The 71,722-nt window shown below is 37.7% G+C and overlaps 2 protein-coding genes, 1 long non-coding RNA gene and 1 pseudogene across 4 annotated transcripts in view; all 4 read right to left on the reverse strand.

The window, feature by feature from the left end:
* The window catches only part of slc16a6b (solute carrier family 16 member 6b), a 16,089-nt gene extending 12,249 nt beyond the window's left edge, over positions 1–3,840 (reverse strand). Inside the window, exons 1-2 of the mRNA XM_059347918.1 lie at positions 3,599–3,840; positions 761–1,005 (exon numbers count right to left, since the gene is read on the reverse strand). Coding sequence (XP_059203901.1) covers positions 761–989 — 229 coding nt within the window. The 5' untranslated portion in view covers positions 990–1,005; positions 3,599–3,840. The remainder of the gene's footprint in view (positions 1–760; positions 1,006–3,598) is intronic.
* A 6,650-nt stretch (positions 3,841–10,490) lies between these two features.
* wipi1 (WD repeat domain, phosphoinositide interacting 1) lies at positions 10,491–44,962 on the reverse strand. Of its 2 annotated transcripts, none has more exons than XM_059347920.1 (13): positions 44,456–44,962; positions 29,744–29,826; positions 27,605–27,771; positions 26,576–26,672; positions 25,573–25,670; positions 24,594–24,686; positions 23,233–23,303; positions 22,891–22,998; positions 21,470–21,631; positions 19,555–19,662; positions 16,970–17,109; positions 16,044–16,144; positions 10,491–14,348 (listed from the first exon to the last, which is right to left on the reverse strand). In XM_059347920.1, exons 1-13 carry the CDS (start codon positions 44,542–44,544, stop codon positions 14,298–14,300), a joined length of 1,368 nt encoding a protein of 455 aa, XP_059203903.1. In that variant the 5' UTR covers positions 44,545–44,962; the 3' UTR covers positions 10,491–14,297. The 2 variants fall into 2 exon arrangements, with proteins under 2 accessions (XP_059203903.1, XP_059203902.1); XM_059347919.1 differs by having other exon boundaries at positions 27,605–27,774.
* A 2,635-nt stretch (positions 44,963–47,597) lies between these two features.
* Positions 47,598–60,586, reverse strand: LOC131983637 (NLR family CARD domain-containing protein 3-like; annotated as a pseudogene).
* Positions 60,587–63,416: 2,830 nt separating this feature from the next.
* On the reverse strand, positions 63,417–67,680 carry LOC131983638 (uncharacterized). Its single transcript, XR_009395477.1, has 5 exons — positions 67,567–67,680; positions 67,251–67,349; positions 66,212–66,374; positions 65,917–65,996; positions 63,417–63,544 (listed from the first exon to the last, which is right to left on the reverse strand). It is a non-coding gene; the product is annotated as an uncharacterized LOC131983638 (long non-coding RNA).
* Positions 67,681–71,722: the final 4,042 nt, after the last annotated feature.

The raw sequence follows: 71,722 nt of genomic DNA on the forward strand, positions 1-71,722 counted from the left end.
AGCTAGCAGAGCAGAGATGCTAATCCAGGTGAGCTGGTTGACCGGTGAGGATGATGACGGGGAGTAGTCAAAGGTAAGTATCATCAAAAGGCATAGAATAACGTCAATAGTTGATGAGCGTCCGCCATCTTGGTCTTCAAAGAACTCAGGTTACACAGGTAACCGGGCAACTTGTTGATGTGTGCTGTAGTAACGTGGATACTGTAAATCCACAGCCACAGCATTTGTTTACAGCTCAAATGTTTATTTGACACCATCAAAATTTCAACTGAGACTTATTGAAATTAACTGAGGTGACTTAATGCCGGTTTTGTTTTCTATAAGACTTTGAATTTTGCTGAAACAATGCTGACGCAAAAACAGTTTTGGTAAAAGATTAAGTTATTGAAGTAGTTTTTCAAGCAGAAATGCCAAACATTCTCTGGTTTCAACTTCTGAAATGACAAATATTTGCCTTGTTTCTTAGTTAAATGTTCTAGTAAACTGAATTTCTTTAAGTTGGACTGTTAACCTGATAACACGTAACTGGAAAACTGCCGGGGTCATTTTTAGAATCCATGATTAATCAATTGCGAGTAGTGATTCACCAGGAAAGCAATCATTAGTTGCAGCTCTAGAACACTTGCTAGTTATGATCTTTCCTTTTTTCACGCCACTCTCCTGCCACAGAGGTTTGTTATCCGTAGGAGGTTTTTGTCTATTACATTGTAAAAAGCCGATTTATAAACACAAGAGTACAAAAACAGAAACAGTGACTGACCAGTAAAGGTAAAGATGAAGACACAGATGGAGATAACCCACGATACTCGGCTGTTGCTCTCCCCAAACTCCTCCATCAGATCCTGGAGGAAGACCCCCAGGCTCTTGAGGGTACCATAGGTGCAGACTTCGACCAAGAAGAAGGCTGCAGCCACAGCCCAGCCCCAGCCGCCATCAGGCACCTCGGAGTAAACATTTGGACCCAAACATTGGGAAGTAGGCCCCCTCATGGCTACAGCAGACCACCTGGAGGAAGAAACAGGGCTCATGTAAGTGAACTCCACCACAAACTGGAAACAGCTGCCTGCTGCTGCTGGAAACACTACTGCTGTTACAATTACCTCATTTTAGTTGACGATTAATTTGTCATCCAAATAATTGCAATTAACAATTTCAAAAGTAATAGGCACAAATCAGAAACAACTGGAGGAGCATTTGACTACTAATAAGGTTAATTGGCAACAGGTCAGTAACATGACGGGGTCAGGGACAGATCAACACTCTGCTGTTCCCTGGGCAACAATATTAAAGGGCCCCATCATCAGGACCCCAGAATCACCATCATCTGACAAAATGTAGAATAAATGACAGTAATATACAGTTAATATACTCAACACATCTATAACTAACTGTCATCAAGAGCATTTTCATGTACAGATGTTCAAACGCTCATAGAACTACAAATGCACCATAATGTCCAAACAAAACACATCATCATCAGTATAATCTGGCAAAATTCACCCACTACAGAGATAATAATAATAATAATAATAATAATAATAATAATAATAATAATAAGCAGTGTTGCCAACTTAGCCTCTTTGTTGCTATATTTAGCGACTTTTCAGACCCCCTTAGCGACTATTTTTCAAGAAAGCAACTGAAGACAAATCCAGAGACTTTTTCTGGTGTTATTGGAGACTTTTGGAGACTCGACAGTCGAAGCGGCCCAGTCCTCCTGCAGCAGTCTCTCCCAGTTGCAGAGCCAGAGGGGATGTTAAACCCTTAGCGTCCAGTCTGTAAATTGCTAACAGGCTAACAGTTAGCTCTGTAGCAGTACAGTGTGTACAGAGCTAACTGTTAGCCTGAGAGCACATACACACTGTGCTGCTACTGAGCTAACTGTTAGCCTGTTAGCACATACACACTGTACTGCTACAGAGCTAACTGTTAGCCTGTTAGCACATACACACTGTACTGCTACAGAGCTAACTGTTAGCCTGTTAGCACATACACACTGTACTGCTACAGAGCTAACTGTTAGCCTGTTAGCACATACACACTGTACTGCTACAGAGCTAACTGTTAGCCTGTTAGCACACACACACTGTACTGCTACAGAGCTAACTGTTAGCCTGTTAGCACATACACACTGTACTGCTACAGAGCTAACTGTTAGCCTGTTAGCACACACACACTGTACTGCTACAGAGCTAACTGTTAGCCTGTTAGCACATACACACTGTACTGCTACAGAGCTAACTGTTAGCCTGTTAGCAAAGGGGTGAACACATGCAGCTGGGAGAGACTGCTGCAGGAGGACTGGGCCGCTTACTCTTCTTAACGAGCTTCCGACCCCCCGGCTCGTTAAGAAGAGCTGCTGCCCCCGCGGCTCGTTAAACATGGTTTTCTTGATAAAAAACAAAATCATTATCAATAAAACCATGTTAAATGTCTAGATATCAGCTCTTAAATTAAACTCTTATCAGCTATTTTTGTTGTTATCATTATATTTGTCCAAACAAATGAACCTTTAGTTGAACCAGACATTAAAATGAACAAGAAACTGAAGAAAACAAGGAGGTCTTATATTTTTTTTCCATGACTGTAGGATGATGTTAAGGTGCTGCATCACGGGACTGAAAGTACACTGTAAAAAGGTGTTTAGTCTAAAAGCCAGATAAAAACACTAAATCTGAGGGAAATAATCTTGCTGCATGGACAGATAATTTACCTTGACAAGATTTATTAAATTCAGATTATTAAATCTAGAAATAAGCATGTTGAACACTTAAAATAATAAATTAACTCTTAAACCAGATAAAGTAAAGCTGCCAGCAGTGATGAACTGGCCCGAGCAGAGTGACCTGATGATTATTTGGTTCTTACCAAGATAAAAAAAAACTTTAGATTTAGAAGAGTTAGATCATTTATCTGGTTTTAACAGTTCATTTATTATTTTAAGTGTTCAACATGCTTATTTCTAGATTTAATAATCTTAATTTAATAAATCTTGTCAAGGTAAATTATCTGTCCATGCAGCAAGATCATTTCCCTCAGATTTACTGTTTGATCTGGTTTTAGACCTTTAGATTTACTGTTTGATCTGGTTTTAGACCTTTAGATTTACTGTTTGATCTGGTTTTAGACCTTTAGATTTACTGTTTGATCTGGTTTTAGACCTTTAGATTTACTGTTTGATCTGGTTTTAGACCTTTAGATTTACTGTTTGATCTGGTTTTAGACCTTTAGATTTACTGTTTGATCTGGTTTTAGACCTTTAGATTTACTGTTTGATCTGGTTTTAGACCTTTAGATTTACTGTTTGATCTGGTTTTAGACCTTTAGATTTACTGTTTGATCTGGTTTTAGACCTTTAGATTTACTGTTTGATCTGGTTTTTGTTGTGTTTTTTTACAGTGTTTTCTTTAACTCTTCGCTTCCTGCTGCTTTAAAGGCTCGTTACTAACAAACACCAGAAAACTAACGTTGGATTTCATTTTCGAGCCAAGCAGTTATTAATATATTTATTGCTGTGTCAGACAGCTGATCCAGTTATTAATATATTTATTGATCTGTCAGACAGCTGATCCAGATGTGCCGTCAGTAATCTACTCACCGAGCAGAGATGATGCTGCTGTCTGAGTCTGTCTAGTCCTGGAGAGAGAACAACAGTGAAGCTGTAACTGTGTTTGTTTCTTCAGGCTTCATCTTCAGTCCTCGCGATCATTTCCTGAATCTTTTGGCTGCAGATCTTTACTGGATCAAGCCGGTATTCAACGCGGGCGCGCACACATCCGCCGGCGTCATGAACGCGCAGGGCGGGGAAAGACACGAGAAAAAAAAAAAGAGGAACACATGGGGACAAAAATAAAATAATAAACACAGGGGAAAATAGAAACCCATGGGGACAAAAAAGAAAAAAAGGAAAAAATAGAAACGGGAAAAAAAAAATAGAAACACATGGGGGCAAAAAAGAAAAAAAGGAAAAAATAGAAACGGAAAAAGGGGAAAAAAATAGAAACACATGGGGACAAAAAAGAAAAAAAATAGAAACACATGAGGAAAAAGGAAAAAAAATAAAAACACATGGGGAAAAAGGAAAAAAAATAGAAACACATGGGGGCAAAAAAGAAAAAAAGGAAAAAATAGAAACGGAAAAAGGGGAAAAAAATAGAAACACATGGGGACAAAAAAGAAAAAAAGGAAAAAATAGAAACGGAAAAAGGGGAAAAAAATAGAAACACATGGGGACAAAAAAGAAAAAAAATAGAAACACATGAGGAAAAAGGAAAAAAAATAGAAACACATGGGGAAAAAGGAAAAAAAATAGAAACACATGGGGACAAAAAAGAAAAAAAATAGAAACACATGAGGAAAAAGGAAAAAAAATAGAAACACATGGGGAAAAAGGAAAAAAAATAGAAACACATGGGGACAAAAAAGAAAAAAAATAGAAACACATGAGGAAAAAGGGAAAAAAATAGAAACACATGGGGACAAAAAAGAAAAAAAATAGAAACACATGAGGAAAAAGGAAAAAAAATAGAAACACATGGGGACAAAAATAAAAAAAATAAAAACATAGAAACACACGGGGACAAAAAGAAAAAAAGGACAAAAATTGAAACACATGGGGACAAAAAGAAAAAAAGGAAAAAAATAGAAACACATGGGGACAAAAAAAGAAAAAAAGGAAAAAAATAGAAACACATGGGGAAAAAGGAAAAAAAATAAAAACACATGGGGACAAAAAAGAAAAAAAATAGAAACACATGAGGAAAAAGGAAAAAAAATAGAAACACATGGGGAAAAAGGAAAAAAAATAGAAACACATGGGGACAAAAAAGAAAAAAAATAGAAACACATGAGGAAAAAGGGAAAAAAATAGAAACACATGGGGACAAAAAAGAAAAAAAATAGAAACACATGAGGAAAAAGGAAAAAAAATAGAAACACATGGGGACAAAAATAAAAAAAATAAAAACATAGAAACACACGGGGACAAAAAGAAAAAAAGGACAAAAATTGAAACACATGGGGACAAAAAGAAAAAAAGGAAAAAAATAGAAACACATGGGGACAAAAAAAGAAAAAAAGGAAAAAAATAGAAACACATGGGGACAAAAAAAGAAAAAAAGGAAAAAATAGAAACACATGGGGACAAAAATAAAAAAATAGAAACACATGGGGACAAAAAGAAAAAAAGGACAAAAATTGAAACACGTGGGGACTAAAAAGAAAAAAAGGACAAAAATTGAAACACATGGGGACTAAAAAGAAAGAAAGGGGAGAAAAAGGGAAATACATGGGAGAATAAAAAGAGAAAAGAAGAGAAACATCTCTCTGATGCCAGCTGCCTGTTAACAAACACCTGCACAGGCTGAATCTCTTATTGTAAGTCGCTTTGGACAAAAGCGTCTGCTAAATGACATGTAATGTACTGTAATGGAAGAAGTATTCAGATCCTTTATTTACTGCAGTAAAAGTACTAATACACACTGTGACATGACTCCACTACAGTAAAAGTACTAATACACACTGTGAAATGACTCCACTACAGTAAAAGTACTAATACACACTGTGAAATGACTCCACTACAGTAAAAGTACTAATACACACTGTGAAATGACTCCACTACAGTAAAAGTACTAATACACACTGTGAAATGACTCCACTACAGTAAAAGTACTAATACACACTGTGAAATGACTCCACTACAGTAAAAGTACTAATACACACTGTGAAATGACTCCACTACAGTAAAAGTACTAATACACACTGTGAAATGACTCCACTACAGTAAAAGTACTAATACACACTGTGAAATGACTGAAGTAAAAGTACAAACGTATCAGCATCAAAATGTACTTAAAGTACCAAAAGTAAAAGTACTCGTTCGGCAGAATGTTTTATATATTCTAATCTTATTGTAATTTAAACTCTGTAATATATAAATGTCTCACCTGCCTCTCAGCTGTGACTCGTCCTCTGACTTGTGTCGAGTGTTCAGAGAACCTGAGCGACTCGTTTCACACTGAGGAGGCGTCGCCACGGAGACCAGCACTGAAGTCTGACTGCCCAGAGTCATGTTCAGTGTTCAATGTTACATGTTCAATGTTCAATGTTGAATGTTAAAATGTTAAAATGTTAAATGTTAAAATGTTAAAATGTTAAATGTTGAATGTTAAAATGTTAAAATGTTAAAAGTTAAAAGTTTAAATGTTTAAAAGTTAAATGTTAAAAGTTAAAATGTTAAATGTTAAAAGTTAAAATGTTAAATGTTAAAAGTTAAAAGTTGAATGTTAAAATGTTAAATGTTAAAATGTTAAAATGTTAAATGTTAAATGTTAAAATGTTAAAATGTTAAATGTTGAATGTTAAAATGTTAAAATGTTAAAAGTTAAAAGTTTAAATGTTTAAAAGTTAAATGTTAAAAGTTAAAATGTTAAATGTTAAAAGTTAAAATGTTAAATGTTAAAAGTTAAAAGTTGAATGTTAAAATGTTAAATGTTAAAATGTTAAAATGTTAAATGTTAAATGTTAAAATGTTAAAATGTTAAATGTTGAATGTTAAAATGTTAAAATGTTAAAAGTTAAAAGTTTAAATGTTTAAAAGTTAAATGTTAAAAGTTAAAATGTTAAATGTTAAAAGTTAAAATGTTAAATGTTAAAAGTTAAAAGTTGAATGTTAAAATGTTAAATGTTAAAATGTTAAAATGTTAAAAGTTAAAAGTTTAAATGTTTAAAAGTTTAAATGTTAAAAGTTAAAAGTTGAATGTTAAAATGTTAAATGTTAAATGTTAAAATGTTAAATGTTAAATGTTAAAATGTTAGAATGTTAAAAGTTTAAAGTTTAAATGTTTAAAAGTTTAAATGTTAAATGTTAAAAGTTAAAAGTTGAATGTTAAAATGTTAAAAGTTAAAAGTTTAAAAGTTTAAATGTTAAATGTTAAAATGTTAGAATGTTAAAAGTTTAAATGTTAAATGTTAAAATGTTAAATGTTAAAATGTTAAAATGTTAAAATGTTAAAATGTTAGTGATGTTTAAATGTTAATTTTTTTTTAATAAAAACTAAACTAAAACTAATAAAAACTAAACTACAACTAATAAAAACTCAAGTAAGACTAACACTAAAACTAATTTTAAAAAATTCAATACATTTACGAGATAAAAGGTGACGAATTTAAGAGAAAAAGTGACGAACTTACAAGAAAAAAGCGACAAATTTACAGGAAAAAATCTCAAATTTACGAGAAAAAAATGACAAATCTAAAGAAAAAATTGAAAAATTTACAAGATAAATTTACAAATTTACGAGAGAAAAAAAGTGACAAATTTATGGGGAAAAATTGTCAAATTTACAAGACAAAATGACAAATTTAAAAACTAAAACTACGCATTTTCCCAAAAACTAAAACTAATTAAAACTAGCAAACTCACTCTAAAAACGTTCAAACTGAATTTGAAAACAAAAAATCAAAACAAAATTAAAACTAAAACTAATCCAAAACTATTATAACCTTGGTTTGGGCAGATATGCTGCTGGTTTTGTGTGCACCCATTGACACTGCAATGATGTAATACTACTGTAACAATAATAATGTTTTCAAATTCAGTTAGTTGTAATGAGTTTTTAGAGTGAGTTTGCTAATTTTAATTCGTTTTTTATTTTTTGGAAAATGCTTAGTTTTAGTTTTAGTTGTTCTTAGTGTTGTTCCCTCACCCATAGTGCTTTTTCTTGTCAACCTTTGCTTTTGAAATTCAAATAAAATAATGATAAAATAAACTATTTTGTCATACAAAGTAATAAATAGACTAGGAATAAATAAAAGCAAAACATTGTTGTAGCCAACGGAGAAGTGACAGCGCCCGTTGCCCCAGAAACCATAAATACTTATAAACTTAATAACCTGCTCAACCTTAGATTGCTCTCTTGTTGTGTTGGCTCTTTGTCCCACTGTGTGGAGGGTTACAAGGTTTTACAAGGTAAAAGTAGCTTCCCTAACACACGGGTTGTGTAATCAGCAACCAAAAGGCAATACAGACAAAAGAAATGCTGTTTTTTTTCCCCCAGGGTTAATCAGGGTTTAGTGCCCAGGATGATATAATCTGTAGGCAATAAAAAGCAGAAATGAGAGCATGTGAGCCATTAAAGTGACTCTAGCAACACTAGTGGACTTTACATCGGAGTTTAACAGTCAAAGTCAATCAAATGTTGGAAGTCCAAACTTATGTAATAATGTCCTGGTGGCTTAAACAGGTCGCCACCTCTCAGTTTAATGTCTAATTTCACATAATAATTAAAAAAACATTTACAAATTTTAGGAGAAAGGAGAAGAGTCAAAATGAGAAGAAAAAAAGTTGAAATCATGAAAAAAGTCCAAATAACAAGTAAAAATTTGAACTCAAGAGAAAAAGTCAAAAGAGCGAGAAAAAAGTCAAAATGAGAAAAATGTTGAAGTCAAGAGAAAAAAGTCAAAATGAGAAGAAAAAAGTCGAAGTCATGAAAAAAGTCCAAATAACAATAAAAACGTCAAAATAACAAGAAAAAATTTGAACTCAAGAGAAAAAGTCAAAATAGCAAGAAAAAAGTCAAAATGAGAAAAAAAAGTCGAAGTCACGAAAAAATGTCAAAATAACGAGAAAAATGTTGAAGTCAAGAGAAAAAAAATCAAAATGAGGAGAAAAAAATTGAAGTCACGAGAAAAAAGTCAAATAACAAGAAAATAGTCAAAATAACGAGAAAAAATTTGAAGTCAAGAGAAAAAGTCAAAAATAACGAGAAGAAAGTCAAAATGAGAAAAAAAAGTTGAAATCATGAAAAATGTCAAAATAATGAGAAAAATGTTGAAGTCAAGAGAAAAAAGTCAAAATGAGAAAAAAAAGTTGAAATCATGAAAAATGTCAAAATAATGAGAAAAATGTTGAAGTCAAGAGAAAAAAGTCAAAATGACAAAAAAAAGTTGAAATCATGAAAAAATGTCAAAATAATTAGAAAAATGTTGAAGTCAAGAGAAAAAAGTCAAAAAGTTGAAATATTTGCCGTCGTGCGTGACATCTAACACGCGTCCCACTTGGTCTGACAGTCATCAAATCCTGTTCAGCTGCCAACAGCTGCGGCCGCCGTCGCTAACTGCACGTTACCTGTTCGCTGCTGATCGTAAACAAACCAGTATTGCTAACTGTGCACTGTAAAGAAGCGGCAACCTCCAGGTCTGAGCAGGAGGCAAACCAGGAAGTGCCTTAAGCTGCATTCTACCAAAAATTCCAGCAGGGGGCGCTGACGGCTGCAGAAGCATTTTGTTCCATTCATTTCAATACAAAATGAGAAAAATTCTCACTTGATTTATTACCTCAGAAATGTTTTTTAGGACAACACTATGGTCTCAATCACTTGTAAAAATGTTCTTCAAGATAATTATATATATATATATATATATATGTGTGTGTGTCTCAAACTTGCGGCCCGCGGGCCAATTGTGGCCCTCGTGATGATATTTTGTGGCCCCCACCTTGATATGAAAGTTTAATGTGAGTTTTATATGAATGGCACTTTACCATGTTGTGTGTGGAAGGTCCCTTTAATTACTTTTTTTTTGCCATTTTGTGTCTTTTTTAAATAATGTTGTGTCTTTTTGGTAATTCTGTGTGTTTTTTGGTCATTTTTTGTCTTTTTTTTGGGTCATTGTCTTTTTTTTTTTTAATTTGTGTCTTTTTTGGTCATTTTGTGTCTTTTTTAAGTAATTTAGTTTTTTTTCCTGTCATTTTGTGTATTTTTTGGCCATTTTGTGTCTTTTTTTTTGGTCATTGTGTCTTATTTTAGTAATTTTGTGTCTTTTTTTGGTCATTTTGATATTGCCTCCAGCGGTAATTTGAGTTTGAGACCCCTGATATAAATACATATATACATATATATATACATATGATGTAAATGTGATTGTGATGGTGCCTCACCAGCCATCAACCTCACCGCACGTCACTAAGATACAACATATGCTAGGTTCAACGGTTTGTCTTTTTTCTATTTTAGTTTTCAAGCTGAATCTGGATTTAATCGGGTCAAGTGAAATGACCCGACTGTTGCCAACAGCCAATGGAAAAGAGAGGGCGGCACACAGGAAATAGCATCAGAAGACGACAGGAAGTAGTGGGAATTTATTGACCCAAACCAGGTGGCAAATTCCAGCAGGGGGCGCTGACGGCATTTAGGTCCATTCATTTCAATGCAAAATGAGAAAACTTGTCACTTGATTTATTAGCTCAGAATGTTTTTTAGGACAACACTATGGTCTCAATCACTAGTAAACAATCTGATGTTAATAGTGTAAATAATGGCCCCATTTAGAAGAAAATAGAAGATAAAGAATCGTATGATTTGGGGCGGGGCTACCTTTGATTGACAGGTCACTAAGAAGACGAGCCGTCATCAGGAGAGAAGCAGAACGATGCGTATCCACGGCAACATGTCAATAAAGTTATATAGATATAAAAAAAGGAGGTTTAGCGGTTTGGTCTCATAACTTTATAGTAAAATAACTTTATTATATGTTATTTATAACTGTACGTAACTTTATACAGTTTTATAAGCAATAATAAATACCCAAATGTGAGAATATTGAAAAAATCCCTGTGTACTCAGAGCTACACACAGTGAACTGTTGCTGTAAATGTTGTGTAATGTTTGACCTGTAACTCATAAAACCATAAACATCCATATAATATATAAGCTTCTTTATCAAGTGAAACAGGAAATAACAATATTTAACCAAGACAAGGTATTTGCTTTGCATAGGTTCATGTTTACTCCACTCTATGTGTTTATTTCTGTTTCTTTCACTCATTTTGGTATTGTGCAATTAGCAAAATACTTTTGCTTTTTCACAAAATATAATAGGCACAAACAAACAAACATACAGTACATAATCACCTTCTGACATGTGTCCAGGAGGCAAAAACACAGAAACATCCATTACATGTAATGCAGTAAAATACAACACAGAACAAACATGAACAGTTCTTCAGTTCTTTATCACGGAGGTGAAAGAAATATTAATGAGAGGAAAACTAAATGTTGCTACAATATTGCAACTTAAAAAAAATATTTGTCAAGTAAAAAAAGCTATTAAAAGTTGTTATATTTCTGCTCCAGCATGCACCTCACACTGTCGTAAAACAGTCAATAAAGACAGGTTTTAGTTTAGTTTCCGTAGGCGACAGCATGTAAAGTTCAACACTTTCCTCTGATGGTGATAGTTGATTGAAAGTCAACAGAGTTGAGATCGCTGCTGAAGTCTTTAACATCATTATGTAACATGAGGAGCCGGATTCACAAAGCATCCTTAACCCTTTATGGCAGAGGAGTCAAACTCTGGCCCGCGGGCCAAATTTGGCCCGCAGTGTAATTATATTTGGCCCGCGAGGAAATACCAAATGACAACCAGAGCTGGCCCGCCGGTATTATACAGCGCAAATAATACTACAAATCCCAGAATGCTCTGCTGGTGTTGTGGCTTGAACACAGTAGATCAGTGTGGAGCAAACTGAGCAACAATTAAAGTTGTCTTTATGCACTTTTTCTTGCTAGTCCAAGGCTTGAATGGCTGCACATTCATTGAAGGATATTATTATTAGTCATTTGGTTTATTATTGTTATTTTATTCTTACGTTTATTTTTAGCCTGTGGAAAAAGATTACTGTTAAATTTAAAGAAGGCCGCATATAAAATAAAGGGACATACGATTTTATATTTGAATTTTATTTAAGAAATGAATGCCATTGATGTGTTTGTTTGTTTTATTTGATATTTGATTTTGCATGTTTGCAATATTAAGTTATATCAAGCTTTGCTTGTTCCGTTTCGTTTGAACTTGTTTACGTCAATTTTTTCAATAAATATCAATGTTGGCCCGCGACTTTGTCCAAGTTTTACATTTTGGCCCACTGTGTATTTGAGTTTGACAGTCCTGATTTAAGGGATGAAGAACTATATTTGGTAACTTCAGTGGTAACTAACTGGTCATCATGTCTCTCTGTTTGGTCGTAGAGCCACATGGATTTATTCCAGATAATCAGCAAAGATCAGGCTACGTCCTAGACAGTGACACCATGACATCTGACCAATCACTATGATAATAATAAAGTCATATTAATAGTTCAACAGTAAATATTTTTTGTCATTTTGTGTCTTTTTTGGTCATTTTTACATACATTTTTTGTCATTTTGTGTCTTTTTTGCATCAATTTTTTTTTTTTTTGGGGGGGGGGGGTAATATTTCGAGAAAAAAGTTGCAAATTTACTAAATCAAAGTGGCAAATCTACAAGAAAAAAGTTGCAGATGTAAGGCAAATTTATTTAATTTATATTAACTTTATTCACCTGGACCTCCATGAAAAAAAATCAGCAAGAAACAGTCGTTCAAACAGAGTTATTCTTCAGTGACTTGTACCACGAGAACTTGACTATGACGGCATATTAGGGCCAAGTATGAATAAAAATAAAAGAACAAACCCGGGGGGGTGCAGATTTACGAGAAAAAAGTGGGGAAAAAAGCAACTTTTATCTCGCAGATTCACCACTTTCAATCTCATAAATCTGCACATTTTTTTCTCGTAGATTTGCCACTTTAATCTGGTAAACTTTTCTCTCTAAATATTAACCCCCTCCCCCGGGTCCGTATGTTTTTTTTACACATTCTGTCACTATATAATATCCTCCAATATTCTCTAGGGTTTAAATTTGGATTTCCTATTAAGGGTTAAGAAGAAAATGCTTCTTAAGTGCCACTTTTCTCTTAACTTTGCTCTTAACCCATAAGAACCCAGACCCAGTAATCCTTAAAGGAACATTATGGAGGAAATACCACATAGAACACATTTATGATGTTTTTTCAAAAAAATTCTACTCCTAAATGTCAAAAGATCTGTGATGTGACACATATATGATACAATGAGCGTTTATGGTATTTGTATTTATGATATTTCTTATTTTAAAATAAAAAAAATAGACATTTTCTACTTAGAGACACAAATTTGCCTTTTTCTTTGCATCTCCTCAACATTTATCAAAATTGTGACATTAATAGTGCTGTTTAACAACTAATTATTTTTCAGATTTGTACTTTTTTTAAGTAACAAAATAATAATACATCAATAATAAATAAAAACAAACATCCATTTGCCTTTTTGTTTGTATCTCCATAACACATATCAAAATTGTGACTTTAATTTGTTCAGGAAATCTGGTCAGAACAAGTTAAATGTAATAAAGGACACTCTATTAATAGATTAGAATTGTTAAATGGGTTTAAACTAATTAAAAAAACTAAAAAAATAAGCTTTTTGAAATTAGCTACTTTTTCACATTTCTGTTTCCAGTCACAGAAACATGTTGGAGAAGTTTTAATGAGGGATTTAATGAGTTAATGTGAAGCATAAAGCTGAATATGGGAGATTCTAGAAGATTTAAAGTGTTTGTTACACGGGGGTCGCCATTGGTTGTTATGGGTTAAGACAAAATTTAAGAAGATTTGGTATTCATGAAGAAATTCTGATCTTTTCTTTAGTTGTTTTCTTAACTTTCCTCTTAAGTTTTTTTCTTGAAAACAAAGTTCTCATAATTCTTCTCAACTTTAAGAGAAACCCTCAGCAGTCTGAAAACAGCAACAGAGAAAAGAAACGTCTTGATATGAATTTACTTGAACACATTTGTTATTTGACATTCATTTGATTTCTTTAATATTTAGTTTAGACATTGTGTTAACAGGTTTTGTTCACTGATGTTGGTCAGAGTAGTTTTTTTGTGAATGTATCACAGAAATCTTATTGTGGCAGTTGACATATAATTAAAATGTCCTTTCAGTCTGTGTTCCTAGATTACACTACAATGTTCTCTTAGTAAATCAAAGAGGCAGTTGTTGTATTTAATACTACTTAATTAATGATCTAGTGATCTTAAGTTAAAAATCTGAGAACGTCCTAAGTGAGAAAACTAAGAAGTTCCTCAGACATACGACAATTCTTAAGAAAAAAATGGTGAATAACATTTAAGAACATTCTAAGGAACATCTTTTTTTATCTTAAGAACACTTTTGTGAATCCGGCCCCTGGTTGTGGTTCTCTCTGAAATGTCTACATGACGTCTACTTCTTGTCAGTGTTTGTTCCCCATATCAACTTGAATGTTAGCGTTATTAAATATTACTTTCTCTCGAACAGAAAATAAAAATAACTTGGCACCCTGAAAGACTTTTTTTTTTGCGGTTCGTCCTTCTCGCCAGCACCTGTCTGTCTTTTTGTCCATCTGTCCTTCTACGTATTCACGAACGCCGGGCCTGGCCGCCTCCAGTCCCGTCTCGGCACCAATTAATCTATCAAAACACACCAACAGGCCAGTTAGATGAAACCTCCAGGATCAGAACATGCAGCTTCAGCCCCAGTTCAGTTTCTGGGCCAGAGGAACAGTGTGGTAAAACTACGGCGTCATATTTGAGTCACAAGTCGCGTGAGCGATAACACATCTGCACGCACGAATATGTGCACGCAAATTATTTTGTGTAATGCACGCAGATTTTAACTGCAGCGCGCACTTGTTTCATCTTCGCGCACATATTCAGCAACCGAGTGAAGCAGAGGCAGGCGAGCAACTAAAAAACAACAGCAACACGCACATAAATGAAGACGAGCGCCATCCTCTGCTTCAGAGAGACAGCCTGCAGCGCGCGCGCAGATCTGCACCGCGCGCAAATTATTTCGTGTCGCGCGCAGATTTCAACTGCCGCGCGTACTTGTTTGATCTTCGTGCACACATTCAGCAACCTGCAGCTCTCTGCTCCGTGTCACGGCAAACCCATGGATCTAACACTTTAACTACTGTAGGATCATTAGTATGATGTCCATTGTAAAAGGCAGATAAAACAGTGTGTTTTTACTTAAAATTTACTATATATTCTAATCCATACTATTAGTAGTAGTAGTATTTACAGGAATAGAAACAAGAAACAGCACTTTTTAACCTTTTTATTACAAGTGATGAAGCGGAGAATTATGGTCGTGAACATCATGAAACAACCCTTGTTGTTGTTGTTGTTTACATGATGCCACCACTGAGCTGTCAGCAGAAAACTGAAAAGGCCACGTGGAGGCTAGAAAATGACCAATCATAAGAGGGCCGGGGTCAGCGAGCACGGGGGAAAGAGAGCGAGAGCTGGAGCGAGCCAGCGCGCGCAAAGTAGCTGTTTTTGTGCATGTTGCTGTTGTTTTTTACTCGCTCCGCCTGCCTCTGCTTCACTCAGTTGCTGAATATGTGCGTGAAGATCAAACAAGCGTGCGCGGCAGTTGAAATCTGTACGCGTGCAGATGTGTTATCGCTCACGCAACTTATGACTCAAATATGACGCCATATAAAACAAACACAAAACAATCGGCATTCTCTGTAATCTGGGATTCCCTCTGCTGACATGAAGCAACACTTTATGCATGTTTTGGTATTACTCTATAACAGGTCGGCCACCTGAGGCTCCAGAGACACATGAGGCTCTTCAGGCCGTCTGCAGTGGCTCCCTGAGGCTGGGACCAAAACATTTATACGATACATTTTTTAATTTAACATTGGTGTAGGCCCTGTTGACGCAAAGTAATTTGTGTTCCTACCAAGATTATTATAGTTAACGAAAACTAACAAAATAACGAAAACTAGAATTGAAAAAACATTTTCGTTAACTGAAATAAAAATAAAAAACAGAGTTTTTAAAAAAACGATAACTAACTGAAACTGTATTTTGTGGTTACAAAACTAACTAAAACTAACAAATTATAGTGAAAATGTCCCTTCCTGGACTCAAATAATAATCAGAACATGATATGTTGATATTGGGAATAGTGGGGTTGTCCTCTGATTTGAATTGTGCCACAGACTCAGTTTGCTTCTTCGCAATCTGAGTCTTTCTGTGTGCACGATTGCAAAAAGTAGCTAGCTAACAGTTAGCACTTCTGGATGCTAGCTAGCTAACAGTTAGCACTTCTGGATGCTAGCTAGCTAACAGTTAGCACTTCTGGATGCTCACAGGAGGAAACTCATTCTCGTCGTCCAGACAAACAGGACCAGCAGCAAACTCGTGTTCTGGAATGACTTCGCCTTTCTTCGCCCCGCCATCTTCAGAGTACCCTGAAGAAACAGGTAGAAAACAGGTAGAAACAGGTTGAAAACAGATAGAAACCGGTAGAAACAGGTAGAAAACGGGTAGAAACAGGTAGAAAACGGGTAGAAACAGGTAGAAACAGGTAGAAAACAGGTAGGAAACAGGTAGAGACAGGTAGAAACAGGTAGAAAAAGGTAGAAAACAGGTAGAAACAGGTAGAAACAGGTTGAAAACAGGCAGAAACAGGTAGAAAACAGGTAGAGACAGGTAGAAACAGGTAGAAAACAGGTGAACAAGGCAGAGAAATCATTAGAACAGCATGATCTTTAGGTAGACCTCAGGTTCTTCATATTGGTTGTGTAAATCAGTCATTCTCAAACTCTAGACCACAAGATGATTTCTGGGTTTCGCCAAATCATTTTGGAAAAAATGTAAATGCACAAAATTAATATTCAATGACATCAATTCAGACAGGGAGATGTTTTAGTTGTTGTCTGCTTCATTATTTACATATTTATTTACAGACTGGTTTAAGATAGACATTGTGAACAGAACATTTAAGTTGCTCCCTAACTTTTGGCCTGTAGTGTAGTTTTCTATGCCAGTTTCTACTTTCTGGTGCAAATTGAACCAGCGCCTAATGGATTAGTGTGTGTGTGTGTGTGTGTGTGTGTGTGTGTGTGTGTGTGTGTGTCTCTGGGGGACAACCTGTCCCTTCACCTCCATCAACACTTTCTACTGAAAAACTCTCCAGTTCACCGAGGATAGAGCTGAGGCCAGAGAAAACCCGGCAGGACGTGTGTGTGTGTGTGTGTGTGTGTGTGTGTGTGTGTGTGTGTGTGACTACTGACCAGTGAGGGTAGCAGTGACGGGGCCAGAGGGAGGTAAGGCAGCTGTAGCAGCATAGGATGGACACGCCTTCACTGGCCCTGTGACCTCTGACCCTTCTGATAGTCCTTCTTCACCCTCGTCATCATCGCTACCAAACAGCCTGTGAGACGAAGAGGAAGCATCATCATCATTTTATTTATTCTTGTGTTGCCTTGACATAATCCCTAATCTAGTTTCTATTTCAGTCTGTTTTACTAATATTACTTTCTCATAGCTTTAGAATCTATTTAATTAAAAAAATGATCATTTTCGTTGTCTGGCAACCAATGGACTCTAAAGGACACATTGCTTTTGTCTTTTCCTGGTTTTTATGTGTGAAGCACTTTGAACTGTATAGCAGCTATTCTCAACCTTGGGGTCCTGACCCCAATTGGGGTCCCTAGATGATTTCTGGGGGTCACCAAATAATTTTGGAAGTCAGCTCTGTCTCCACTGTGTTCATGTGTTTTAGTATTTTCGTGTCTTTTTTGTGGTCAATTTGTGTCTTTTTTGGTCATTTTGTGTCATTTTGTGTCTTTTCCGGTCAATTTGTGTCTTTTTTGGTCATTTTGTTTCCTTTTTTTTTGTCATTTTGTGTCTTTTCCGGTCATTTTCTGTCTTATTTGATCATTTTGTGGTCAATTTGTGTCTTTTTTGGTCATTTTGTTTCCTTTTTTTGGTAATTTTGTGTCTTTTCAGGTCAATTTGTGTCTTTTTTGGTCATTTTGTGTCTTTTTTTGATCATTTTGGGGTCAATTTGTGTCTTTTTTGTTGGTCATTTTGTTTCCTTTTTTTGGTCATTTTGTGTCTTTTTAGTCATTTTGTGTTATTTTTGGTCATTTTGTGTCTTTTTTGGTCAATTTGTGTCTTTTTGTGGTAATTTTTTGGTCATTTTGTGTCTTTTTTTGATCATTTTGTTTCCTTTTTTTGGTCATTTTGTGTCTTTTCCGGTCAATTTGTGTCTTTTTTGGTCATTTTGTTTCCTTTTTTTGGTCATTTTGTGTCTTTTCCGGTCAATTTGTGTCTTTTTTGGTCATTTTGTTTCCTTTTTTTTTGTCATTTTGTGTCTTTTCCGGTCATTTTCTGTCTTTTTTGATCATTTTGTGGTCAATTTGTGATTTTTTTGGTCATTTTGTTTCCTTTTTTTGGTAATTTTGTGTCTTTTTTGGTCATTTTGTGTCTTTTTTTGATAATTTTGGGGTCAATTTGTGTCTTTTTTGTTGGTCATTTTGTGTCTTTTTTGTTGGTCATTTTGTTTCCTTTTTTTGGTCATTTTGTGTCTTTTTAGTCTTTTTGTGGTCATTTTTTGATCATTTTGTGTCATTTTGTGGTCAATTTGATTCTTTTTTGGGTAATTTTGTGTCTTTTCTGACCAATCCCAAAGTAGCAAGTTATTACTTTACAAGGATTCTTATAGCAAAGGTCTTATATTAAAAGTAACAATAAAATATAAACAAATATATAAATGCACAGACAGAGAGATGTTTTAGTTGTTGTCTGCTTCATTATTTGTCCAAAATTAGTCGTATCAACTGAGTTTGTCTGATCTGAACTGTGAGATTCTGTTCAGTGAGACAACATGATGTTAGATTGAGTTGAATTAATTACTTGATTGCAAAGATTACTGTCACACCGCGGTGAGGTTGTGTTTTATTTTGTGTTTTGGTCTCATTATTTCCTGTTTTATTTTGGAATAGTAACTTTCCTCTCTCCTTCCCCGTGTGTCATCTGTCTGATTGTCTTCCCTATTCACCGAAAAAAACATTTTTTATTTTTTATTTTCCATATAATAAATATTTTTGGGCTGGAACATTGGTTTTTATCACAGCCTTGGATATGTCAAAGATTAAGAATAAAAAAAGATTTTGATGCATTTTTAGTTTTTGTGTAGTGTCAGATTTAAAATGTACTACCCTTTCAGGCTCAAAATGTCCACTTCCAAAAAAAAGGCAATGCAATTTTTTTTTTTTACTTTTTTCTGCAGAAACAACTTCTGCCCTGCTCAAAACTACAAACAATCAAAAACATTCAAACAGGAATTTGAGGATTTTAACCCTTCAAGTCAGTTTGATTGCAGCATTTTTTTGTAGGTGGACATTTTCAACCCAAACGGTCTGAAAGGGTAGTTAATTTGTACACAGTCTATTATTATTATAGACCCAGTAGAAAAAATTAATTTCAAAATACATCAAGAAAAAAAACTTTCTTACAAAAATCATGCCATTTGCAGTACTACAGCCAAAATCATTGCCAAAACAAAAGTGAAAAATGACAAATATGGGACCACCCGAGTGGTCCCAGAGGGTTAATCATTTTATTTTCAGGTAAGAAACTTGGCCTACTTTCATCCCAATAAGCTGACTGTCTAACTTTACTGTATGAACTGAGAATTCCATCTTTGGGGTAAACTGAGTTTTGGATTTGTAAACTTATACTGAATAAGACCATATGTGCTGAAATGCTCATTTATGATTCAAAAGAGTGAATCAGAGTGCCGGCCTGTGTCCTCCCTCCTTTATTTTCAGCCCTTATGCACCTTAGTTCAACCAGTTTTATCTGTGTTTACCTGTGTTTGTGGGCTAACGTGCACTCCCCTCCGTCCAGTGGATCCACGTCGTAGATGAAGAGCTGGCCGTCAGCTGTGGCCACCAGGAGGCGCGGAAGCTTCTGGATCCTGGAACAGCATCGGTTTCAGTTGGTTTCTTACATTTATAGGCTCATTTATGTCCGACCCAACAGTGAGAGGAACAAGAAAAACTAATTAGGGATGTTTCCATTACAGTCCAATACCCAGAATGAGGCGGGTCTCACTCGCCGAAATGCCCCTAATCTGAATACGAGCCGTCCTAGCGTTTTGTCGTCCCTCTAGAAGAGCAGGGCCGTGTTTCTCCCCTGAAAACAGCCTGGTTGCTGATTGGATAGAACGCTAAGCAGGATGTGATGTAGTACTCGACGCCACAACAACACGCAACATTTGTAAAAGCAGGCGAAGCAGTGTTGCCAACTTAGCAACTTTGTTGCTATATTTAGTGACTTTTCAGACCCCCTTAGAGACTATTTTTCATAAAGCGACTGGCGATAAATCCAGCGACTTTTTCTGGTGTTATTGGAGACTTTTGGAGACTCGTTCTTACTCTTCTTAACGAGCCGCGGGGGCCGGAGGCTCTTCTTAACGAGCCACGGGGGCCGGAGGCTCTTCTTAACTTAAGAAGAGTTAGAACGAGTCGAAGCGGCTCAGTCCTCCTGCAGCAGTCTCTCCTAGCTGCGGAGCCGTGGGGATGTTAACCCCTTAGCGTCCAGTCTGCAAATTGCTAACAGGCTAACAGTTAGCTCTGTAGCAGTACAGTGTGTATGTGCTAACAGGCTAACAGTTAGCTCTGTAGCAGTACAGTGTGTATGTGCTAACAGGCTAACAGTTAGCTCTGTAGCAGTACAGTGTGTATGTGCTAACAGGCTAACAGTTAGCTCTGTAGCAGTACAGTGTGTATGTGCTAACAGGCTAACAGTTAGCTCTGTAGCAGTACAGTGTGTATGTGCTAAGAGAGGGCGTGGCCTGAGACATTAGGGAGGGCGTGGCCTGAGACTTTAGAGAAGGTGTGGCCTGAGACTTTAGAGAGGGCGTGGCCTGAGACTTTCGAGAGGGCGTGGCCTGAGACATTAGAGAGGGCGTGGCCTGAGACATTAGGGAGGGCGTGGGACATTAGAGAGGGCGTGGCCTGAGACTTTAGAGAGGGCGTGGCCTGAGACTTTAGAGAGGGCGTGGCCTGAGACATTAGAGAGGGCGTGGCCTGAGACTTTAGAGAGGGCGTGGCCTGCGACTTTAGAGACGGCGCGGCCTGAGACTTTAGAGAGGGCGTGGCCTGAGACTTTAGAGAGGGCGTGGCCTGAGACTTTAGAGAGGGCGTGGCCTGAGACTTTAGAGAGGGCGTGGCCTGCGACTTTAGAGAGGGCTTGGCCTGAGACTTTAGAGAGGGCGTGGCCTGAGACTTTAGGGAGGGCGTGGCCTGAGACTTTAGAGAGGGCGTGGCCTGAGACTTTAGAGAGGGCGTGGCCTGCGACTTTAGAGAGGGCTTGGCCTGAGACGTTAGAGAGGGCGTGGCCTGAGACTTTAGAGAGGGCGTGGCCTGAGACTTTAGGGAGGGCGTGGCCTGAGACTTTAGGGAGGGCGTGGCCTGAGACTTTAGAGAGGGCGTGGCCTGAGACTTTAGAGAGGGCGTGGCCTGAGACTTTAGGGAGGGCGTGGCCTGAGACTTTAGAGAGGGCGTGGCCTGAGACTTTCCTGGTGGACACTCCTCCCCCTAAAGGAAACACGGCTAATAATGTACACTTACTTGTCACCCTTCAAATAGTTTATCATCAACCTGTTTCCTGTGCCAGTCATAGTTGGATCAGGAATGAACAGAAATTTGTGTCAATCCACAAAGCATAACTACACACACAACACAAACACAGATGAAGTGTAATGTAAAAGAGAAACTGACGTGGCGAGGCTGCAGACGTTCCTCTGGCCGGTGGTGAGGTGAACAGTGGCGAAGGCCCGGTCTTGGCTCATCATGCCTGATACCTGAGCAGGGAGGTAGCTGCTGGCTGCTGAGAACATCTTTCCTACGTAGGAGGTCCACGTGGCCGCCTCGTCCTCTCCACTACACACAGGGTAAAAAACATTTAGAACGTTCCTCCTATCACTTCATATATACAGTACAGTGTTGTCAGGACTAATAGAACTAAAAAGATCTTTAAATTAACCCTCTGGAGTCCACAAAGCACCGGAGCAAGACTTCTTCATGACGCTGCAACATAAAAACGAAGCAGCATGGAGCCCTGCTGGCAGCTTTTTTTACTAGTTTCCAAGTTCAATTTAATGCATCAACTCTTTTTCAGCAAAGGTAAAAAAAACAACCACCTCAACCAGGTGTGAGTTTTTGCAGATTTTTCAAATTTTGCAGTTTGCATTCAGCATTTTAAATGCAATATTTTGTCTTTACTGTTTTTTTTGTGTGATTTTTGTCATTTTTTATGTGTGATTTTTATCAATTTTTGTGTGTGTTTTTTTGTCATTTTCTGTGTGTTTTCTGTGTGTTTTTTGTAATTCTTTGGGTGGTTTTTGTAAAGAAAATGTATGTGTTTTCAGTGTGTTTTTGTGTGTTTTAAGTGGGTTTTTTGTTTAAAAAAATGTGATTTTTATGTGTGTTTTTGTAATTTTCTGTGTGTTTGTCATTTTTTGTGTGGTTTTGTGTGTGTATTATGTGTGTTTTTGTGTTCAAAATGTTGATCCAGCAAGTCAAAATGAAAAAAATAATAATCAGGTCATATCGGTGAGGTTGTGCTGAAAACAATGATACCAAAATGGCATGGTGAACACTTTTTTAGTCGTTTATACAGGCAGAATGAAAAGGAGTCAAAAACCGACAAAATAGCCCCAAACTCCAAAGGGTTAACTGTAGCACCCAATTGGGCACGGCCCTACAGGTACATCTAAAAAAAATTAGAATATCGTGAAAATGTTCAATATTATTTTCGCAGTATTAATGCAGTAATTCATGCAAAAGGAGCCCAACCAAGTATTGATAGATAGAAATGAACAGACTTTTCAGAAGCCTGACATTTGTGTTTAAATATCCTTTTTTTATTGATCCAATGTAATATTCTAATTTTCTGAGACACTGAGTTTAGTGTTTTCATTCTCTGTAAGCCAGAATCATCAAAATTACAAGAAAAACAGGCTTGAAATATTTCACTCTATGTGTAATGAATCTATATAATGTATGAGTTTCACTTTCTGAAATGATTGACAAAAAATATTGAACTTTTTCATGATATTCAAATCTTTTGAGATGTACCTGTATATGCCATGTGGTTAACATGTGTGTGTGTGTGTGTGTGTGTGTGTGTGTGTATTTACCTTGGTCCTAGTTGCTCTAATTTAAAAATATGAACTGTCTCTGTGTTGCTGGAAGCACAGAGGAACTGGCCGTCAGGGCTGAAGGACAAAGAGCTGATATTGACGTACCTGCACACACACACACACACACACACACACACACACACACACAGTTTTAACATCTAAACCAATAGTTACAGCTCTCAGAACACAGCTGCAGTCTAACCCTAAACACCAAAGTCACACACTTGCATGCATGCCAAAAGAATGCAAGTTTTATATTGTTAGCTGTGTTTCTCTTACATTGGTCAGTGTATTTCTCTTATAGAATGCAGATCTTATATGATGTGTTTGAACTCTGACCTCTTCATGCCCCGACGGAATTCAAACAGACGAAGGCCTTCAGGAACGGAGAACACTCGGATGACGGTGCCCTGGACAGACATTAAATATATATATATGTGTGTGTATAGTCAGTGAAGTGTCATATATACTATGAAACACAAGAGCTACATATTTTTTAGCAGAGTGTTCCTTTAGTGTCTCTCATATGTATTTTGATGTGATGGGTCAAAGTGGAGCAAAGCTTGGATTAAAGCTGGAGAAGCTTTGGGCACAAATTCCAAAATAATTGTTGAGAATAATGTTATTCCAATATGTTGACGTGTGCAACACATTTTAACAAAAATACACTGTCCTAAGAATGCATGTGCTTCATATCTAGTTATTCACTTCAGTAATCCTGATGTCATTATGTAGGGGAAATGTTCAAACTGTTTTCTTTGCAAACTCGAAGCCTATGAGAACAAACCGTGATTCAAGTCTCTGCTTGGCTACATGAACATCAGATGTTGGCAACATCTTCATCAATTCAAATTACAATTCAGCATTTAGAAAACTACAACACAATAAGAAAAACGCTGCAAAGACCACAACACAACAGAAGTGTTTCCAGAGGACACTTAAAAGTGATGCACACGTCTGGACACGCGTGAAATGATCATGTTTTTTTCAAGATAATCATAATTTCACGTTATTATGTGTAATTATCACATTACTTCATAATAATGATATTTTCATGCTATAATGTGATATATAGCGTTAGCCCACTAGCGTTAGCCTGCTAGCCCGTATCAATCACATTGCAGTTAAACATATCAAATAAATGAATGATTCACGTTTTAGTTGGTCTCTCTCAACGGCACCCAGTTCGTCTTCGTCTTGCTAGCCCGCTAACGTTAGCATGCTATGATCGTTGTAGCGTTATAACGTGAAATTATCATTATCTTCAAATAACGTGATAATATCAATCGTGTCCAGACGTGTGCATCACTTTTAAGTGTCCTCTGGAAACACTTCTGTTGTGTTGTGGTGTTTGTTTTCTAAATGCTGCTCTTGTGTTGTCAGATTGATGAAGATGTTTTCTCAGTTTGCTTGTGTTTTATGTATTTGCATGTGTTTTCCACCATAGTTTTGTCCTCTAAGGAACATAAATGTGCTAAACACATTTCATAGTACTGTGTTTACTTAAACATAGCAAAATCCAAAATCTAATTAATATTTTGGTGGGGGCACTGGGGGAAAAATCAAATTAAAAAAACAGTCTATGAGGACCCCTGAACATGTATAGTAGTACCAAAGTGTTGGATGGACAGGATGCCCCCTAGGACTAACTCTGTGGGAGCTAAAGGTAAAGCATCTCAGGCGGCGGAGGTCTGTTTTACCCTCTCTGAGGCACTGGCAAGTTTGGTAGCCGAGGCATTGAAGGCGAGAGCTGCCAGAGGACTGTCATGAGCCTGGATCTGGGTCACCGTGTCCTGAAAGACCAAAAGGATGATACAGGAGACAGAAAGAAAGTTATTTCAACATTTTTTTAACACAGAAGATGACCTCAGAAAAAAACAGCTTCAGAGAAAGTGCTTCCAGAAAAAAAACGGTGTTGCCACCGTTGCCAATTAAACCTGTGTTCTGTCAAAAAAATTCGGTTTCAGGTCTCTGCCCTCTAGTTATGTCATCCACTCTAGCCTCTCCATAGGGTAAAATTGGGGGGATTTTTTGGCGTGTTTTTGCAGAATAATTTGAAAACCGTTTGCCGAAAATCCTTCGAAAAGTCATAGCACACTTGTCATGGCCGAACCGATTTGATACCTTTTGAGTGTATGTGCCAAACCAAAAAAGTTAGGTAAAATGACCAAAATAAGACACTAAATTACGAAAAAGACACTAAATTACCCCAAAAATTATGTAAAATTACCAAAAAAAGACACTACATTTCTAAAACAAAGTCATAAAAGCTTTGTAATATAATTATTTGTTTCCAAATGTATTTTTTGACAATTTTTTCTCTCCTCTCCACTCTAGCGATGAAGTCATCCACTCTAGACTCTCCATAGGGTAACATTGGGGGGATGTTTTTTACCTGTTTTTGACGAATAATTTGAAAACCGTTTGCCGAAACCCTTAGAAAAGTCACAGCACACTTGTCATGGCCGAGCCGGTCCATTTGATACCTTTTTAGTGTATGTGAGACCAAAACTCTGGGAGGAGTAGTCGACCGGAAAAAACACGGAAGAAACGGAAGAATAAAACCTAGGATTAAGCCCGGTGAATAGTACATAGTGTGCTCTTTCAAGCCAACTCAATAAAACCAAGCGATTCTGTAGCATGTCATGTGAGCCGTGTTGTGATGACTTGTTAGCTTACCAAACTGTTGGCATCATACACTATGATAACTCCAATGGTGGCGTTGCCGGGGTATGCCAGGTAGGAGTTGGAATGGTTTATAGAAAGAGCACAGAGACCTGCAAGAGGGGAGACATGAGGGAGAGTGTTAAAAAATAATTGTCAACCTTTATTGAATAGTTGTTCACTGAGTGTTATGTACGGTGGCCCTGAGAGCTCACAGCGCTGCAACTAGAAAAAACACATGCAAATACACAAAACACAAGCACACTGAGAAAACATCTTCATCAATCTGACAACACAAGAGCAGCATTTAGAAAACAAACACCACAACACAACAGAAGTGTTTCCAGAGGACACTTAAAAGTGATGCACATGTCTGGACACACATGATATTATCATGTTATTTCAAGATAAATATTATTTCACATTATAACTTTATGGTGTGAAATTATCACTTTATTTCATGATAATGACATTTTCATGTTATAACTTCATATATAGTGTTAGCCCACTTGCGTTAGCCCACTAGCGTTAGCCTGCTAGTACATATCAATCACATTGCAGTTAAACAAATCAAATAAATGAATGATTCCCGTTTTAGTTGGTCTCTCTGAACGGCACCGAGTTGGTCTTGGTCTTGCTAGCCCGCTAACGTTAGCATGCTATGAACGTTAGCGCGCTATAATCGTTATAACGTGAAATTATAATTATCTTCAAATAAGGTGATAAAATCACAAGCTTGTCCAGACGTGTGCGTCACTTTTAAGTGTCCTCTGGAAACACTTCTGTTGTGTTGTGGTGTTTGTTTTCTAAATGCTGCTCTTGTGTTGTCAGATTGATGCAGCGCTGTGAGCTCTAAGGGCCACCGTAGATTATGTCATATTTTGCTATTGACAATAAGACCCATACCCAAATTGTAATAAATTGGAATTTTTCTTAAAGTTGTTTTAGTCAATAAACCAAACTAACATTGCACAACAGAAAGGGTGTGTTTATACTTCTCTCAAAATGAAAGTGTCACCTGAGGGGTTGGAGGGAGTGTTGAGCAGAGTCTTCAGGAGCTTCATGTCTTTGATGTTGTGGATATAAATGGATTCTTCAAGGCACACCACAAGCCTCTGCAAGACACAGCAGACCTCAGGTCATTACACTCCAAGTTAATGCAGTCAGGGTTGGCTTCTATTGCTCACATCAATCCCAAAATCCCACAGGAATCCCACTCATTACATGACATTACATAAAAGGTGTTTCCACTTCCGCCAAATACCCGCGGGGGCCGGAGGCTCTTCTTAACTAGCCGCGGGGGCTGGAGGCTCTTCTTAACGAGCCGCGGGGGCCGGAGGCTCTTCTTAACGAGCCGCGGGGGGCCAGAGGCTCTTCTTAACGAGCCGCGGGGGCCAGAGGCTCTTCTTAACGAGCTGCGGGGGCCAGAGGCTCTTCTTAACGAGCCGCGGGGGGCCAGAGGCTCTTCTTAACGAGCCGCGGGGGCCAGAGGCTCTTCTTAACGAGCTGCGGGGGCCAGAGGCTCTTCTTAACGAGCCGCGGGGGCCGGAGGCAGGTGTATAAAAAAAATGCTGATAAGTAATCGTAACTACTCTTGGCTTTTCAATAAAAAGATTTATAAAAATTGAAAAAAAGGAGGGCTATACGCAAAATAAGAAGAGCTTTTTTTTTTTTTTTTTAGGTGACCTTGACTTGTTTTATATATTCTAAATATATTATTAAATTATTTGTATTGATGCTTTTATGTAAGCAGTGTATTAATTTTGTAAAGACAGGGCTCATTTAACTACTAAATATACTGTGATAAGATTTAATTTAAAAATGTCTAATCACTTTTAATTGATCTTGTTTTTTATCTTAAATCTCGACCTGTAAAGTAACTAAAGCTGTCAGATAAATGTAGTGAAGTAGAAGAATGAAATGACATAAAATGGAAATACTACAACATTATACTTAAGTCCAGTACTTGAGTAAATGTACTGAGTTACTTTCCACCTCTGGTTCTGGTGCTTCACTCCTGTCTGAGGGTGTGAAGGTGGCGTCCTACCTGTCTGTTGAGCTTGACAGCCAGGATGTTGTTGGGGTAGCTGTAGTTGCAGATCTCCGTCCCCTTCTTGAAGTGGTAGATGTTCATGCGGTGCGGCATGGAGGAGCTCACCACCACCACCAGACTGCTGGAGAACAGACGCTCCACGATGTAGACATCTGGAGTCTCTGCTGGGGAGAAGAGGGAGGATCAGACGGGACGGGACGCTGCTTTCATGTTGACTCGTTGTGTCTTAGACCCACGAGGTAGAGACAGCTACCTCAACCTTTCCCTCAAGAGAAATATTACATTCTCATCTCAACACAACATTTAAGTTGCTTCCAAACTTTTGGCCTGTAGTGTACTACAATATAAACTAGAAAATGTCCTCTGGGTAAATAGTGGAAGGGCCACGGGGGCTACTGCCGGTGTGTGTACACTATGATGAGATTCTTTGGAGATTTATAACAATTAATACTAGTAATGTTATGATACTATATAATATACAAGGAGCACACCTACAACAGACGATATTTTGTGGCCCCCAACTTGATATGAAAGTTTAATGTGAGTTGTGTGTGGAAGATTCTTTTAATTACTTTTTTAGGTATTTTTTTGTGGTAATTTTGTGTCTTTTTTTAAATAATTTTGTGCCTTTTTTTAATAATTGTGTGTCTTTTTGTAATCATTTTGTGTCTTTTTTGGTCCGTCATTTTGTTTATTTTTTTAAATTGTTTTGTGTCTTTTTTGGTAATTCTGTGTAATTATTGTCATTTTGTGTCGTTTTTTAAGTAATTTAGTTTTTTTTCTGTAATTTTGTGTCTTTTTTAGTAATTTTGTGTCTTTTTAGTAATTTTGTGTCTTTTTTGGTAATTTTGTGTCTTTTTAAAATAATTTTGTGCCTTCTTTTAATAATTGTTTGTCTTTTTGTAATAATTTTGTGTCTTTTTTGGTCATTTTGTTTCTTTTTTAAGTTATTTAGTTTTTCTCTGTCATTTTGTTTATTTTTTTTCATTGTTTTGTGTCTTTTTTGGTAATTCTGTGTAATTATTTTGTCATTTTGTGTCTTTTTTTTAAAGTAATTTAGTGTTTTTTCTGTCATTTTGTGTCTTTTTTGGTAATTTTGTGTCTTTTTTAGTAATTTTGTGTCTTTTTAGTAATTTTGTGTCTTTTTAGTAATTTTGTGTCTTTTTTAGTAATTTTGTGTCTTTTTTGGTAATTCTGTGTAATTATTTTGTAATTTTGTGTCGTTTTTTAAGTAATTTAGTGTTTTTTCGGTCATTTTGTGTCTTTTTTGGTAATTTTGTGTCTTTTTTAGTAATTTTGTGTCTTTTTAGTAATTTTGTGTCTTTTTTGGTCATTTTGTTTATTTTTTAAGTAATTTAGTTTTTTTTCTGTCATTTTATTCATTTTTTAAAAATTGTTTTGTGTCTTTTTTGGTAATTCTGTGTATTTATTTTGTCATTTTGTGTCTTTTTTAAGTAATTTAGTGTTTTTTCTGTCATTTTGTGTCTTTTTTAAAAATTGTTTTGTGTCTTTTTTAGTAATTTTGTGTCTTTTTTAAAGTAATTTTGTTTTTTTCTGTCATTTTGTCTTTTTATTAGTAATTCTGTGTCTTTTTAGTAATTCTGTGTCTTTTTTTTAGCAATTTTGTGTCTTTTTTAGTAATTTTGTGTCTTTTTTAAGTAATTTTGTGTCTTTTTTAAATAATTTTGTGTCTTTTTTGGTAATTTTGTTTATTTTTTAAGTAATTTGTTTTTTTTTCTGTCATTTTGTTCATTTTTAAAAAAAAAATTGTGTCTTTTTTGGTAATTCTGTGTATTTATTTTGTCATTTTGTGTCTTTTTTGTGTCATTTTGTGTCTTTTTTTAAAATTGTTTTGTCTTTTTTTTAGTAATTCTGTGTCTTTTTTAGTAATTCTGTGTCTTTTTTAGCAATTTTGTGTCTTTTTTAGTAATTGTGTGTCTTTTTTAGTAATTTTGTGTCTTTTTTAGTAATTTTGTGTCTTTCTTTGGTCATTGTGATACTGCCTCCAGCGGCCCCCAGGTAATTTGAGTTTGAGACCCCTGCTTTAGACCATGTTGTGCATCAAAGGGTTAATAACAGTGAAATGTAATTCTCTAGTAACTGTGGGTTGGTGAGTCAGAGCTCCATACTCACCACTCTCATGGATACAGTCCAGTTTTTCCACCGTGGTCAGAGAAAACAGCTTGTAGCCAGTTTTTGTTCCCAAAGCCAGCGAGCTGCAACACACACAGACACACAAATCAACCATCAGCACAACTAGTGAAGAGATTTATGGTTTATCATTTCAACTGCAGACGTGTTTCCCAGTGAAGTTATTTATTAAAGTTGGTTGGAATCAAACTGGAAATGATTAAAGTAAACAAATAAACAAACAGTCTGCCTCATCACCACCTTTGACCTGTTGACTTGATGTCATATCCAACATTATCATCTGCAAACTGACAAGAAAAAGGCTGAGTAAGCACCAAGTCTCTGTGCTGCGTTCCTCTTGTTGGTTGTAACAGAAATCTGATCTGACGTACAGCTTTCCAGATCAATGTTTCTTGTTACTTTCAGGACAAACTGCAGCTTCCCTTACACAGTACATGGAACACTATCTGGTTTTAAGAGTTAATTTCTTATTTTAAGTGTTCAACATGCTTATTTCTAGATTTAATCATCTTAATTTAAGAAATCTCTTGGTTTTATTCTGGTTTTATTCTGGTTTTAAATGGTTTAATTCTGGTTTTAAATGGTTTTAACTGGTTTTAAATGGTTTTAACTGGTTTTATTCTGGTTTTAAATGGTTTAATTCTGGTTTTAAATGGTGTTAACTGGTTTTAAATGGTTTTATTCTGGTTGTGAAGTTGGCTATGAAGTGGTTCAGGGTTTATTCACTGACTCTCCCTGGTTGTTACTCTATAGAGCCCCTAGTGGTGAAACTTGATATGTTTGAATATCAGCTGTGATAAAGATGCAGTAGTTCAGTTGGTACAGAATAAAGGACAGAGGTGGAAGAAGTATTCACATCATTTACTGCAGTAAAAGTACTAATACACTCTGTGAAATGACTCCACTACAGTAAAAGTCCTGCATTCAAAACTTACTGCAGTAAAAGTACGAAAGTATCAGCGTCAACATGTACTTAAAGTATCAAAAATAAAAGTACTCTTTATGCAGAATGAACCCACTCAGATTGTTTATATATTATAAATATATATATAAATTTGTTGGTAATTTTGTGTCTTTTTTAAATGTCGCTTTTTGGTAATTATAAATCTTTTTTGTAATTTTTTGTGTCTTTTTTGGTAATTTTAATTCTTTTTTTGAAAATGTGTGTTTTCGCTTATTTTTTGGAACTTTTATGGGGTTTTTTTTAAGGTAATTTTGTTTATTTTTGGGGTTATTTTACCACGTCTTTGGTAATTTTTGGTACATTTTGGTTTTACTGCAGTAAAAGTACTAATACACACTGTGAAATGACTCCACTACAGTAAAAGTACTAATACACACTGTGAAATGACTCCACTACAGTAAAAGTACTAATACACACTGTGAAATGACTCCACTACAGTAAAAGTACTAATACACACTGTGAAATGACTCCACTACAGTAAAAGTCCTGCATTTAAAACTTACTGAAGTAAAAGTACTGAAGTATCAGCATCAAAATGTACTTAAAGTATCAAAAGTAAAAGTACTCGTTATGCAGAATGGACCCACTATGATTGTTTTATATATTATAAATATATTATTAGATTTTTGGTAATTTTGTGTCTTTTATTTTGGTAATTTTGTCTTTTTCAAATGTTGTCGCTTTTTTGGTAATTGTAAATCTTTTTTGTAATTTTGTGTCTTTTTGAAAATTTTGTAATTTTTTGTGGTTTTTTTTGTTGATAATTTTAATTCTTTTTTTGGTCGTTTTAATTATTTTTTTGAATTTTGTGTCTTTTTTTTTAACGTTTTGTGGGGTTTCGCCTGTAATTTTGTGTCTTTTCACTTATTTTTCGGAACTTTAATGGCATTTTTTTTTTAAAGGTAATTTTGTTTTTTGTTTATTTTACCTCGTCTTTGGTCATTTCTGGTAAATTTTGGTTTTACTGAAGTAAAAGTACTAATACACACTGTGAAATGACTCCACTATAGTAAAAGTACTAGTACACACTGTGAAATGACTCCACTACAGTAAAAGTACTAATACACACTGTGAAATGACTCCACTACAGTAAAAGTACTAATACACACTGTGAAATGACTCCACTACAGTAAAAGTACTAATACACACTGTGAAATGACTCCACTACAGTAAAAGTACTAATACACACTGTGAAATGACTCCACTACAGTAAAAGTACTAATACACACTGTGAAATGACTCCACTACAGTAAAAGTACTAATACACACTGTGAAATGACTCCACTACAGTAAAAGTACTAATACACACTGTGAAATGACTCCACTACAGTAAAAGTACTAATACACACTGTGAAATGACTCCACTACAGTAAAAGTACTAATACACACTGTGAAATGACTCCACTACAGTAAAAGTACTGCATTCAAAACTTACTGAAGTAAAAGTACAAAAGTATCAGCATCAAAATGTACTTAAAGTATCAAAAGTAAAAGTACTCGTTATGCAGAATGAACCCACTCAGATTGTTTTAGATATTATAAATATATATATAAATTTGTTGGTAATTTTGTGTCTTTTATTTTGGTAATTTTGTGTCTTTTTTAAATGTCGTCGCTTTTTTGGTAATTGTAAAATCTTTTTTGTAATTTTGTGTCTTTTTGAAAATTTTGTAATTTTTTGTGTATTTTTTTTGATAATTTTAATTCTTTTTTTGGTCGTTTTAATTATTTTTTTGAATTTTGTGTCTTTTTTTTAAACGTTTTGAGGGGTTTTGCCTGTAATTTTGTGTCTTTTCACTTATTTTTCGGAACTTTAATGGCTTTTTTTTTAAGGTAATTTTGTTTTTTGTTTATTTTACCTCGTCTTTGGTCATTTCTGGTAAATTTTGGTTTTACTGAAGTAAAAGTACAAAAGTATCAGCATCAAAATGTACTTAACTTTTGTTTATTATGATTAGGTTTTGGCCTTACTTGAAAAACATTAACTTTGACTGATTAAATAATCTCCTTTTTCAGGGATTTTGAGATGCTGATTTAGTTGCAGTTTTAAATAAAAGTTAAACAGAAGGAGGTGTGAATCTGCAGAGACAGACTGGTGCAGTTAGCATGTTGTTGTCTCCACCAGGACACATTAACGCTACATTCCTGTCCTGCCTCGTCCTGTTTTACAGCAGGAAAACATCTGAACAACTCTGTTTTTATGGCCCCTGCAAAGCAAATTGTTATTATCATTATTATTATTATTATTATTATTATTTCAAAGAGTTGATTGATATTTGGAAAAAGAATAAGTCATTATGTGAGAGAGTGGAAAATATAATTTTTCTGCTGTCTGACATGAACTAGTGATGCAAGTTAGGACACACTTAGACAAAGAGAAAAACATTTAAATACACACATTCACAATGTCCTACTGCTATCTTTTATTATAAAATGAATGTGTTTTTTCTTTAACTTTTTACTCTTTTATTTCCTTTTTAACTCTAACTCTGTTTTTAGACTGAGTTTTTAATATTATTTGATTGTTTTATTGTTTTTACAATAAATAATTTACAATATATTTAGAAGTGTTAGATAATTTATCTTGTTTTAAGAGTTAATTTCTTATTTTAAGTGTTCAACATGCTTATTTCTAGATTTAATAATCTTAATTTAATAAATCTTGTCAAGGTAAATTATCTGTCCATGCAGCAAGATCATTTCCCTCAGATTTACTGTTTGATCTGGTTTTTAGACCTTTAGATTTACTGTTTGATCTGGTTTTTAGACCTTTAGATTTACTGTTTGATCTGGTTTTAGACCTTTAGATTTACTGTTTGATCTGGTTTTAGACCTTTAGATTTACTGTTTGATCTGGTTTTAGACCTTTAGATTTACTGTTTGATCTGGTTTTAGACCTTTAGATTTACTGTTTGATCTGGTTTTAGACCTTTAGATTTACTGTTTGATCTGGTTTTTAGACCTTTAGATTTACTGTTTGATCTGGTTTTAGACCTTTAGATTTACTGTTTGATCTGGTTTTAGACCTTTAGATTTACTGTTTGATCTGGTTTTAGACCTTTAGATTTACTGTTTGATCTGGTTTTAGACCTTTAGATTTACTGTTTTATCTGGTTTTAGACCTTTAGATTTACTGTTTGATCTGGTTTTAGACCTTTAGATTTACTGTTTTATCTGGTTTTAGACCTTTAGATTTACTGTTTGATCTGGTTTTAGACCTTTAGATTTACTGTTTGATCTGGTTTTAGACCTTTAGATTTACTGTTTTATCTGGTTTTAGACCTTTAGATTTACTGTTTGATCTGGTTTTAGACCTTTAGATTTACTGTTTGATCTGGTTTTAGACCTTTAGATTTACTGTTTGATCTGGTTTTAGACCTTTAGATTTACTGTTTGATCTGGTTTTAGACCTTTAGATTTACTGTTTGATCTGGTTTTAGACCTTTAGATTTACTGTTTGATCTGGTTTTAGACCTTTAGATTTACTGTTTGATCTGGTTTTAGACCTTTAGATTTACTGTTTGATCTGGTTTTAGACCTTTTTTACAGTGTGGTATTTTATTGTTTTTATTTATTACTCTACGTGTGTATGATTTTTACTGTATTTTAATAACTGTACAGCACTTTGGTCAACTGAGGTTGTTTTTAAATGTCTATAAATAAACTTTGACTTGACTTGTGTGTAGACTTCCTGTTTAATGTGTAATGAGTGGAGCTTAATAAACATAGAGCAACTTCCTGTAGTTGAATGCTACAGTTCACCAAGCACCTGGTAGATAATGACAGTATGAAACTTGTGTTTGCAACATGAGTTACAGCCTTTAATTAAAAGAAGAGTTTGTCAGACAACAGTGCTCTTAAGCAAGGCACTGAGACACCGACTGAGCTCTGTTACAACTGTCACACTAGATGTTGTGGTTACACTCAGCAGCTCCCAGAGGTTAAAGGGTTACTGAAGAAACACTGTTCCATAAGATGAGGGGAGTAGAGACACATAATGTGCAGCAAGACAGACTTTAAATATCTAGTTCACCTATTCTGTCCGACAGAGTCTAACTGCAGTAACTAGACACAAAATGACCAAAGATGACACAAAAATGACACAAAATCACTTAAAAAAAGACACAAAATGACAAAAAATGACAAAAAAAAGACACAAAATGACCAAAGAAGACACAAAATCACTTAAAAAAGACACAAAATGACAAAAAAATTGACCAAAAAAGACACAAAATGACAAAAAAATGACAAAAAAAGACACAAAATGACAAAAAAAGACAAAAAAGATTAAAAAAAAAAGACAAAATGACTAAACAAATGACAAAAAAGACACAAAATGACCAAAAAAGACACAAAATGACAAAAAAACACATAAAAAACACAAAATTATGAAAACAGTTCTCCTCACATATTGTACATATTGAAGTGCTGTGTAAACAGCCTCTCCTGTCCTCTCCTCTCTGCTGTGTAAACAGCCTGTCCTGTCCTCTCCTCTTAGCTCTGTGTAAACAGCCTCTCCTGTCCTCTCCTCTCAGCTCTGTGTAAACAGCCTCTCCTGTCCTCTCCCCTCAGCTCTGTGTAAACAGCCTCTCCTGTCCTCTCCTCTCTGCTCTGTGTAAACAGCCTCTCCTGTCCTCTCCTCTCTGCTGTGTAAACAGCCTGTCCTGTCCTCTCCTCTTAGCTCTGTGTAAACAGCCTGTCCTGTCCTCTCCTCTCTGCTCTGTGTAAACAGCCTCTCCTGTCCTCTCCTCTCTGCTGTGTAAACAGCCTCTCCTGTCCTCTCCTCTCAGCTCTGTGTAAACAGCCTGTCCTGTCCTCTCCTCTCTGCTCTGTGTAAACAGCCTCTCCTGTCCTCTCCTCTCTGCTGTGTAAACAGCCTGTCCTGTCCTCTCCTCTTAGCTCTGTGTAAACAGCCTCTCCTGTCCTCTCCTCTCAGCTCTGTGTAAACAGCCTGTCCTGTCCTCTCCTCTCAGCTCTGTGTAAACAGCCTGTCCTGTCCTCTCCTCTCTGCTCTGTGTAAACAGCCTCTCCTGTCCTCTCCTCTCTGCTGTGTAAACAGCCTGTCCTGTCCTCTCCTCTTAGCTCTGTGTAAACAGCCTCTCCTGTCCTCTCCTCTCAGCTCTGTGTAAACAGCCTCTCCTGTCCTCTCCCCTCAGCTCTGTGTAAACAGCCTCTCCTGTCCTCTCCTCTTAGCTCTGTGTAAACAGCCTCTCCTGTCCTCTCCTCTCAGCTCTGTGTAAACAGCCTGTCCTGTCCTCTCCTCTCTGCTCTGTGTAAACAGCCTCTCCTGTCCTCTCCTCTCAGCTCTGTGTAAACAGCCTGTCCTGTCCTCTCCTCTCAGCTCTGTGTAAACAGCCTGTCCTGTCCTCTCCTCTCTGCTCTGTGTAAACAGCCTCTCCTGTCCTCTCCTCTCTGCTGTGTAAACAGCCTGTCCTGTCCTCTCCTCTTAGCTCTGTGTAAACAGCCTCTCCTGTCCTCTCCTCTCAGCTCTGTGTAAACAGCCTCTCCTGTCCTCTCCCCTCAGCTCTGTGTAAACAGCCTCTCCTGTCCTCTCCTCTTAGCTCTGTGTAAACAGCCTCTCCTGTCCTCTCCTCTCAGCTCTGTGTAAACAGCCTGTCCTGTCCTCTCCTCTCTGCTCTGTGTAAACAGCCTCTCCTGTCCTCTCCTCTCTGCTGTGTAAACAGCCTGTCCTGTCCTCTCCTCTTAGCTCTGTGTAAACAGCCTCTCCTGTCCTCTCTCCTCTCAGCTCTGTGTAAACAGCCTCTCCTGTCCTCTCCCCTCAGCTCTGTGTAAACAGCCTCTCCTGTCCTCTCCTCTCAGCTCTGTGTAAACAGCCTCTCCTGTCCTCTCCTCTCTGCTCTGTGTAAACAGCCTCTCCTGTCCTCTCCCCTCTGCTCTGTGTAAACAGCCTCTCCTGTCCTCTCCTCTCTGCTCTGTGTAAACAGCCTCCCCTGTCCTCTCCCCTCAGCTCTGTGTAAACAGCCTCTCCTCTCCTGTCCTCTCCTCTCTGCTCTGTGTAAACAGCCTCTCCTGTCCTCTCCCCTCTGCTCTGTGTAAACAGCCTCTCCTGTCCTCTCCCCTCTGCTCTGTGTAAACAGCCTGTCCTGTCCTCTCCTCTCAGCTCTGTGTAAACAGCCTCTCCTGTCCTCTCCCCTCTGCTCTGTGTAAACAGCCTCTCCTCTCCTGTCCTCTCCCCTCTGCTCTGTGTAAACAGCCTCTCCTGTCCTCTCCCCTCTGCTCTGTGTAAACAGCCTCTCCTGTCCTCTCCTCTCTGCTCTGTGTTAACAGCCTCTCCTGTCCTCTCCTCTCTGCTCTGTGTAAAAAGCCTCTCCTGTCCTCTCCTCTCAGCTCTGTGTAAACAGCCTCTCCTGTCCTCTCCTCTCAGCTCTGTGTAAACAGCCTCTCCTCTCTGCTCTGTGTAAACAGCCTCTCCTGTCCTCTTCCCTCTGCTCTGTGTAAACAGCCTCTCCTCTCCTATCCTCTCCCCTCTGCTCTGTGTAAACAGCCTCTCCTGTCCTCTCCCCTCTGCTCTGTGTAAACAGCCTGTCCTGTCCTCTCCTCTCTGCTCTGTGTAAACAGCCTCTCCTGTCCTCTCCCCTCTGTTCTGTGTAAACAGCCTCTCCTGTCCTCTCCTCTCTGCTCTGTGTAAACAGCCTCTCCTGTCCTCTCCTCTCTGCTCTGTGTAAACAGCCTCTCCTGTCCTCTCCTCTCAGCTCTGTGTAAACAGCCTCTCCTGTCCTCTCCTCTCTGCTGTGTAAACAGCCTGTCCTGTCCTCTCCTCTTAGCTCTGTGTAAACAGCCTCTCCTGTCCTCTCCTCTCAGCTCTGTGTAAACAGCCTCTTCTGTCCTCTCCCCTCAGCTCTGTGTAAACAGCCTCTCCTGTCCTCTCCTCTCAGCTCTGTGTAAACAGCCTCTCCTCTCCTGTCCTCTCCTCTCTGCTCTGTGTAAACAGCCTCTCCTGTCCTCTCCCCTCTGCTCTGTGTAAACAGCCTCTCCTGTCCTCTCCTCTCTGCTCTGTGTAAACAGCCTCTCCTGTCCTCTCCTCTCAGCTCTGTGTAAACAGCCTCTCCTGTCCTCTCCTCTCAGCTCTGTGTAAACAGCCTCTCCTCTCTGCTCTGTGTAAACAGCCTCTCCTGTCCTCTTCCCTCTGCTCTGTGTAAACAGCCTCTCCTCTCCTATCCTCTCCCCTCTGCTCTGTGTAAACAGCCTCTCCTGTCCTCTCCCCTCTGCTCTGTGTAAACAGCCTGTCCTGTCCTCTCCTCTCTGCTCTGTGTAAACAGCCTCTCCTGTCCTCTCCCCTCTGCTCTGTGTAAACAGCCTCTCCTGTCCTCTCCTCTCTGCTCTGTGTAAACAGCCTCTCCTGTCCTCTCCCCTCTGCTCTGTGTAAACAGCCTCTCCTGTCCTCTCCCCTCTGCTCTGTGTAAACAGCCTGTCCTGTCCTCTCCTCTCAGCTCTGTGTAAACAGCCTCTCCTGTCCTCTCCCCTCTGCTCTGTGTAAACACCCTCTCCTCTCCTGTCCTCTCCCCTCTGCTCTGTGTAAACAGCCTCTCCTGTCCTCTCCCCTCTGCTCTGTGTAAACAGCCTCTCCTGTCCTCTCCCCTCTGCTCTGTGTAAACAGCCTGTCCTGTCCTCTCCTCTCTGCTCTGTGTAAACAGCCTCTCCTGTCCTCTCCTCTCTGCTCTGTGTAAACAGCCTCTCCTCTCCTGTCCTCTCCCCTCTGCTCTGTGTAAACAGCCTCTCCTGTCCTCTCCCCTCTGCTCTGTGTAAACAGCCTGTCCTGTCCTCTCCTCTCTGCTCTGTGTAAACAGCCTCTCCTGTCCTCTCCTCTCAGCTCTGTGTAAACAGCCTCTCCTGTCCTCTCCTCTCTGCTGTGTAAACAGCCTGTCCTGTCCTCTCCTCTTAGCTCTGTGTAAACAGCCTCTCCTGTCCTCTCCTCTCAGCTCTGTGTAAACAGCCTCTTCTGTCCTCTCCCCTCAGCTCTGTGTAAACAGCCTCTCCTGTCCTCTCCTCTCAGCTCTGTGTAAACAGCCTCTCCTCTCCTGTCCTCTCCCCTCTGCTCTGTGTAAACAGCCTCTCCTGTCCTCTCCCCTCTGCTCTGTGTAAACAGCCTGTCCTGTCCTCTCCTCTCTGCTCTGTGTAAACAGCCTCTCCTGTCCTCTCCTCTCAGCTCTGTGTAAACAGCCTCTCCTGTCCTCTCCTCTCTGCTGTGTAAACAGCCTGTCCTGTCCTCTCCTCTCTGCTCTGTGTAAACAGCCTCTCCTGTCCTCTCCTCTCAGCTCTGTGTAAACAGCCTCTCCTGTCCTCTCCTCTCAGCTCTGTGTAAACAGCCTCTCCTCTCTGCTCTGTGTAAACAGCCTCTCCTGTCCTCTTCCCTGTGCTCTGTGTAAACAGCCTCTCCTCTCCTATCCTCTCCCCTCTGCTCTGTGTAAACAGCCTCTCCTGTCCTCTCCCCTCTGCTCTCTGTAAACAGCCTGTCCTGTCCTCTCCTCTCTGCTCTGTGTAAACAGCCTCTCCTGTCCTCTCCCCTCTGCTCTGTGTAAACAGCCTCTCCTGTCCTCTCCTCTCTGCTCTGTGTAAACAGCCTCTCCTCTCCTGTCCTCTCCTCTCTGCTCTCTGTAAACAGCCTGTCCTGTCCTCTCCTCTCTGCTCTGTGTAAACAGCCTCTCCTGTCCTCTCCCCTCTGCTCTGTGTAAACAGCCTCTCCTGTCCTCTCCTCTCTGCTCTGTGTAAACAGCCTCTCCTCTCCTGTCCTCTCCTCTCTGCTCTGTGTAAACAGCCTCTCCTGTCCTCTCCTCTCTGCTCTGTGTAAACAGCCTCTCCTGTCCTCTCCTCTCTGCTCTGTGTAAACAGCCTCTCCTGTCCTCTCCTCTCTGCTCTGTGTAAACAGCCTCTCCTGTCCTCTCCTCTCTGCTCTGTGTAAACAGCCTCTCCTGTCCTCTCCCCTCTGCTCTGTGTAAACAGCCTCTCCTGTCCTCTCCTCTCTGCTCTGTGTAAACAGCCTCTCCTGTCCTCTCCTCTCTGCTCTGTGTAAACAGCCTCTCCTGTCCTCTCCTCTCTGCTCTGTGTAAACAGCCTCTCCTGTCCTCTCCTCTCAGCTCTGTGTAAACAGCCTCTCCTCTCTGCTCTGTGTAAACAGCCTCTCCTGTCCTCTTCCCTCTGCTCTGTGTAAACAGCCTCTCCTCTCAGCTCTGTGTAAACAGCCTCTCCTCTCCTGTCCTCTCCCCTCTGCTCTGTGTAAACAGCCTCTCCTGTCCTCTCCTCTCAGCTCTGTGTAAACAGCCTCTCCTGTCCTCTCCTCTCAGCTCTGTGTAAACAGCCTCTCCTCTCTGCTCTGTGTAAACAGCCTCTCCTGTCCTCTCCCCTCTGCTCTGTGTAAACAGCCTCTCCTGTCCTCTCCTCTCTGCTCTGTGTAAACAGCCTCTCCTGTCCTCTCCTCTCTGCTCTGTGTAAACAGCCTCTCCTGTCCTCTCCTCTCAGCTCTGTGTAAACAGCCTCTCCTGTCCTCTCCTCTCTGCTGTGTAAACAGCCTGTCCTGTCCTCTCCTCTTAGCTCTGTGTAAACAGCCTCTCCTGTCCTCTCCTCTCAGCTCTGTGTAAACAGCCTCTTCTGTCCTCTCCCCTCAGCTCTGTGTAAACAGCCTCTCCTGTCCTCTCCTCTCAGCTCTGTGTAAACAGCCTCTCCTCTCCTGTCCTCTCCTCTCTGCTCTGTGTAAACAGCCTCTCCTGTCCTCTCCCCTCTGCTCTGTGTAAACAGCCTCTCCTGTCCTCTCCTCTCTGCTCTGTGTAAACAGCCTCTCCTGTCCTCTCCTCTCAGCTCTGTGTAAACAGCCTCTCCTGTCCTCTCCTCTCAGCTCTGTGTAAACAGCCTCTCCTCTCTGCTCTGTGTAAACAGCCTCTCCTGTCCTCTTCCCTCTGCTCTGTGTAAACAGCCTCTCCTCTCCTATCCTCTCCCCTCTGCTCTGTGTAAACAGCCTCTCCTGTCCTCTCCCCTCTGCTCTGTGTAAACAGCCTGTCCTGTCCTCTCCTCTCTGCTCTGTGTAAACAGCCTCTCCTGTCCTCTCCCCTCTGCTCTGTGTAAACAGCCTCTCCTGTCCTCTCCTCTCTGCTCTGTGTAAACAGCCTCTCCTCTCCTGTCCTCTCCTCTCTGCTCTGTGTAAACAGCCTCTCCTGTCCTCTCCTCTCTGCTCTGTGTAAACAGCCTCTCCTGTCCTCTCCTCTCTGCTCTGTGTAAACAGCCTCTCCTGTCCTCTCCTCTCTGCTCTGTGTAAACAGCCTCTCCTGTCCTCTCCCCTCTGCTCTGTGTAAACAGCCTCTCCTGTCCTCTCCTCTCTGCTCTGTGTAAACAGCCTCTCCTGTCCTCTCCTCTCAGCTCTGTGTAAACAGCCTCTCCTCTCTGCTCTGTGTAAACAGCCTCTCCTGTCCTCTTCCCTCTGCTCTGTGTAAACAGCCTCTCCTCTCAGCTCTGTGTAAACAGCCTCTCCTCTCCTGTCCTCTCCCCTCTGCTCTGTGTAAACAGCCTCTCCTGTCCTCTCCTCTCTGCTCTGTGTAAACAGCCTCTCCTGTCCTCTCCTCTCTGCTCTGTGTAAACAGCCTCTCCTCTCCTGTCCTCTCCTCTCTGCTCTGTGTAAACAGCCTCTCCTGTCCTCTCCTCTCTGCTCTGTGTAAACAGCCTGTCCTCTCCTGTCCTCTCCCCTCTGCTCTGTGTAAACAGCCTCTCCTGTCCTCTCCTCTCTGTTCTGTGTAAACAGCCTCTCCTGTCCTCTCCTCTCAGCTCTGTGTAAACAGCCTCTCCTGTCCTCTCCTCTCTGCTCTGTGTAAACAGCCTCTCCTGTCCTCTCCTCTCTGCTCTGTGTAAACAGCCTCTCCTGTCCTCTCCTCTCTGCTCTGTGTAAACAGCCTCTCCTGTCCTCTCCTCTCTGCTCTGTGTAAACAGCCTGTCCTGTCCTCTCCTCTCTGCTCTGTGTAAACAGCCTCTCCTGTCCTCTCCTCTCAGCTCTGTGTAAACAGCCTCTCCTGTCCTCTCCTCTCTGCTCTGTGTAAACAGCCTCTCCTGTCCTCTCCTCTCTGCTCTGTGTAAACAGCCTCTCCTGTCCTCTCCTCTCTGCTCTGTGTAAACAGCCTCTCCTGTCCTCTCCTCTCTGCTCTGTGTAAACAGCCTCTCCTGTCCTCTCCTCTCAGCTCTGTGTAAACAGCCTCTCCTGTCCTCTCCTCTCTGCTCTGTGTAAACAGCCTGTCCTGTCCTCTCCTCTCAGCTCTGTGTAAACTTCTCCCCTCCTATATCTGTGTCTGTATATCTGTCTAACCATGTTGAACGGGTTTAAAATAACTATTTCTGTGTCTCTTTATATCTCAATGTCCATCCATGTATGACCCAATACACACTTTGTATATTAATACTACGTGTATAGAGTATTACACCTCATTGTACATCACACTTTCATTTGGCCAGAATTGATGAATCTGCTTATATTAGTTATTATAATAGTATTATATAAATCTCCCACTATGGTCACTTCACTAGTTGTATGAAGGTGAATCAGGTAAAACCTGATGTAAACAAACTCATCTGCTCTAAATCATTATATGCACATTTTGTAAACAAATGCTTCTGTATTCTTTTATTTACAGCAGGGGTCTCAAACTGGCGGCCCGCGGGCCAATTGTGGCCCTCGTGCTGATATTTTGTGGCCCCCACCTTGATATGAAAGTTTAATGTGAGTTTTATATGAATGGCACTTTATGTGTTGTGTGTGGAAGGTCCCTTTAATTACTGTTTTTGGTCATTTTGTCTTTTTTTAATGATTTTGTGTCTTTTTGGTCATTCTGTGTCTTTTTTAATAATTGTGTGTCTTTTTTAATAATTAGGTGTCTTTTTTTAGTAATTTTGTGTCTTTTTTAATAATTGTATGTCTTTTTTAAACAATGTTGTGTCTTTTTTTCTGTCATTTTGTGTCTTTTTGGGTCATTTTGTGTCTTTTATTTTTTGTAATTTTGTGTCTTTTTTAAGTAATTTAGGTTTTTTTCTGTCATTTTGTGTCTTTTTTGGTCATTTTGGATCTTTTTTAAAAAATAATTATGTCTCTTTTTTGGTAATTCTGTGTATTTTTCTGTCATTTTGTGTCTTTTTTTGTAATTTTGTGTCTTTTTTTTTTTAGTAATTTTGTGTCTTTTTTTAAGTAATTTAGGTTTTTTTTTCTGTCTTTTTGTGTATTTTTTCTAGTAATTTTGTGTCTTTTTTAAGTAATTTAGTTTTTTTTCTGTCTTTTTGTGTATTTTTTCTAGTAATTTTGTGTCTTTTTTAAGTAATTTAGTTTTTTTTTCTGTCATTTTGTGTATTTTTTCTAGTAATTTTGTGTCTTTTTTAAGTAATTTAGTTTTTTTTTCTGTCATTTTGTGTATTTTTTCTAGTAATTTTGTGTCTTTTTTAAGTAATTTAGTTTTTTTTCTGTCATTTTGTGTGTTTTTCCTAGTAATTTTGTGTCTTTTTTAAGTAATTTAGTTTTTTTTTCTGTCTTTTTGTGTATTTTTTCTAGTAATTTTGTGTCTTTTTTAAGTAATTGAGTTTTTTTTCTGTCATTTTGTGTATTTTTTCTAGTAATTTTGTGTCTTTTTTAAGTAATTTAGTTTTTTTTCTGTCATTTTGTGTGTTTTTCCTAGTAATTTTGTGTCTTTTTTAAGTAATTTAGTTTTTTTTTCTGTCATTTTGTGTATTTTTTCTAGTAATTTTGTGTCTTTTTTAAGTAATTTAGTTTTTTTTTCTGTCATTTTGTGTATTTTTTCTAGTAATTTTGTGTCTTTTTTAAGTAATTTAGTTTTTTTTCTGTCATTTTGTGTGTTTTTCCTAGTAATTTTGTGTCTTTTTTAAGTAATTTAGTTTTTTTTTCTGTCTTTTTGTGTATTTTTTCTAGTAATTTTGTGTCTTTTTTAAGTAATTGAGTTTTTTTTCTGTCATTTTGTGTATTTTTTCTAGTAATTTTGTGTCTTTTTTAAGTAATTTAGTTTTTTTTCTGTCATTTTGTGTGTTTTTCCTAGTAATTTTGTGTCTTTTTTAAGTAATTTAGTTTTTTTTTCTGTCTTTTTGTGTATTTTTTCTAGTAATTTTGTGTCTTTTTTAAGTAATTGAGTTTTTTTTCTGTCATTTTGTGTATTTTTTTTTTTTTAATTTTGTGTCTTTTTTAAGTAATTTAGTTTTTTTTTCTGTCTTTTTGTGTATTTTTCTAGTAATTTTGTGTCTTTTTTAAGTAATTTAGTTTTTTTTCTGTCATTTTGTGTATTTTTTTTTTTAGTCATTTTGTGTCTTTTTTCTAGTAATTTTGTGTCTTTTTTAAGTAATTTAGTTTTTTTTCTGTCATTTTGTGTATTTTTTCTAGTAATTTTGTGTCTTTTTAAGTAATTTAGTTTTTTTTCTGTCATTTTGTGTCTTTTTGTTTTAGTAATTTTGTGTCTTTTTTCTAGTAATTTTGTGTCTTTTTTCTAGTAATTTTGTGTCTTTTTAAGTAATTTAGTTTTTTTTCTGTCATTTTTTGTATTTTTTCTAGTAATTTTGTGTCTTTTTTAAGTCATTTAGTTTTTTTCCTGTCATTTTGTGTGTTTTTTGAGTCATTTTGTGTCTTATTTCGGTCGGGTTGATAGGGCCTCCAGCGGCCCCCAGGTGAGTTGATCTTGAGACCCCTGGTTTACAGGTAGAGTTTCCACTCATTATCTGCTTTAACTGACTATTATTTTGCTTACGTGGAGTCTTGGTTGAAGGAGGCGCACCCGAACCGGGTCCCGGGTCCGTCCGGCCCGCCAGGCCCGTCGGATCCCTCTCCGGGCTCCATACCGATCCCCAGCGACCTCCTCCCGTCCCTCCGCCCTGGATCGGAGGCCTGGGATCGGCTGAACCTCTCCGCTCGATGTCGGCGGAAGATTTACCTCCAATCTAGAAGAAAAGTACCCGGACGGAGAGAGGCTGAGCCCGGGGAGAGGAGGCGGCTCGGTCCGCTGCAGGTGAAGAGGCTCCGGCTCCTCTGAGGCTTTTAATTAATAGAGATCTGGATCCTTCAGACCTGCTGAGGAGAAGAAGACAAGAACTGATGCAAAACAAGAACAGCTGACAGCGCTACGTCACAGCTCCGCCTCTTCCCATTGGCTGGGAGGGAAACCATGTTGCTGCTCGCTGATTGGTTGTTAGAATAACTACGGTGTGTTTTGGTTTTTTTATTACTGATGGAATCTATTTATGGAAGAAAAACATCAAACTTAGGAAGAATTAATGAGATAGAATGTCATAATTATGAGATTTTTTTTTTTTTAAAAGTCTTAACTATGAGATAAAAAGTGATAAATATGACATAAAAGGTCGACATTATGAGATAAAAAGTGGAAATTAAGAGATAAAAAAAAGTCAAAATAATGAGATAAAAAGTCGAAATTATGACATAAAAAGTCATAATGAGATAAAAAGTCAAAATTATGAGATAAAACTCAAAATTATGAGACAAAAAGTCGAAATTAAGAGATTAAAAAAAATCAATATTATCAGATAAAAAAATCGAAATTATGAGATTAAAAGTCATTATTATGAGATTAAAAAATAAATATTATGAGACAAAAAGTCATAATAATGAGATAAAAAGTCAAAATTATGAGATAAAAAGTCGAAATTAAGAGATAAAAAGTCAAAATTATGAGATAAAAAAAGTCAAAATAATGAGATAAATAGTCGAAATTATGAGATAAAAAGTCATAATGAGATAAAAAGTCAAAATGATGAGATAAAAGTCAAAATGATGAGATAAAAAGTCATAATTATGAAATAAAAAGTCATAATGAGATTTAAAAAAAAGGTCGACATTATGAGATAAAAAATCGAAATTATGAGATTAAAAGTCATTATTATGAGATTAAAAAATAAATATTATGAGACAAAAAGTCATAATAATGAGACAAAAAGTCAAAATTATGAGATAAAAAAAAGTCAAAATAATGAGATAAATAGTCAAAATTATGAGATAAAAAGTCATAATGAGATAAAAAAAAAGTCAAAATGATGAGATAAAAGTCAAAATGATGAGATAAAAAGTCATAATTATGAAATAAAAAGTCATAATGAGATTTAAAAAAAAGGTCGACATTATGAGATAAAAAATCGAAATTATGAGATTAAAAGTCATTATTAGGAGATTAAAAAATAAATATTATGAGACAAAAAGTCATAATAATGAGACAAAAAGTCAAAATTATGAGATAAAAAAAAGTCAAAATAATGAGATAGTCGAAATTATGAGATAAAAAGTCATAATGAGATTAAAAAAAAGTCAAAATGATGAGATAAAAGTCAAAATGATGAGATAAAAAGTCATAATTATGAAATAAAAAGTCATAATGAGATTTAAAAAAAAGGTCGACATTATGAGATAAAAAATCGAAATTATGAGATTAAAAGTCATTATTAGGAGATTAAAAAATAAATATTATGAGACAAAAAGTCATAATAATGAGACAAAAAGTCAAAATTATGAGATAAAAAAAAGTCAAAATAATGAGATAGTCGAAATTATGAGATAAAAAGTCATAATGAGATTAAAAAAAAGTCAAAATGATGAGATAAAAGTCAAAATGATGAGATAAAAAGTCATAATTATGAAATAAAAAGTCATAATGAGATTTTTAAAAAAAGGTCAAAATTATGAGATAAAAGTCAAAACTAGAAAATTTCCTCTGGGGAAATTCTGAAAGGGCCACGGGGGCTACTGCCGGTGTGTATACACTATGATGATATTCTTCAGAGATTTAAAACTATGCCCTTTAACCTCAAAATATGTGTGTGTGTGTGTGTGTGTGTGTGTGTGTGTGTGTGTTTGTTTGTTTTTACTCTTCCTGTAAGTCGCTTTGGATAAAAGCGTCTGCTAAATGTAAATGTGTGTGTAATTAAAATCACATAAAGTTACTGTGTGTGTGTGTGTGTGCGTTTGAAGCATGTGTATGCATGTGTGAGGAGTGTGCGTGCTTACACGCGTGTGTGTGTGTGTGTGTGTGTGTGTGTGTGTGTGTGTGTGTAACTGTAATCACATCAAAGATCAAAGCAATCAACAGAATTAACTGACACCTGTTCCGGTTTTGGTGGATTTGGACGTTAACGTCGCAATCAAAGCACATTTGAAAGTATTTCAAAATGTGAATTAGATGCCCCTGTGTCAAATTAATAATAAAATGATCAATTTATAACGATGAACAATGGAACAATTCCAACCTTTTTTTTGTTCAAACAATATCTCATTGTACACAAAAGGAACCCAGAATGTTACATTGTATGATAGTTTAATTGTGCAATAAAATATTGTGTGAGTGTATATATATATATATATATATATATATATATATATATATATTTATTTGACCAAATTATTTTCATATAATTGTCTTTTATTTATTTAATTAGATTCATTTTAATGCATTTAATTTAAAAATAAATACATCTAAAATTGAAACAAATGAAAAATTAACAGTATGTTGCATCATCAATAAATTAATGCCAACATTAAAAAAATATTAATTTGTTAAATTTAATCGCGCAAAGATTCATTTATTTATTTTTTATTACTGTTGTTATTATTATTGGTTTTGGCTGCTGCTGTCTCCATCCAGCTGATTACTGACTTACAAACAATTATTTTGTGTCTTTAAAGTTTTCTGAAATGTGATGTTTAAATATGCAGATGAGGTGTGAAATTAAATATATTCAAATAAATATTGTGTTTATATTTCCAGGACATAAATCTGAATATTGGAGAAATCAAATTTCACTGTTATTAATTTATTTTGTTGACAAATTTGATTTAAAGTTTTTGACTTTTATCATTTCATAAATCAGAAAATCCTGAAGATAAACATAAGATGACATCTGGTTTTCAAATAAGAAAATGACTCTGGATTGTGAAGGTAATGTCTTTATTCCTCTTTAAAACAGAATCAGATTTACATTTGTTAGAAGCTGCTGTTCTCGTGAGTCTTTAAACCTTTATTGAGATCAATCACGACAGACATTAGCAGCTACAAGACGCTGCTCCAAAAAAAACTTGATTCAAGAGAAAATCAGAGTTCAGCCCTGAGATCATTTCACCGTTTATAAGAAGAAAACATTTGAGACATTTAAGAAACAATCAGAGAATCAAATAATAAACAAAGTGAAGCTTCATCCAACATTCAGACCACAGGACAGGAAGTCGTCTCCGTCCTACAGACCACACAGAGACACTGAGGAGTCAGAGGACCTAAACCAGAACCCAGGATAAAGAGGTTGAGTGAATGTGGTGTTGAAGGTGTGGAGGTGGATCAGTGAGTCAGAGGAGACCCTGTAGAAGGACAGAGAGCCAGCAGGACAGTCCACATACACTCCTATTCTACCAGAGGAGGAGGAGGAGGAGGAGGAGGAGGAGGAGGAGGAGGAGGAGAAGGGGGAGGAGGAGGAGGAGGAGAGGAATGTTTCTCTGTCATTGTGCCAGACAGTGTAACCAACATCAGAGCACCACAGACTCCAGGACTGATCATTTCCTCCAAACCAACAGTTACTCAATCCTTTCCTGCTGATTCTTCTGTAACTCACTGCTACATCAACATCTCCTCTCCTCTCGACCTCCCAGTAACAGCGACCAGTCAGACCATCTCTACACAGCAGCTGACGATAGTAGTCAAATCTCTCTGGATGATCAGGATATGACTGATCCTCTATAAGACATGTCACCTTCCTGTTGTCCTCAGACAGTTTGAGTTTTCTGTATACTGTGTTTGTGTCCAGTGTGAGTTGACAGAAATCTGATGGAGAGAAAAAGACACAACACAGCAGCAGTTTATCATCAGACACATCTGAAGGGTTTATTCCTTCTTTGTGTCCTCATGTTGTTCATTTCTATAAAGTTTAATGATGACACATGTTGATAAATATCACAACTATTAACTTTGTATTTAAAGCTGTTTTGTCTTCATTAGTCAAATGTAATCCACACTTACACCTCCACGGACCAGGTTTTAACCACCTCTCTCCACAATGGTCCACCCTGGAGGAAGAAACACAGTCACAATGATTTTCTATCCAACATGAGTCCTAACTGCTGTTCAACATGAAGCAGAGCTCCTCAGTTTGTCAGTGTGGCAGAGAAACAGGCTGAAACTCTTCAAAAAGATAATGTGATGTGGGGGCAGAAAGGATAAAGGTAACTGCGAGGCGACTGGAAGAGATAGTTCATTCTGCCATCCAACTAACCAGAATATGAGTCTGACATTATCAATATGGATGCTGTCAAAAAGCTAATTTCCTTTTTCTTTTTCTTTTTTTATTAGTGAAATGATGTAACAAACAAGGTGACATGAGAGACAAATACACTACACCATGTGGACCACAAGTAGAGACAGCAGACATACAAACAGACAACAACAAAGAAAAACATAAATGATAAACGATTTGCACAGAGGCATCACAGCTGTATGTGCCTGTGTGTATGTGGATGAGGGGCAGATGCTACAACATATATATAAATATATATAACATGGCTCACTTATATGCATAACACAATGAAAATAAATAGGCAAACAAAGCAAGAAGCACTAATGCGAGAAGAGAGGGAAGAGGAAAGGAAGAGAGAAAACAAATAAACAAGAATAACTAAAATAACTAATTAAATAAATAAAATAAAAATAAAAAGATTAAAATGTTTTTAAAAGTAATAATAATTATATATATATATATATATATATATATATATATATATATATATATATATATATATATACCCACATACATACATACCTACAAAATAAATATAAACAATATATAATATAATATATAATAACACAGGGGGATGGGAGACATCACCACACAATATAGTTTGATGCGATACAGAACAACATCTTACACAATAACAAGATGTGCGAGATCAAACACATAATTGACCCAACATAAACCAACACATCATGACAATGATAGCCACGACAACAACATACGCCAGACCAGAGCATCAGGGGGGCAGGCCAGGGGACCCCCAGACCGGCCCCAAGCAGCACCGCCGGGCGTCCCAGCGGGAGGCAGGTAACACAAAACAAGAGCTCCTATTTTTTCCCTTTTTAATTTTTTTTTTTGTTTTTTTTTTTTGTGCCTTGGGCCGCAGCTGAACCCGGAGGAAGCTACTGGCCCGTTGCCAATCTTGCTGTGGCACTTCCTGGTGTGGGCAACTTCCAGACCCATGGGAGGAGGTCTGCCCGCTGAGGAGTGGGTTTATTTGGTTTTATTATTATTATTTTTTTTTAAAATTATTATTATTTTTTTTAATTATTATTATTTTTTGTTTTGTTTGAAAGAGTCCTTCTCACCTGCCTCCATCCGAGGCCCCGCCATGCCCCAAGAGAACCGACCTGGAGCCCCCACCTTCAACCCGGCTAATCACCCCTCCCCCCACACCCCCGTACCCTGTCGCAAAGGCGTCATCATGAGTGTTGTTAGAAGAGAATATTAATAATTATAATAATAATAATTAGGTAGGTAAGATAAGAAGCTATAGTTGTGATGATTGCATAATAGGCAAATAAGATAATAATAACTATATTTATGGTGATATGATAATTGAATAGGATAAGGAACTTTAGTTATGTTGATGATATGGTAGTAATATATAATAGCAACAACGGAGTTAACTATCATAATCATAATATTTAGTCGTAAGCTTATTCGTATTGATAAAATCAATAAATACAATTAACAAAATGAGGATAATATTAATAAGTATTACAATCATAGTCACAGTAGTAATGAAAATAATGATGATGATATAGTAATTAAGTTAATTGTAATGGTAATGTAGGAAGAGCAAAAAAATGTAAAATAAATAAATAAATAAATAAAAAGTAAGATATTTAAATCCGAATAACAAGAAACCAAGGAAGAAAGAAAATATATGCATATATACACACTTCCACACACACATGAATAAATAAAAATGAAATAAATGGGAAAAGAAAAATAATAATAATAATAAATAAGTAAATAAACAAATAATATATTGATATATTGATATATATATACATGCGTACATACGTAGACAAATGTGTGTGTGTGTGTGTGTGTGTGTGTGTGCGTTTGAAATTGTGTTTTTTTTCTCCCTTCTTCTTTCTTTTCTTTTTCCTTTTTTCTATTCTATTCTCTTTTTTTCCCCCTCTTTATATAAGAATGTGCGCGGCACCGGTGTAGTTCCCGGCCCAGAGAGGAGAGGAATGGGGACCATCTATCTGTGAAAGCTCTTATTTTGTTGTTATTGTGGCCAGTGATTTTTTCCATAGAGATGTGTTCCAAGAGAAGGTTGATCCAGTGATTGATGTTTATTGAGTTTTTTGATTTCCAGTTTAGGAGAATTGTTTTCTTAGCGACAGTCAGAGAAATGAGCAAGCTGTTCTTGTATTTGTTGGGTATGGTGATTACTGACGTGTCTCCTAGTAAGCAGAGCTGTGGGGATGAAGGGATTCTGCAGTCCAATATGGAGGAGAGGTTTTCTGTGACAGAGTTCCCAAAAGAGTAAACCGGTTGACAAGCCCAGAGTGCGTGAAGGTAGTTATCTGTTGTTCCTGTTGTGCATTGTGTGCAGATGTCTGTGGTTGCTAATCCCATTTTGTGCATTTTGTATTGTGTGATGTGTATTCGATGAATGGTTTTGTATTGGATTAGCTGAAGGTTTGTATTGGATGTCATGGCAAATATATTTTTATTTATGTCTATCCAAAAGTCTGATGAAGGAGAGATGTTCAGGTCAGTGTTCCAGTGGTCTATTGGGAGTGTTATTGAGTCATCTGAAGCTAATAATAGTCTGTATAGTTTGGAAGTTGAAGTTAAATTTGTAAATAGGATTATGTTGTGAATTATTTCAGAAGGTTCAAGTGGGTTGTCATTTATGTCTATTTTTGATTTGAGTATGGATTTAAGTTTTGAGTAATTTAAAAATTGATGTCTGTCAATCCCGTGGTTCTGTATGAGGTCCTTAAAATCTATAAACTGATTATTGTTAAAAAGATGGCGGAGATGTGTGATACCTTTTTGTGCCCATGTGTTATAGTGAAAAAGCTCATTGCCCAGTCACTAGAACAACAGAAATCCCATTTTGTGGACATTCTTGATAGACAAGCTGACACTTTCAACAAGTTTGTTAAAATGATTATGGACTCCACTAATGAGAGACTGAATGCTATGAATAGGAATATCCAGGAGCTTAAGGACAGCATCCACTACACTCAGAAGGACGTTGATGAAGTTAAAATCAAGGTGCCCAAGCTCTCAATGGATCACAACACTCTGGAGAATGGCTTTTGTAAGATTTGTGGCTGTCTTGTCACACTTGAGTCTAAAGCCGACTACCTTGAGAACCAATCCAGAAGGAACAAACTAATTTTTGATGGTTTGAAAGAATCTTTCCGTGAGAAATGGTAGGACACAGAGAATCATGTCCAGAAACTTATCTCTGAGAAGCTGAACCTAGATGCCAGTGCTATGGCCATTGAGAGGGCCCATTGTGTGAAATGTGTAAAATGTATATATTAGATATAGCTAACTATTTAAACAAATATTTTTTACAAAAAGTTAATTCTATTAGGGATCAGCTGTTGCCGGGATGTTACAGGCCATCTATAGCTAATATAATAAATCACATTATGGTTAATAAAGATTGTTGCTTTGAATTTTAAACTCTTAGAGAGATAGATGTCGAAAAACTTCTTCTTACAATGAAGTGTGACAAACCTTGTGGGTTGGATAATTTAGATGGCAAACTTCTAAAGCTTGCAGCAAAAGTAATTATGTCATATTTTCAATTTATGTTTTAAAGAATCTATTTATCCAAATCTATGGAAGATTGCAAAAGTCACTCCTCTGCCAAAAAACAGCAGGGAGCCACTTACAGGGCATAACTGCAGGCCAATAAGTGTGTTACCTGTACTAAGCAAACTGTTAGAGGGAATCATGTTTAACCCATTGACGCCGGGAAAGCATTATCGCATTTCTACCATTCAAGCCGGGAGCGCTGTTGCGTCACTCTACCATTAAGGCCGGGACAGCAGATATGTCATTTTGTAGTATTTGTTTTTTTTTCCACCTATTTTCGGTCTCTTGGCCATGCATCAGAATCATGATCAGAATACATGCGGGAGTGTCGCAATGCATCATGGGACTTTTCCAGAACTTTGAAATCATGGCGGAGGACGACTTTAGCTCAGCAGGAAGTGAGAGATCTAGATGAAAACAGCGCCGATCATTTAATTGCTGATCCGGACTTTGAACCCTCGGAACCAATCGACCGGCATTTATTGATGAGGAATATGTTTTTAGACGACATATTTTCACCAAAGAACAGTCAGATTTGTGGCCATCTGGAGATAATAATAATATTATTAATAATATATTAATAATAATAATAATAATAATAATAGGCTAATTGATTGTGATGATGATATAAGAAATCATGACTGTTTATGTCTTATATTACTTTATGCGTCGTTGAGTACCCTGAAAAGTGCAATATATAAAATGTATTATTATTATTATTATTTTTTTTTTTTTATTACTATGATATTTTTTTTTTTATTAGAGTAGGCTAATGAGAACTATGTCTTGTTCTTCCAGTGGTCATATCATGTTTGCATCTTGCTAATGGGCATGTATTAGTATTATGCATAGGATTTTTTATTCAGTCAATTTTTTGCAAAACATTTGCTGAGTTTGTTGATTTTTAAAAAAAATGTATTGAAGGTTTGGACAAATAAACTCAACTTCGTATGAAAGCCACGGGTATAAGCTCTCAAATACTTTTTGAATTTAATTTGTATCTGCTACAGAGGCTGAAAAATCTATTATTTAGTATGTGTTGAATTTCCAGAAAAACTTCAGGTTTTAGGGGGTCATTTGAAAATCGCCCATAGGTCTTCCAGGCATTTTTTTCCAGGCACTTTAGGCCTTAATGGGTTAAGCAAATTCAGCACGACTTTGAAGTAAATAATATGAACTCTGATTTCCAGCATGCATATAAGGAAGGCTACTCCACTAGCACTGCTCTTACATGTCTTACTGATGACCTGCTTACACAGATAGACAGGAAGTCAGTTGTAGGTGTTGTATTTTTGGACTTCAGTGCAGCTTTTGATCTGATTGACCATGAACTGTTACTCTTGAAGCTTTCAGCCTATGGTTTGAAAAACTCTGTGATTAATTGTATGATAAGTTATATGACTGACAGGAGACAGTGTGTTAAGTTTAATGGTGCTTTTTCAGATATAGAGACGCTTCAGTGTAGTATTCCCCAGGGGAGCTGCCTCAGACCTCTCCTCTATTCTATTTTTGTAAATGATATGCCATATGTATTGAGAAATGCAGGTACAGTAATGTACGCGGATGATACAACCATCTTTACATCTGCCAGCAGTACTGAACAAGTTAATAGGACACTTCAATATGAGCTAACATTGATATCTGATTGGGTTACAGCAAACAAGTTGAAGTTGAATATTTCTAAAACAAAATGTATGGTACTTGGGTCTAACTACTAACTTTGGTCTGAGCAGAAGTTGGTCCTCTCATTACATGGTGCAGCTATTGAGCAAGTTAGAGAAGCCAAATTGCTGGGCATTACTATAGATGAAACATTAACTTGGTCTATACATATAAAGAATATAGTTAGTAAAATTAGTAAAAGTATTTCAAACATTAGAAAATGTGCATGTTTTTTAACTGACAAACTTGTTATTCAATCATTAGTCTGCCAAATGGTCTGGCACCTCAAAAAAAGAACTTGCTATACTCCAGCTCGCTCAGAATAGAGCCGAACGACTGGCACTTCACTGTTCTATTAGGAATAATGTAAATGCTATGCATGATAAACTCTCCTGGATGAAAGTAGAGGAGAGATTGGCTTGCAGTCTTATTTTGTATTTGAATAATATTTGTACTTTGCGTAAACCCAGCAGCCTGTTTTCTCTATTAGTACCTACCAAGATCACACATGATTATGATACCAGACAGGCCTTAAGCTGTCATTTCAGACTACCTAGACCTAGGACAAATGCACTGAAAAGAACTGTATTGTACAGAGCTGCATTCGACACGGTAGATCATAGGACCCTGCTCTCACGCCTGGAGCATCATGTTGGTATCAAGGGTGCTACCCTCATGCTGCTCCAGTTCTACCTTACTGACAGGAGCTTCTCAGTGCATTTGGGAGATTTTTCTTCTAGTGTGACCCCTCTTACTTTTGGGGTGCCTCAAGGGTCCATTCTAGGCCCTTTACTGTTCACACTGTACATGTTGCCCCTTGGTTCCATTCTCCGCAAACATAATGTGTCTTTTCATTGTTACGTTGATGATGTTCAGATTTATCTCCCCATACAAATGAATTGTAAAGACTCTGTACAATCTTTACTTGCCTGTATAACTGACATCAAGACTTGGATGAGCCTCAGCTTCCTAAATCTGAATGACAGCAAGACAGAAGTCATTGTGTTTGGGCGTCATAAACATTACAGCGACTGTGCTGATGCTCTGCCCTCCTCCCTGGGTTCAAAAAACTGCTCTGTCATTAGGAGCCTTGGTGTCACTTTCGACAGTGATTTTAAACTTGACAAGCAAATCGGCTATGTGGTCAAAAGTGCCTTTTTCCAGCTGCGACTTCTGGCCAGGGTAAAACCGTACCTCTCTTCTAGTGACCTGGAGAAGGTTATTTATGCTTTTATCGCAACAAAACTGGATTTTTGCAACTCGCTGTATGAAGGTTTAGACCAGCGCTCATTGCGACGCCTACAACTTGTACAGAATGCTGCAGCGCGCCTTTTAACAGGCACAAAGAAACGGGAACACATTTCCCCAGTTATGGCCTCTCTACACTGGCTTCCTGTCCATTTCAGAATAGATTTTAAGATCCTGATGTTTGTTTATAAAATTTTAAATGGATTGGCTCCAGCATATTTGACCGAACTCATACAGGTTCACAGACTGACGAGAGCTCTGAGGTCTAATGAGTCCTACCTGGATGAGCCTAAATGCAGGCTAAAAACAAAAGGCGATCGCTCTTTTGTTGTTTCTGTGTGTTGTGTTGCACATCTCATGTAATATATTATTAGAATAAATTGTCTTTTATTTTTATTTGTGAGTTTATTGTTATCAACTATGTTGTATTGGATTGGATTTTTTGTTGTTATTCATTTATGTAAAGCACTTTGGTCAACCTTGGTTGTATATAAGGTGCTCTAGAAATAAACGTGACCTTGACCTTGACCTTGAGAGCTATTGAATACTGGAATGGACTTCCGTACTGTTTCATTCTTAAGTGTAAGAAATCAGGATTTAGAAGGGAATTGAAAAAAGCTGTTTTGAGTAAAGAAATGAGGTGAAATTCAGTTGACTGATATCTGTAAAGCTGCAAAGTGCCTTATTTTGTAGTTTTTTGTTTAAACTTGTACAGAGACAGCTCTTAATGAACTGATCTCTGAATGTGTCTGTGTATATGTGTGAGTATGTATGTGCAGGTGCTTGTACTATGTATGTATATACTTGTACTGTGTATGCGTGATGCATGTGAATGTCACTGTTATTTGTCTTGCTTTTTAGGGACCCCAGGAAGAATACTTGTCACCATGGTGACAACTAATGGGGATCCAATAAACAATAAACAGTCTGTCCTGCATTCACACATGAACAGAGGGTTCATGATTTAATGAGACTGCATCTCTGTTATGATGCATATGAGAAATAAAGCTGGACTACAGTGGTAGCTGTACCAGGAACAGTGAAGGAATACCCACGGACCAAACAATATCTATACAATAGAACAGCTTTTTTATATTTCATTAAAATCCTAATGATGTTTTTATGTTTACTGCTAACTGATTTTACTTTTGATTTAGATTTTAGTATTGAAATGAAGAAGTTTATGGTAAAACTGCTGTATGACATTTTACTTTCTGCCAATTGTTTTGTTTGTCCTTACTGTACTGTGTCCATACCTGAGACAGTCTGTCTGTCTGTCTGCCTGCCTGCCTGCCTGCCTGCCTGCCTGTCTGTCTGTCTGTCTGTCTGTCTGTCTGTCTGTCTGTCTGTCTGTCTGTCCGTCCGTCTGCCTGTCTGTCTGTCTGTCTGATGAGATGAGATTCAACTTTGTTGTCATTGAACAGAGTAACAAGTACTAGGACAACAAAATTTTGCACTGAAATGAATGGGACGGCCTGTCTGTCCATACCTTAGAGTGTCTGTCTGTCTGTCTGTCTGTCTGTCTGTCCATACCTAAGAGTGTCCAGTCTGCAGCTTGGATCCTTCAGCAGCTTCACTCCTGAGTCTCCTGGATGGTTGTGGCTCAGGTCCAGCTCTGTCAGATGGGAGGAGCTGGACCTCAGAGCTGAGGCCAGAGAAGAACAGCCTTCTTCTGAGATCAGACAGCCTGACAGACTGGAATTAAGGAGATAACATAAATACAGGGTTTAAGAACACTAACAAGTTGCCCATCTACACAAACATGGAGATACGTTTAAATTGAACTTAAAGGATTTAAAATATCAACTGTGAATGGTAATGAATACTGACCTGAGGGTTTTCAGTTCACATAGTGGACTCATCAGTCCAGCAGACAGAAGGTTCACTCCTGAATCCTTCAGGTCGTTGTTACTCAGGTCCAGGTCTCTCAGATGGGAGGGGTTGGACCTCAGAGCTGAGGCCAGAGAAGAACAGCCTTCCTCTGAGATCAGACAGCCTGACAGACTGGAATTAAGGAGATAACATAAATACAGGGTTTAAGAACACTATCTCAGCAGAAAAACACTATAGAAGTTGCCCATCTTCACGAACATGGAGATACGTTTAAATTGAACTGAAAGGATTTAAAATATCAACTGTGAATGGTAATGAATACTGACCTGAGGGTTTTCAGTTCACATAGTGGACTCATCAGTCCAGCAGACAGAAGGTTCACTCCTGAATCCTTCAGGTCGTTGTTACTCAGGTCCAGGTCTCTCAGATGGGAGGGGTTGGACCTCAGAGCTGAGGCCAGAGAAGAACAGCCTTCCTCTGAGATCAGACAGCCTGACAGACTGGAATTAAGGAGATAACATAAATACAGGGTTTAAGAACACTATCTCAGCAGGAGAACACTATAGAAGTTGCCCATCTTCACGAACATGGAGATACGTTTAAATTGAACTGAAAGGATTTAAAATATCAACTGTGAACGATAATGAATACTGACCTGAGGGTTTTCAGTTCACATAGTGGACTCTTCAGTCCAGCAGACAGAAGCTTCACTCCTGAATCCTTCAGGTTGTTGTTACTCAGGTCCAGGTCTCTCAGACTAGAGGACTGGGAGCTGAGGACTGAGGACAGAGCTTCACAGCTTCTCTCAGAGAGCTTACAGCCAGTTAACCTGGGGGGAAAAGAGATGAACATCGGATAATTATTTTATTGTCTTGAATTACAGAAAACATGTTTCATGATATTCACATAGCTACTCACAGAGCTTTGTTGGAGGCTTTGACCACTGGCAGCAGCCTCAGAAGAGCCTCCTCTGAAGCAGAGTATTTCTTCAGGTCAAACATGTCCAGATCTGTTTCTGATGACAGTAAGATGAAGACCAGAGCTGACCACTGAGCAGGAGACAGTTTATCTGTGGAGAGACTTCCTGATCTCAGGGACTGTTGGATCTCTTCAACTAGAGAATGGTCATTCAGTTCATTCAGACAGTGGAACAGGTTGATGCTTCTCTCTGCAGACAGATTCTTCCTAAGCTTCTTCTTGATGTACTGGACTGTTTTCTGATTGGTCTCTGAGCTGCTTCCTGTCTGTGTCAGCAGACCTCGTAGGAGGTTCTGATTGGTCACCAGAGAAAGACCCAGGAGGAAGCGGAGGAACAAGTCCAGGTGTCCATTTGGACTCTGTAAGGCCTTGTCTACAGCACTCTGGTAGAGATGTTTTAGTTTAGGTTTGTCTCTGAAGACTTTGGACCACCATCTTGCTTCTGCCATCAGATTGACTCCAGACTTGATGAAGGTCAGATGGACATGAAGAGCAGCCAGAAACTCCTGAACACTCAGATGGACGAAGCAGAACACCCTGTCCTCGTACAGTTCACTCTCCTCTCTAAAGACCTGTGTGAACACTCCTGAGTACACTGAGGCTTCTCTGACATCGATGCCACACTCTGTCAGGTCTGAGTCATAGAAGATCAGGTTTCCTTTCTGCAGCTGATCAAAGGCCAGTTTTCCCAGAGACTCAATCATCTTCCTGCTCTCTGGACTCCAGTGTGGATCTCTCTCAGATTTACCATGATACTTGACGTTTGTCCGTTTGGACTGAACCACCAGGAAGTGGATGTACATCTCAGTCAGGGTCTTGGGCAGCTCTCCTCCCTCTCTGGTTTTCATCAGCTTCTTCAGAACTTTAGCAGAGATCCAGCAGAAGACTGGGATGTGGCACATGATGTGGAGGCTTCGTGATGTCTTGATGTGGGAGATGATCCTGCTGGCCTGCTCCTCATCTCTGAATCTCTTTCTGAAGTAGTCCTCCTTCTGAGGGTCAGTGAACCCTCTGACCTCTGTCACCATGTCAACACAGTCAACAGGGATCTGATTGGCTGCTGCAGGTCGTGTGGTTATCCAGAGGCGAGCAGAGGGAAGCAGTTTCCCCCTGATGAGGTTTGTCAGCAGCACATCCACTGAGGTGGACTCTGTGACATCAGTCAGGATGTCAGTGTTTTGGAAGTCCAGAGGAAGTCGACACTCATCCAAACCGTCAAAGATCAACGCAACGTGGAACTCTTCAAATCTGTGGATTCCTGCTGCTTTGGTTTCAGAAAAGAAATGATGAACAAGTTCCACCAAGCTGAACTTTTTCTCTTTCAGCACATTCAGCTCTCTGAAAGTGAATGGAAATGTGAAGTGGATGTCCTGGTTGGTTTTGTCTTCAGCCCAGTCCAGAGCGAACTTCTGTGTTAAGACTGTTTTCCCAATGCCAGCTACTCCCTTTGTCAGCACTCTTCTGATTTGTTCATCTCTTCCAGGTGAGGCTTTGAATATGTCTTCTTGTCTGATTGTTGTTTCCGGTCTGTCTGGTTTCCTGGATGCTGTTTCAATCTGTCTGACCTCATGTTGATAATTGACCTCTTCAGTTTCTTCCTTTAAGATGTAGATCTCTGTGTAGATCTGATTCAGAAGGATCTGGTTTCCTGCTTTAGTGATCCCCTCAAACATAGACTGGAACTTCTTTTGTAATTTGGATTTGAGTTTTCTCTGGCACTCAGCAAGAATCTCTGAATGAAGAGAACAATGAAACCAATGAGGGGTTGTTACAATGAATGAGGACAGGATTGAAAAACAGGATTGTCTGCCTTTGGTTCATCATTTTTGTTCTCTGAGAGACTTTAATTGTCTTTCTCTGCTGGTTATGTTTTTTGTTGCTTGTTCTATAATCCAAAGTGCAACACAACAAACGTGTCTATATTTGTAGATCAGAGAAATGTTAACTACACACCTCATGTTTGCTAAAGTCTCTGTAATCTACAACTTCAATCTTTGTTACATCCATTTTTAGAATAATAATGATTCTGACTTACCTTCAGGTTCGAAGGAGGTGTTTGATAATTTCTTCTCTAGTTCATTCTGATTTATCTTCACTAAAACTTTCCTGGTCACTTTAATCGTGTTTATACTGTAGGTCTGAAACATCTGATCTATGGTTTTCATGCGGTTTGCATCCTCCAGTCGACTCTTTGGGATTGCTGGGAGGCCCTCTAGTGCCCCCTGCAGGAACCACTTGAATTTTTCAAAGTCCTCAGCTCCCAAATCTTCTAAAGTTCTGAAGAGGACCTCCTGAGGTGTCATTTTTTCCATTTTTTCTCCCTGCAAAGATCCAATAGATGCCCAAAAGAAATAGTCACTTTAAAAACACAGAATGAGTTATGGTGAAGATAGGTTTATTAGTTTTAAGCAAAATATCGTACGTTTTCTACTGTTGTTAGATCAGAGCTGCAACAATGACTGGACTAATTAATCAACAGAAAATGATGGCCAGCTAATAATTGTGATAATTAAGTATTTAAATTAAGATATTTTTTCGAATACACAAATATGATAGAATGATGTTTTAAACCTCTAAGTTATGGATATTTCCTGAATTTCTGACTATATTTGTGTTTTGGACTGATAACAAAAACGTTAAAAGATATCAGCTGGAGTCTGACAAATCAAACTGACTTTTACTGACAATTTATTAATCATAACTTTAATATTCTGGAAATGCATGTTATTAATTCATTTTTAAATAATTTATCAGGAACAACAATAACATGCTGCAGACGTGTTGCATTTAATATTTCTGTCTGTCCCTTGTGAGTCTTTTCTGTTGAAAGATACTGGCAGATTAATTGGTAATGAAACCTGTCATTAGTTGCTGCCCTACTTAAGAGAGTCTGCTGCCCTTCCTTCATCACAGAAACCCAGTCACAGACATCACTGCAGAGGGTGTAGTTCCATGATCTGTCCACTGGGTGATGCTAACTGACCATTGTTGGGACCACAGATGGTTTCTGTTCATTTGTGCATCCTTGATTGAGTTTAATAGAAAATTGTTTTTAATTTGTTGGTCTCTTAAAATAGCAACTGAGTCTCTTTTGTTCTCCAACAAAGAGTCATTGAACTCCGTCCATCAGGAGCCCTCACAGCTTCACCTACATGAGAAGACCTCAGCCTCAACATTTACTGTTCAGAAGAACCTTTGGACCAACAGCCAGCAGTCACAGAAGTCTGCCTTCAGGTTCCTGATTAGTTAACAGAGGTTTTACTAAGCAACACGTTAGCCCAGAGACCACAACACAAGGTGTGTCAGCTCACTGTGAAGGCAACAGGAGCCAACAAAAAGAGTTAGCACTGAGCAGCTAACCAAGCAACGGACAACAAGGAACCAACTGTCCCAGATCTCGCTTTTCTCTGCAGATGGATAAAATCCTCCCCCTTTGTGGACTTGGCAGTAATGTAACTGGGTTTGGCATTAACATAGCCACTAGATCTGAGTTGTGTTACATTAGCTCCTTTCAGGCTGTTTTTTCAAGCTGCAACATTTCCTCCTCTGTGACGTTTCACCTTCAACCAGAACATCCCAGAGGCGTAATGAGGGACCAAGTGATCCCGGCTCTGTTCTGCCTTCAGAGGTAGTAACAGAGGTGTTATATTTGGTGAGGCTGTTCGAAGTGGGACCAATGTGAACCAACAGAGCCAGCAAGTGAGAAAATATGCAACATGCGTTATTTGTGCAACCAACAGCCGGATAATAAGAAACAAAATGGACATTATCATCAGAAACACGCCTCTCACTGCTGCTCTGTCACTCTCCACCACTCTTTGTTCTGTGATGCCAGATTACAATGTGAATGGAACCACATTTTACGATGTTGTGGTACCAGTATGAATCTAATGAGAAATGACAGCAGAGCCCATTATACAACTTTTGCGGAAACACAGTATAAGAAGGGCTATTGAGTATTATTGTTGTGATCTCTGTGAAGGTTATTGGTAGAAGGTTTCCAAAGAACAATAACTTAAATGTTAGTTTTGTAGCGTCTCCGGTGGCACACCTGGTAGAGCATATACCGCAGAGGCTCAGTCCTCGTGAGCGGGCAGCCCTGGTTCGAATCTGGCTCGGAACCCTTTCCCGGATGTCTTCCCCTCTGTCTCCCCCTTTCACTCTGAATATCTCTCTATCATTAAAGCTATAAAATGCGCAAAAAAATGTTAGTTTTGTTTTTGATGTTTTAGTTTCTGTGGGTTTTTTTTATTTGCTTTCTTGTGAGTAAAATATTTTTGGAATACACATGCTGTCCATTTAATGTTGCATAAGAGTGAATGATACCTACCTCTTCTATGCAAAGAACTCCATATTCCTTCGACCTTGTTATAGATTATGAGTTAATTATCAATTAGAGTTTATAAATGACAATTTAATAATTTTATGAGAATGATTCAGTTCAATTTGCTGTGCCATCCACAGGTGATTTGACTTGAGGTGACTAAATCAAATTATATTATTGAGTATAATGAATAATTTATTAATTTAATTAATATTTTTTCAGAATGAAATAATAATATAATAATAGCCACCTTAACACAATTTTGAACAGTGACAACACTGTAAATGGTGCTCTGGGTTGAGGCAGAGTAAACCCCAACAACGTTTATGTATTCCTTTAGAAATTAACTATTCTGTATGAAAATGTGGAAAAAGGTTTTCTATAATGATTAGAGCAACATAGGAACCATCTGAATGCTCTGCACAAGAATGTAAATTATTAGATACCACTTTCTGAGCAGCAGCTTGTAAAAGTTTACAGCATATTCACTCAGAAAATTGAATAATTCAGATCAAACTAAATGTTCCATAAAACTGTTTAATATTTAAAATAATAATATTGTTATTATAATCAAGATAAAGTTCAACCCTTTGACAGAGAAATGGACAGAAGTGTGTGTCAGATGTTGTTTACAACAGATAAAATGTTTTAACTTCTCTGTCCGACAGGTTTGGACATTCTCTACATTCTTCACTGATGATGAAAGATTAGATTAAAATGTAAATGGTGATAAATATACATGAGAAGAACTGCAGAAATACATGAAAATCTATTTAAAATCATTGTAGTTTAACTTCCTACCAGACACGTTCCACCTTCATGTGTGGAGGAAACTGTGGGAGAGGAGGAGCTGCTCGTTTCTTCCTCATCAGTCCTGGTGTCTGTGAGCGTCTGAGCTGAGGACGCCATCACACCCTCACAACTTCACAGTCCAAGTCTAAAGATAAAACATCAGAGTGACGTGAAAACCAGTCCAACATGTGGGAGATGTCAGCCCATCAGGAGTGTTTTTATTTCCTTGTTCCACTCCTTTATTAGGTGTTTAGCTAATTCTTGTTCTCATTGTATAAAGTATTTCAATCAACCCTTTGTTTAGCTTTTCTGCTTCAAGTTATTGGCAGATTTGTTTGTAATAAAAAACGTTAATTTGTTGCAGCCCTACTTCAGAGAGCCTCCACCCTTTCCTGTGTAACACTTTATCACAGAAACCCAGTCAGAGAAATCCCTGATGAGAGGGTGTAGCTCTGTCACCTGTCCACTGGATGGTGCTAACCAACCAGCTCAGTTCAGATGGATGAATCACTTGCTAGTCTGACTAATGACACACAACTGCCCTCATATATCAAACCAACATATGACAGAAAGTGAGCGTAAAGTGGCCGTACGATCATTTCTATGCAAGGCTCAGCATTTATCAATGTGGACGTGAGGATCAGATGTCAGTCTGCTCTCAGCTCGTTACGCAGGTTAGAGTCAGCATGAAGTCCACACGTCTGAGTCTGAGAACTGATCTGAGACTGTTGTATCGATGCCTGGAGCTGATAAAACTCTGTGCTGTTTTGATTTTTAATGGTGACAAACCAAAGCTTGTTTAGGCTACATCATTCATCACTAAAACATCATTTATCATTAAAACATCATTTATCATGAAAACATCATTAATCATTAAAACATAATTTATCATTAAAACATAATTTATCATTAAAACATCATTAATCACTAAAACATCATTAATCATTAAAACATCATTTAAAATAAATACACCCTGCGACTGTGAAATTCTTTAACCAATATATTAGCCGAGGTTATTAAATGTTGTTGAGAGAATTATTACTAAATGTAAAGAAGTGAATAATCTCTCTCCATCATAATAATAATAACAATACTTAGATATTATATAGACTATTAGGCTTTATATATCATGATGTATATGTGAAATATTTGGATGCTACTCTGCTACTCTGCTGACAGCACCACTGATTTCCTTCCTTTTCTCTTTTTCTGCTGCCAAACTAAACCAGTTTGTTGTTGCAGCTGTTGGACGTCAGCGTTTCACTTTCTGACTCTGAGAAATTCCTCTTCTTTTGGACTAAAACTTACTTTAAAACATTGTTTACCTCCTTCAACCAAAAAGCTGTGAAAACTTTAAGTCTGTGCTCCGAATGTAAAATATTCAGTGAACTTGTTTGAGTTTATAACTATAAGTATTTTTATTTCATAAACCTCTGTCGCTGCGTATTTCTGTAATATGTCTATTTCCTCCTGTTGTTATTTGTAACGGTGCACTTTGATAATAAAGATGAGTTAAAATAAAGAAAAGGAAGAAACTCTTTTTGGCCGTATTGCGTCCTTCAGTATCGTAAACTCTCATGGCGAGCCTTCTGAATCAGTTATATATTATATATATATTATATATATTAGGGCGTGGTATTTAAATGAGGCTTGTTTTGAGCCGCCACATTTATCAACAGCTGATCATTCTCACGCTGTGATTGGAGAGATACGATCGTTTGATAAATCACACATGAACCCTGTCGTCAGACCAAATATACGATCAGATCTGAGCTGGTTTCTACGCTCGTTTGATAAATGAGGGCCAGTGTGAGTTGGTGTGACCACAGGTACAAAGGTATTTTGTTCATTTGTGCATCTTGGACTGATTTTAATGCAAATGCAACATCATTTTTCATTTGTTTGCCTCTTAAAAATGGCATAAAATGCTCCATCCATCCAGGTTCTTTAAGCCTCTGGGACAGTTGAGACCTGGACTGTACTAAAGTCTGTTCAGTTAAACCAGGTCTCAGTGTTAGAAGATGTCTGCATTTAACCACTTAACACTTCATTTATACACATAACATCAGAGTATTAACAGTTAAGAAATATAAACACACCTGAGCCAAGTGGATCCAAGCTGTCAGACCAGTTCTGACAAGTTGGACTAGGACTTTATTCTACATTGTCAAAATGTGCCCTGTCCAATCAATGTGTTGTTTACTATTACTTTTTTTTAAAGTGTAAATAAGATGATTTTATTTTCAGGTTGTTCCCCCACCTTGAAAAGGAAACTACAGCTTATACAGGACAAAACTGTATCAGTTGTATTACTGTATCCACAGATGTATTGTTTTCAATAATTAAAATAAGTGTTATGATGTAAAGCCCTGAACTTTTGTAACATCCTGAAGAACAAAAAGTATTTTAGGGGTTTTGTGTGTAGAGAGAAAACAAGATGTGTCTTTAAATCTTTAAGTCATGACAAAAGGTGAGACACAAAAACTGAAGAGAGAAACAGATAAAAGATGAACACACCTGAGCTGAGTGGATCCAAGCTGTCAGACCGGTTCAGACATTCCAGACATTTTTCACTGATGACGTGAACTCGATTCTACCTGAGAAACATGAACAACATTACTTTTACATTTTAAAAGCATTGTTCTTTAACTCAGAGAGAAATTCTGCAGAATAATTCATATATATACTTTTTAAACAGTCAATCAGCATCAAGAAACATTCCTCCTGTGCAGTTAAACAGTGACGCAGCATGAAGTGATCAAAGTGATCCTGATGATGAAACATTTACAGATTCCTCTGGTAGGATTCTCACCTGCTGAACTCACTTCAGGTCCACTTACAGACACTTTCCACCTTCATGAGTCGAGGAAACTGTGGGAGAGAAGGAGCTGCTCGTTTCTTCCTCATCAGTCCTGGTGTCTGTGAGCGTCTGAGCTGAGGACGCCATCACACCCTCACAACTTCACAGTCCAAGTCTAAAGATAAAACAACAGAGTGACGTGAAAACCAGTCCAACATGTGGGAGATGTCAGCCCATCAGGAGTGTTTTTATTTCCTTGTTCCACACACTTACCTGTCTGAGGTGTTTAGCTAATTATTGATGTAGTTACTGTTGTTATGTTTGTTGTATCTGATAGATTAAATATTATGCTTTCTTAGTTCAAATCAGTTGTTCACTGGTGTTGAGACAGTGTCTTGTTTTTATCCTGTTTTTCACTTCATCCCAGAAACACAAACAGACAAATCACTGATTAGATGGTGTAGTTCTGTTACCTGTCCACTAGAAGGTGCTTGATATCCATCTGATGAGCTAAAGATCAGCTTAGTTCAGAGAAATGTAATAAAGCAGCACTTTGGATCACACAAGTCTTGCATTCTTCTTCAATAATGTCTACCCCGACAATTTTAAGGCACTCAGCAATCAGGAAACTACAGGACACCTCTGCTTTGGGATGTAAATGATTCAGTATTTTCTATCAAACTTGATAACTCGGTTCAAACTTAGTGTTCAAAGAAACTGTTTTCAAACACAAAGTCCAGCAAACATGAGACACTGGTTCCCAGCAGATCAACTCTGAATGTTGGAGCTGATCCTGGAGCAGTTCCACTATAAACATGAAGAAGTTAATAAGATGATTTTATTTTCACGCTGCTCCCACACCTTTGCAGTAATAATAAAAGAATGCTGTGATGTAAAACCTCTAACTTTTGTGACATCCTGAAGAATTTTTTTTCTTTATGGGCTCATGGGTGCAGAGAGAAAATCAAGATCTGAATCTTTGAATCTTTAAGTTATGACAAAAGGTGAGACACAAAAGCTGAACAGAGAAACAGATCAAAGATAAACACACCTGAGCTGAGTGGATCCAAGCTGTCAGACCGGTTCAGACATTCCAGACATTTTTCACTGATGACGTGAACTCAGATTACAATCAAACTGTCGATTTTACCTGAAAGAAATGAACAACATTACTTTTACATTTTAAAACCATTGTTCTTTAACTCAGAGAGAAATTCTGCAGAATAATTCATATATATATACTTTTTAAACAGTCAATCAGCATCAAGAAACATTCCTCCTGTGCAGTTAAACAGTGACGCAGCACGAAGTGATCAAAGTGATCCTGATGATGAAACATTTACAGATTCCTCTGGTAGGATTCTCACCTGCTGAACTCACTTCAGGTCCACTTACAGACACTTTCCACCTTCATGAGTCGAGGAAACTGTGGGAGAGAAGGAGCTGCTCGTTTCTTCCTCATCAGTCCTGGTGTCTGTGAGCGTCTGAGCTGAGGACGCCATCACACCCTCACCACTTCACAGTCCAAGTCTAAAGATAAAACAGAGTGACGTGAAAACCAGTCTAACCAGTGTCAGAAACCCAGTCAGAGTCTGAGAAATCAGATGGTGTAGTTCTACTATCTGTCCACTAGATGGTGCTACTAACCATCTGATGAAATGAAGCTCAGCTTGTGTGTTTGAGTGTGAAAATAATAGTTGTAAGAATGTTCTTTGTCTAGTGTTTATGGGAACATTGTGTCAGATATTGGTATTTGTGATATTATATACGACTTATATAAATTATGAAATAAATGTAAATATAAATGTTTAAAAAAGTCAAAACAGTTCAGTAGTTTTATTCTTTTATTAAATAAAATAATGAACAAATAATTTAAAAAATCCATAAAATGAAGTAATGCAACAAAACATAATAAATAAAATATACAAATATCTAAATTATAATGACATTTATATTAAAAGATTATGAAAAAAGTCCCCTGAAATAAAATATTTTTATATGTATTCATATCTACCGATCTAATTAATAAATCAATAAATGTATCTAAAATAAATTCTGAAAGTAAGGAGCAATACGCACATGAAAATATAAACTTTTTACGTTTTATTTATTAAGAGATAAACAAACAAATAAATAAACATGACTATGAAGTTAATCCTAAAATAAAAAAGAGGCAAAACGTTTATTAATTATTACATGTAGATATAAATATATAAATTAGTCAATACAGTTCAGTTTAACATTTTAGATTAAATGAATAGAAGATTTTTTTATTTTAAAAAGGAAAATTTTTACTTTTAACAAACTAAGTTGATTTATTTTACTTCCTGAAGCAACATTAATTTGACTATGTTTTTATTTCCTTTAAAAAAACAAGAAAATATCAAAAATATTTGTTCTCCAGCAGTGTTGGGAGTTTGTTTACTAAAGGACAGAATAAAAACAAACAAATGTTGAGCTTCTAATACAAAGTAACTCGTATTTAGGACATTTAACCATTTTGTTTTTTTTCTGTTCATCGATAAGCTCTTTTTAAAAACAGCTGAGTGAAGCATCTTCTCACATTAAGACGATCTTTGAAACCTGCAGGAAGCTGATACTGCTGATACTTTAAGTTCATGTACTTTTACTACGAATGCTTTAACTTCATATACTTTTACTGCTGATACTTTAAGTTCATGTACTTTTACTACTGATACTTTAAGTTCATGTACTTTTACTACTGATACTTTAACTTCATTTACTTTTACTACTGATACTTTAAGTGCATGTACTTTTACTACTGATGCTTTAAGTTAATGTACTTTTACTGCTGATACTTTAAGTTCATGTACTTTTACTACTGATACTTTAACTTCATGTACTTTTACTGCTGATGATTTAAAGATAACTAGAATACTTTTACTGCTGATTAGTTAACTTCATGTACTTTTACTACGAATGCTTTAACTTCATGTACTTTTACTGCTGATACTTTAACTTCATGTACTTTTACTGCTGATACTTTAAAGATATAAGATAGAGCGTAAAGTGGCCGCACAATCATTTCTATGCAAGAACTGATCTGAGACTGTTGTATCGATGCCTGGAGCTGATAAAACTCTGTGCTGTTTTGTTTTTAATGGTGACAAACCAAAGCTTGTTTAGGCTACTATTACTTTTTTAGTGTTAATAAGTGTTAATAAGATAATTTTATTTTCAGGTTGTTCCCCCACCTTGAAAAGGAAACTACAGCTTATACAGGACAAAACTGTATCAGTTGTATTACTGTATCCACAAATGTATTGTTTTCAATAATTAAAATAAGTGTTACGACGTAAAGCCCTGAACTTTTGTAACATCCTGAAGAACAAAAAGTATTTTAGGGGTTTTGTGTGTAGAGAGAAAACAAGATGTGTCTTTAAATCTTTAAGTCATGACAAAAGGTGAGACACAAAAACTGAAGAGAGAAACAGATAAAAGATGAACACACCTGAGCTGAGTGGATCCAAGCTGTCAGACCGGTTCAGACATTCCAGACATTTTTCACTGATGACGTGAACTCAGATTACAATCAAACTGTTGATTCTAGCTGAGAAACATGAACAACATTACTTTTACATTTTAAAAGCATTGTTCTTTAACTCAGAGAGAAATTCTGCAGAATAATTCATATATATACTTTTTAAACAGTCAATCAGCATCAAGAAACATTCCTCCTGTGCAGTTAAACAGTGACGCAGCACGAAGTGATCAAAGTGATCCTGATGATGAAACATTTACAGATTCCTCTGGTAGGATTCTCACCTGCTGAACTCACTTCAGGTCCACTTACAGACACTTTCCACCTTCATGAGTCGAGGAAACTGTGGGAGAGGAGGAGCTGCTCGTTTCTTCCTCATCAGTCCTGGTGTCTGTGAGCGTCTGAGCTGAGGACGCCGTCACACCCTCACAACTTCACAGTCCAAGTCTAAAGATAAAACAACAGAGTGACGTGAAAACCAGTCCAACCTGCCATCTGAGAGAGCTGGACCTAAACCAGAACCAGCTGCAGGATTCAGACATGAAGCTGCTGTGTGATCTGAAGGAGAGTCCACACTGCAGACTGGAGACTCTGAGGTCAAGCTCTCCTTCCACCTCATCTTCCTCTTCTCTCTCTCCTTCCACCTCATCTTCCTCTTCTCTCTCTCCTTCCACCTCATCTTCATCTTCTCTCTCTCCTTCCACCTCATCTTCGTCTTCTCTCTCTCCTTCCACCTCATCTTCTCCGTCTACCTTGCTCAGTTTTTCATTTCTGTTTCTTTCTCTTTAGTGAGAAAAAACTACGTATGCTACCTTTCCTCTTTATTTCTGTAAAAGTAACTTTTAATCAATATTAGCGTTTGCAGCCTACTTTACACATAACTAACGTCAGACCTAGCTAACATTACATGTATAGTTAACAAAATAACTTTCTGCAACCAGATTTTTATCATCTCAAAACCAGCATCGCAACTATGCTAGCACTGTGTTTTCATTATAATTTAATTTCTTGATAGATAGTTAATCAGTTTTTATCTCTTTCCCGCCGTCTCTTCTCTCCTCGCGACTCCTGGCTCCCTCGCTTCGCGCCACTCAGTTTTCAAAACAAATCAGTCTCTTGCCGGCCGCTCTGACGTTAACTCGTGCTGCATTCACTGCAGTCGGACATTGGAAATTCACGCTCATGAATGGCAAATCGAACGTAGCTTTTCTTTCAATTCGTTGCTGCCAACTGGGGTGGCAGCAGGGGTGGCAAGGCTTTCTTTTAGGGTGGCATTTGCCACCCTATGCCACCCTGGTAGATCCGCCCATGCCCCCGTCCTCCCTGAGTCCCTCTGGATCTGAGTACCATCAGAGTCTCAGATGACTCAGAGTCTCTGTCCTCCTACAGACACACTGAGACTCCTCCACCTCCGTCTGTTGTTTTATTCTGTCATATGATCTGAGCCTCTGGAGATGATTTCTGTTAATAGCCGTGTTTCCTTTAGGGGGGAGAGTGGCCGAGTCGGAATACGGGAAAGTCTCAGGCCACGCCCTCTCTAATGTCTCAGGCCACGCCATCTCTAATTTCCGCTCACTCAGCGTGTCTCCATTACAAAAAAAGCCCCCAGAGGGATTTACGAGACTCCAGAGGTGACGTATGGTTTTCCATCATTTCGTAATCGGTTAGCTACAGTTTCGACCGTGGTCTGTTATCAGATACACGACGGATTAAACACGGGAGACGAAACTGTGGCTGCCATCGCTAACTGTGCACAACGTCAGCAGCTGATCATAAACAATGCAGCATGGCTAACTGTGCACAGCTTCTCTGCTGATCCATCTTTGCATCTCTTGTTCCCCTTTGGTGGAACCACTACCAGTTCCTACCAGAGCAGGGCGTCCCTCTCTACCTTTAAACCTCCTGAAGACCTCCAGAGAGGACCTTTTCTCCTAGCACCACACCACAACTCTACTCCTTAAAGAATCCTCTCTAGACCCTATTGCTGCACTTACGCCTCTTATTACACTATACTTTGATGT

This window comes from Centropristis striata, chromosome 13 (assembly GCF_030273125.1).
Source record: "Centropristis striata isolate RG_2023a ecotype Rhode Island chromosome 13, C.striata_1.0, whole genome shotgun sequence".
NCBI classification, from domain to species: Eukaryota; Metazoa; Chordata; class Actinopteri; order Perciformes; family Serranidae; genus Centropristis; species Centropristis striata.

Excerpts from the sequence above, each read along its gene's own strand:
- wipi1 (XM_059347919.1), bottom strand. The coding sequence starts at position 44,544 with ATGGAGCCCGGAGAGGGATCCGACGGGCCTGGCGGGCCGGACGGACCC. Across the intron at positions 27,775-29,743 it reads GGACTGTATCCATGAGAGTG|CAGAGACTCCAGATGTCTAC; the intron begins GTGAGTATGGAG and ends TCTTCTCCCCAG. Across the intron at positions 17,110-19,554 it reads ACGTTAGCCCACAAACACAG|GCTGTTTGGTAGCGATGATG; the intron begins GTAAACACAGAT and ends TTCGTCTCACAG.